This window comes from Sorghum bicolor, chromosome 1 (assembly GCF_000003195.3).
Source record: "Sorghum bicolor cultivar BTx623 chromosome 1, Sorghum_bicolor_NCBIv3, whole genome shotgun sequence".
NCBI lineage: Eukaryota > Viridiplantae > Streptophyta > Magnoliopsida > Poales > Poaceae > Sorghum > Sorghum bicolor.
Window position 1 is genome coordinate 29,009,848 of NC_012870.2, and position 72,089 is coordinate 29,081,936.

General features: G+C 43.7%; 1 long non-coding RNA gene and 1 pseudogene across 1 annotated transcript; one reads left to right on the forward strand and one right to left on the reverse strand.

Moving 5' to 3' along the window:
- LOC8067544 lies at positions 5,271-56,171 on the reverse strand (annotated as a pseudogene).
- On the forward strand, positions 41,949-44,454 carry LOC110433334. The gene is made up of 4 exons (XR_002450729.1): positions 41,949-42,214; positions 43,047-43,167; positions 43,851-44,017; positions 44,179-44,454. It is a non-coding gene; the product is annotated as an uncharacterized LOC110433334 (long non-coding RNA).

Sequence of the window (72,089 nt, forward strand, 5' to 3'; positions counted from 1 at the left end):
TTATGCTGGAGATTCTTAAGAAATCAGGCAATCCATGCCGCAAGCTTAATGGCCTCTCTATACATCTTATCTGCCCGGATGGCCTCTTTCTCCTCAATGGTCTCTCCGGCAGCTAGTTCTCCACAATCCATTCTCCAGTTCTTGGGGTACTAGAAATTGGATGATGATATCAACAAAGGGTCTATATACCCAATGCTTAGACTTGGCGCCTTCTTCACAATATGTGTTTGCATTCGACAAATCACGATGTGGTTATTGCAACATAATCCACATATTTCATTCATATCATATCGAGAGGCAAAGACTTACAGGAACCACACACGAACTAGACTCATTTCCATGATGCTTGCATGTTTGTTGATGGTAGATAACTCCTAATTTTAATCGTCAACTAAACATGAAAATGGATCTATATGCAAACAACTAGTAGATATAGGGCTATCACGAATAGAATTCCATAAGTTTTAGTGATTATCTATTTCTATAGGGTGTTAGCTAAAAACAACCAAAGGTGGTTCACATGTCAAATTTACATAGAGAGAATACCATAAACTACAACTCAGGAACAATCTAGAAGACTCGAGGAGGTGACCCTGCAAAGCTGTGCCCACCTAGCAGCTAGCCAGGGGCGCCCGCCCATAGGGTAGGGGCAGCCGCTCGTGGGTCTCCACGAATCAGGTGGAACCTCATGGATCCTGCCTCCACCGCCTTTGAGGAGTAATCTTGGCCATCCATTAAGGTTAATTTTATCCAAGGGTTGTGGTGCCTCCTAGGGGGCTATATAAGCAAACCCCCTGGCCCCTGGAACAGTGCCAATTCTGAAACCCTAATTCATATTTTCCAGAGAGAATTAGCCAGAGAGGGGTCCCTCGAATGGATTTGTCTCTTTAGGGTTTGAACAAAAAGAGAGATTGAGATAGTATAGGGTGCAGATAGAAGTGGAGGAAGCCTAGCCTATCGGTGTCTGAAAGCCCAGTTTAAATTTTCTACAAACTTTACTAAACAAGTGAGTTAGTAAAATAAGTGGTGAAGCTATTCTAGCACTAGCACAACTAAGCTATGCAAGCCACCTACACAAGTCTAGCAAGAAGGCTAAACACTAAACCACAACACTAGAGAAGGCTACACAACAACTCTACTCTAAACAAGGACTAAACTACACAAGCTAAACAACTAACAAGATCGGCAAATATGTAAAGAGAAGAGAGTGATTGTTATACCAACATTATAGAGATGAGATATATCCAATCAATCACATACACAATCACAAGAGAGACCTCGGCAAGAGATGACACAAGATTTTTTACCGAGGTTCACTTGCTTCCCGACAAGCTACTCCTCGTTGTGGCGATACACCCACTTGATGGATCACGAGCTAATTGGCAATCCAAAACCAAACCCTCAGCGGGTGCCACACATCCACTCCAAGATGAGGATCCTCCAAGCCACGAGCAATCTACTAGAGTAGCCAATTGCGATCTCCCGCGGAGAAGGCTCAAGAACCCCTCACAAATCATTTGGTGAGGCTCAAAATAATCTCCAATCACGAGCTCAACACCACCGCTGCTCCAAGCCATCTAGGGTGTCGGGAAATACCCAAGAGTAACAAGAAATCCGTAGCAAACTCAAGGATCAAGTGCCACTAGATGCAACTCTCAATGCAATGCACTTGAATCTCACTCAATCTCACTAAGATTAGCAATCAAGCAAGGAGATGAGTGGAGGGAGTGTTCTCTAGCTCAATCTATGCCTCAAGTAATCAAATGTGTAAGAGAGAACCTCCTAAAGTCGGCCTCCTTCTATTTATAAGCCCCTCAAAGAGATAGAGCTGTTGGCTCTGTCACTGGGCTAAAAATGGGGCACCAGACACTCAGCAGGGAGCCACCGGACGCTCGACCCCCTTGCGTTCGATGCTCTGGAGTTAGCCATGTGTCCACCTTTGAATCTTGCGTGTCAAACTCTAACGGTCACCTGCGGACCACCGGACGCGTCCGGTACTCACCGGTCACGTGCGCAGATAGTTGGATAAACTCACATCTCACCAGACTCGGCATGAAGAGCGTCTGGTGCTCTCAGCCAGAATCCCCCACTAAAGTCAGGCCACACCGGACGCACCAATAGGAAATACCCTACGTCCAGTGCAGTGCGTCTGGTGCTCAACCCTAACAGAGCCAAGCACTGACTGCCCACCGGACGCTAGGGACAGCATCCGGTGCCTCCACGCACTGCGTCCGGTGAGTCTCGTGACTTCCCAAATTTCCCACCGGCGTAATAGAAAATATACACTTAATTTTCTCAAAAGCGCTGAATCCCGCCGAGCTTGCTCGGCGGGAGGGAGAGAGGAACCCAAACCCCTCTCAACCCTAGGAACTCCACCTCCTTTGCAAATGTGCTAACACCACCAAGTGTCCACCGCCAATGTGCATGTGTGTTAGCATTTCACAAACATTTTCATCAAAGGAGTTAAGTTAGCACTTTACTAGATCCTAGTGCATATGCTCAAGATATGGACCTAGTAGCACTTGATTAGATAGATGACCGTGATTTCTCCTCTTGATAGTCGGCTATCTATCCTAAACCCGGTCAATCACTTCTCTACTCAACTTAGACCGGCAAAAGTAAAACCCTATGTTTATACCTTTGCCTTGATCACTTTACTCCTTGTTTATCATCATGATCTCCACTTCATGCTTCATCTATTTGTGATCATGTGGCCACCTTTCCATGCCACCTTGCACCTTCATAACATGTGTTGCTATGCCTAACTCAAATCACTTAAATACAAGGCATTAGCAACTTGGTGTCATTAATTATCAAAACCAAACTTAGGCTTTTAGTGTCTCCTTTCTAGTTGTATCTGCGGGATCAAATCTCCTAACCCGAGGCTTGGTTCTAGGATCATTCGGCAATTCGACTTCTAATACTAGTAAGTTTATTGTTCTTATTGTTATTTGATTTATAGGTTTGCTTTATTCGCTTGCTCTTAGGAATAGAGTAATTATTCATAGCATAAGCATGGTGCTTGGACTATGAATACTTGTAGATATTCCCTATCTAGCAAGATTTGTGGTAACATTGGGGGGAAGTGAGAGACCCTTTGGTGTCTCCGTAATCCACGTCCTGTCAGGAGGTAAGGTAGGAATTAATGTGCCAGGGTTAAGCATTCTCTGTGGTGTCTCTTTTCCTTAGGTGCCCTCTTAGAACAATAACCACACAGCATACCATAGGTTATAGGAAAACTGACGAAAGAATTATCTCTATATCGCTATATCTCACTATCTTGTCTGTAGCCCAGGGGTTAAGTATAGACTTGGGTTAGTCAGATACATGCTTTCTCCTAGCAGATAAATAAATAATCATACTCTGGATTATCTCCTGTGTGAAATGCTCAGTGATATACGTGCGCTTACAGATTATTTTGGTGTGTGCGTATCTAATATCAACATACATTTCTGACGCCGTTGCCGGGGAGAAAGACGGTCTACTGAGATAACTTTAAGTCATGCTTAACCTTGTATTATACTTTTATCTTTTTATTTTATCTCATCTTTTATTTTTCCTTTTCTTTTCTATCCTTATGGATAACCCAAATTTCACGCCTATTTATAATTTCTTGCACCCATCAACGTAAGGTTAGAGCCACTAGAGCCCATGATTTTCACATCTAGCAATGAGCTACACCCATGTTTCGTTGGAATAGGTCAAAACCCACCCTTTTCTACAGCTAGAATCCTATCTTCTAATTAAGAAGGTAATGTACCCAAGGTCCTATCTTCTAATCAAGTAGGTAATGAACTTTTGGCTACACTTAGGGAATCTTTTAATCTTCCTATAAATTTAGGTTTAGACCTAACCTTACAAGACCTTGTTCTTCTTCAACATCTTTATATGGGTCTTGATAATACTACCTTTGGAGGAGTTTTCCTTTCTTTATCCATTAGTGAGGTGAGGTTTGTCCTTATTATTAGTGGACACACTCCTTGCACTAGCCTTCATGATGAAGTCCTAGAGGTAGAGAAGAAATCATCCCCCAAACTAGAAGAGGAAGTTTTCATAGCCACTTTGCAAACATTCCAATTCTATGATTTGGTTATCCATCCCAAACTAGCAGTACTCCAAAATCCTCACAGGGAAGAAGTAATTCTACCTTTAGAAATCCTTTCCAATGATTTTGGGAAGAGTTTAAACTTCTCGCTTCATAAGAGATCTTTTAGATCTTCAAAAGAGATTTCTTAGGAAGCTTTTCAAATCCAATCCCTTTGAAGGACAATTAGAAAGACTCAAGGATGGCATGTCAAGTGATGCCATAGAAGAAGAGCAAAGCCATCTAGAAGCCACTCTTATCCTCTCCCCTTCTATGCACACAAGGAACGTGTTAATCCATGACGAAAAAAATCTGTCACGGATTACTAAAAAACCGTCACTATGCAGTATTTGTGACGGTTTTAGAGAACGTCATGGATTGAGCGTCATGGATTAACTCTCATGATGGTTTATCGAAATCCGTCACAGATTAACGCAATCAGTGACGATTTTAAACCGTCACAATATAGCCCGAGGCCTAGTTAGCTCAACCCAAGTCCATTTTTTGTGACGAAAAATAACCGTCACAGATTGATTGCCACATCATCATGGTTGCTTACATGGATGATGACGTGGACACTGATTCAGCCCATTTTTCAATAGGCCAAAATCAAAGATGGGCCACATTTTAGCCCAATTTAAGCATTTTCACAGGTCCTCTTCAGCCATTTTTGGCGGCCCTTTTTCAGCAACTTTATAGCCCATTTTTAGCAACTATGCAGCTCAAATTCGCCACCAATTTTTATTGCCCTTTTCAGCCCACTCTACATCACATTCAACCCATATACAAGGCCCAATTTCGTACATACAGTCCATATATACGGCCCATATAACTACTAATTTCAGCAGCACATCAAATAAAAATTTCATTTTTTCAATCTAATATCATATATATCACATGAATTTTCATCCATCATATTACATCAGTTAACATACAAAGTGCATACACCTTTGTAGTTTAAGATGGCACAAGTCAACAATAAGTAGAGATTCCAAGCAATGCATACAAGTCCAGCAGCTTAATGCATGCTGCAGCAGCAAAATACATACATATAGCAACAACAACAAAATGCAAGCAGCAGTAGAATGCAAGCATTTATAGCTTAACTTGGTCAAAATCGACTTGACACAAGTTAGCAGCAGTAAAATACATGTCGTAGCAAAAGATATGTAGCATCATGCATGAATTAACTTGGTCGAACATGATTGAGCAAAAGATTGAGTTTTGCTTCCATCTCAGATTGAGTCCTCTTCATCTCCTCTCGGTCCATAATTCTTGCTTGCTCAGATTCTTGCACTTGCTTTGACAAATCAGCTACCTATACACGCAATTCAGCATTTGCCCTTTTCTCTACTTCCAGTTCTATCTCAGTGTTTTGCTTACTAGATCTAGACAGGACATCTTGGAACCCCACATTCTGCAAAAACTGATTCTTCTTGGTGTTCTTAGCAAGCACATCACCAACAACCTGAGCTATAGATTTGAGTCTTTCACCTTCTGTTGTTGTAGACAGCTTGTTTTCCATTTGAGTTTAGCAAGCAATTAGTAAACAGGGTTGATGATGACAGAGTTAAAAATAAACATTTTAAAGAGCTAAGTCTGAAATTTATCTTACAATAGCCTCCTGTACAGCAGGGGTGTAACATTTTTTTCTGGCTATAGTGTAACTCCTTGAACAAATCAAATGCATTAGGCTCTTCATCATTGTATTTGTCTTCCTGGAAATGACATTTCTATGCATCAGTTCTAGCATAAATTAGTGTTACAGAAACCAGGATAGCTACTTGTTGGGTACCATAAAATAGGATACCCAAATTAAGAGGATAAAAAACTACAAAAAGGAAGAAGACAAACGCTCGACCTGCCTAGGGCTCAGGCGCGGTCTCCGTCTCGCCCGACCCCCTAGGCACAAGCGTGGTCTCCGTCTCGCCCGACCCCCTCGCCTCGGACGCAAGTTCCGTCTTGACCAACCCCCATGGGCTCGGTCGCAATCATCGCCTCGCCCGAGCCTCAGTCTCAGAGCCAGGCTTCCTACACATGGTGGTCGTACCTCGGATGTGACGCGCACCATGCCTCCCACGTCGCAGCAGGGCATGTCAGCTACTATTCCAACAACTGCAGTCACTGTGGTACCTTACCTCTTTCACTGTGGGACTTTACCTTACAGTAAAGGGAGGTATGGGAGGGTTAACCCCAGCTACTGTGACCATACATCTGGACTGTCACTACGTCACTATTGTAGCCTTGTAGGACACGCTGCAGTGCCCGGATCCAACCTCCATGACCCGAACAGAGCTCGGCAATGCTCTGTCAACCATGCCCCAAGGACGAGGTGGCCAATGTTGACGGTCCTTAATGCTCACATTTAACCGTCAACTAATCATGGAAAAGGATCCAAATGCAACCAACACCCAGACTTAGGGTTTTATCTGACAGAATTCCACGAGTTTTGGTGTTTGTCCGGTTTACATAGAGATATTAACGTGCTGCGCAATTTTCTATCATCTAGAAGACTCCAGAAGCCACGGGAACGAACGGGAAGCCGAGAGGGCTCAGGGACAGGGCGCCCGCCCTACTCCTTTGGGCGCCCACCCACCTTCAGTGTCCAATTCGGACCCGTTTCGCAGATCACGCTCCACCGACCTAAAGGATCAAGGAAAACCGTGTGATTAATGTCGGTTTGATCCGACGGCCCAGATTCACCTGAGGGGACTATATAAGCAGACCCCCACCAGCCCCTAGAGATCATACCTCTTCTACAGAATCAAAGCTAGGGTTTCAATTCTTCATCCAAGTAGAGAGGTGTTGACACCGTTTTTGGACACGTACCCAGGGACCAGAAAAGTATAGATCGGCAGGTGGAACAACGATAACTAGTCTGCAGAAGAGTTGCCGATGAGGATAGTTACCGATGAAGAGACGATTGAATGTGACTAAGTCCAAGGGTGGTGACGTGTTCTTACCAATGATCAATATCGGTGTTTGCCGATGGCCATAACAGGAAGACTGCCGATGACTCTGAAGGAAAGCGTGGAGGTTGCCGATTGATCTGTGGCGGCGTCCCGGTCGGTTACAAGAGGGTGGTTTTATGTTTTCCTTAGTTATTTAAATTCGTTTTGTATACAGATTCTGTTTGATTTGGAATTCGAGTCCTAGTCGTGTCTGATTGTAGCTCTTTGAGCAGGGTATAAATGTAGACCCTAGGGCCTTGTAATGAGATATCTATCAATCAATCAAACACAAGTTTTTACTCATATTCCAGTACCTACTTTTTCGACGACTTCGTCATACTTTTCCTTTTTATTACGAGTTCTTAGGAATTCATCGACTTAAGTTCGGCATATTCTCGAGTTCCGCGTGATCACCTCTTGGCTGTGACATTCGGGCGTATCGCTGTTGTCGGGACCAAAGTGTTCGAGTTATCACCTTTGCCGATAGTAAGGTCAAATCGGCTAGCACGCCTTAACGTTTGAATTGGGTATTAGCCCTTTGTGTTTGCAGATCTGCTTTTGCATCAACACATCTTTTGGCACGCCCAGTGGGACAGATTCAAGATCAAGATTGACTTGGCGACTTCTGAGTTCGACTTGGAGAACGTCATCCCCATGACAGAAGCCAATCTCAGAGATGAGCAGAAGCAAGCCATTGCAAAAGCCATGGATTATTTCAAGCAACAATGTTTGAAGTCCTTTAGCATCAACAGGAGTGGCGAAGTAATCCAGAAAGAAGCACTGCCGGCTCCTCGACAGGTTACTTTTGAAGCCAATCCTGGTAAACTTCAAGACCTTGTTGATAACGCTATTAACCGTGCCTTGATCAATCAAGCTGGTGTGCTGTCCAATACGGGTTTTAATGCCATGGCCAGAACTTTCAAAGAAGGACAATTGCCACTAAATTATGTGGATCCTGCTCATCATTGTTGATGGTCCTTAAGTACCAAATATAATTATCAAATAAACAAAGAAAAGGATCCAAATGAAATCAACATCTAGACTTAGGGTTTTATCTGACAGAATTCCATGAGTTTTGGCGTTTGTCTATTTCTGCAGGGGGTTATCAGGAAATAAGGAAGAAAGATCCACATGTCGGGATTACATAGAGATATCAACGCACCGCGCAATTTTCTACCATCTAGAAGACTCCAAAAGCCACGGGAAGAAAGCGGAGGCCGAAAGGGGCCAGGCCCAGGGCGCCCGCCCTCTGTTGGACCCCGTTCGGGACTCTCTTCGCACACGACGTTCCACCGACCTAATAGATCAAAGATAATGTAGTACCACCTCGCCTACCGACCCAAAAACGCATAGAGGAGGAGGACTATATAAGGAGACCCCCCTGGCCCCTGGAGGAGACAAGAAATTATCATAGAGATTGAGGGGTGCCCTCGAAGGAAAACCTCTTCTCTAAATAATATTTCTTTTTAGGCTTAGCAACCAATGTAAAGTAGAAATAGATCTTCTAGTTTCTACTAGATTGAGAGAGATAGAGTGGAGGTGTGGATCGGAGGAAGGCCGGCCTGTCGGTGTCTACTCCGAATTGTACCTACGGGATCAAGTCTTCTAACCCGAGGCTTGCTTCTAAGATTCTTCAGTAATTTGACTTCTAATTCTAGTAAGTTCTTGTTTTATTGTTCTTTGGTTTATGAGTTTACTTTAATCCTCTTCCGGTTGAGTATTAGAGTAATCACTTGCTAGCGTAAACGTGGTGTTTAGGCTAGGGTACTCATAGATATCCCCTAACTAGCTGGACCGTGGTAGTAGTGAGGAACGTGACATTTCAGAGTTACCTTTGTATCCCATATCTTGTTAGCAGGACGGGTAGGTTTATAGGTGCGGGTCGAACATCCTTTGTGTTGTCTAGATTCCGTGAGCCTCCCCAATAGAACAGTAGATCATCCTTACCAAGGTTAGAATGAGACTACGGTTGCAGTCTTCTCTATATATCACTCACATCGAGAAACATTCTTTGTAGCCTAAAGGGATAGTAGCAATAGATTTGGTTAGTCAGATGCACCCTTTCTCCCAGTGGTAAAAATATAAATACGATAACTCTGGATAACCTCCCGGGTGAAATGCTCACCGATATCCGTGCGCTTGCGGATCATTTCCTTATTGCGTTACCAAATATCAACAAGCATTTCTGGCGCCGTTGCGGGGGAGAAAGACGGTTTGCTGAGATAACTTTGAGTCTTGCTATTATCTTGTATTATACTTTTATACTTTTATTATTTTATTTTTTTATTTTTATCTTTATGGATAACCTAAATTCCATACCTATTATTGAATTCTTTGCACCTTCGGAGACCAGCCATAGACCATGGGAGTCAACACGTCCTGTCCCTAATTATGATCTATGTCCGGAGTTGATTGCAATAGGTCAAAACCAACCCTTTTCTATAGCCGAGGTCCTATCTTTTAATCAAGAAGATAATGCACTTTTAGCTACACCTAGGGAATCTTTTAATCTTTCTATAAATTCTGGTTTAGACCTAGCCCTACAAGACCATGTTTTTCCTGAATATTTTCACATTGGCCTTAATCATATAACCTTTGGTAGAGTCCTTCTTTCTTTATCTATTAGTAAAGGAAGGTATGTCTTCTTTCGTGGACATCCTTCTTGTACTAGTCTTCATAGAAAAATCTTAGAGATAGAGGAGGAATCATCTCCTAGACGAGGAAAGGAAGTTTTAATAGCCGATTTCAAAACATTTCAATCCCATAATTCGGCTATCCATCCCATCCTTGAGCTTAATAATTTCTACTATGCTATTTCTCTTGAACCTCCCGATAATCCTATGAATCTCTCTAGACATCCCATGCATAAGAAGGAGGATCGAGAAGAGCAACATCGATGGCTAGAGGGCATTAAAAATCCATGTGCTATCACCATTGAATGGATAAATAAAACAAACTTGAGAGACAATCCTAGAGGAATTTTAAGCATTCATGAAGAATCATCCTTGGAGTTTGAGAATGAGATTAACAACAGTGAGCATGGAAGTTATTTTATAAATACCTTACCAAGTCCTTGCTCATATAAAACATCTCCCCAATCAATTGGTGTCGACGAAAGCTAGTCGGCAGTCTACCTTGGGGTATACCCACGGTAGTAGTTTATCGGTAGACGGTGCGCAAACTACGAACTCGATGGTGACGCAAGACACGGACAAGCTTTTTATCCAGGTTCGGCCGCCGAGTTGGCGTAATACCTACGTCCTGCGTCTGGTTGTATTGATTTGTGTTGAGAGAATATGATGTCCTAGGGGGGTCCCTTGCCTCTCCTTATATAGTCTGAAGGGCAGGGTTACAGATCTGGAAACTAATCCTAGTCGGTTACAATTGTCATAGATAGTTCGATATCAATTCCTATTCTAACCGACTAGAATCCTGCTTGATCTCCACATCTTGCTTCCTTGCGCGAAACTCCAGGCTGTCGGATCAAGCCTTGAACTCGTCTCGTAATGGGCCAAGCCTCGTGGCCCAAGTCTAGCCGTAAGGGTATAGGGGTCTATCCCCCCACAGCTAGTCCCCGAGCACCATGTATTGTGATGTAACACGCCGTCTTGAGCTTCTTCGATCAGTGAGGCTTGACGTCTTCAATAAGCAGGAAAGTCGTCCAAACAGTTGCAACAGTATTTTGACCAACTCAAAAAATAGTTGATCAACATTGACATCGAAGAAGCAGGTTGTTTGAAGAATGCATGGTGCTCTAAATTAAAAAAAATTTCTTTCTTGGTGAAGTGTGCCCACTTTACTTTTCTGAAAAGTATAGTCTTTCAAAAAGCAAGCATATTCACCGCAAGGTGAAGTGTGCCCACTTAGTCCCCGAGCCTGGTAGTAGGTGACGTAGGCACGTGGTGCTAGGGTCAAAAGAAAAGCCCTTAAAGAAATTCTGAAACTGAGATGCATCGCCAGATGCATCGTACCGATGTAGTCCCCGAGCTTGCTGGAAGGCGAAGTATGAGCCTTGTAGCAAGGTCTAAAAAATTGAAAGTACCAGTCCGTCTGCAGTTGAATAGACTAATCAACCAGTCCCCGGGTGTACAAAAGTATGACAACCAGGCCCCAAGCACCAAGCGCACTCCTTAGAATTCTGAGTTGCTATATTGGGCGACCAGTCCCCGGGCATCGAGCGTTCAGTGGTCGCCGGAATTTTTGAAGTTCCGGGCTGATAGGCTGGGCGACAAGTCCCCGAGCATCAAGTGCTCGGTGGTCGGTGCAGTCCTTCACATCCGAGTTAATAGACTGGGCGACCAGTCCCCGAGCATCAAGTGCTCGGTGGTCGGTGCAGTCCCCGAATTCTCAAATTGGTGGGCTGGTCGACCAGTCCCCGAGCGTATAGTGCTCGGTGGTCGGTGCAGTCCCCAAGTTCTTAAATTGGTGAGCTGGTCGACCAGTCCCCGAGCGTATAGTGCTCGGTGGTCGGCACAGTCCCCGAGCACGGCGTAGGGACCGGTGGACAAGTCCCCGAGCGTGGTTGGGAACGTAAACGTGCTCGGTGGTCGGCACAGTCTTCGAGCATAGCATAGAGAGTAGTCGACAAGTCCCCGAGCGTGGTTGGGAACGTAAACATGCTCGGTGGTCGGAGCAGTCCCCGGGCACAGCGTAGGGAATAGTCGACGAGTCCCCGAGCGTAGCTTGTCGACTGGGCCAAACCCCTGAAAAATAAATATAAAGAATAGGTAGTACATGATGTATAAATAAACTTTAGATAAAAATCAGTACTGAGATAAGTTTTAGATTTTTTGTTATAAAATTAGCACAAGTAGTTAATTCATCCTAGAGCTTGTACCAGCTCTGGTCTAGCCAACAATCAGCATGAGGTGCGGAACCTAGACACGCGTGGGATTGTCAGCCTCGCCAGAGAGCTACTGCCGACCACCCGGAACGCAGAGGGCGGATCTCGTGCACGTGTAGGGAGGAGTCGGAGACAGTACCGGCTCTGGAAAGCTCGTGTAGGAGAAAAAACTAGTGTGGCTAAATAAAAAGTTTTTTTTGAATGATAATAAAAAATATTATGCCAAAAATAAATAAGATATTAGAAGTGTACTTATCTTTGGATGAAAGTCTAGTCGGTGACGACAAAATTGTCCGGCCCTCGAGCTTTTCGACTTGTCATGACGGTGGTCGCTGTTGTCGTAGCGTCGTTCTTCGCGGCGATTATTATTGCGACTGGTGGTCAGAGCAAGTAGGCTAAACAATTTGGTCGATGGCCCGAGCAGGTCGGTGTTGTCGATCTGCCTCTCTTTGTAGCAGGGAAGCGGGTGACGCGTTGTCGGCGTGGTCGGAGACGTTGCTGGAGTAGTCGGAGTCGTAGCCAGCGTGGTTGAAGCCGCCGCCGACGTCGATGAAGAAGTGGTTGGCGCAGATCGGATCTACACCTCCTCCGTGGTCATGGCGGTGAAGTTGTTGAAGCTGACGGTGAACGTGAAGTCGCCCGCCATAGCCGCGAAGTCGGGGATGATGGCCATCTTGTTCGTCGGGAGAGCTGTACGCACACCCCCTACCTGGCGCGCCACTGTCGACGAAAGCTAGTCGGCAGTCTACCTTGGGGTATACCCACAGTAGTAGTTTATCGGTAGACGGTGCGCAAACTACGAACTCGATGGTGACGCAAGACACGGACAAGCTTTTTATCCAGGTTCGGCCGCCGAGTTGGCGTAATACCTACGTCCTGCGTCTGGTTGTATTGATTTGTGTTGAGAGAATACGATGTTTTAGGGGGGTCCCTTGCCTCTCCTTATATAGTCTGGAGGGCAGGGTTACAGATCTGGAAACTAATCCTAGTCGGTTACAATTGTCATAGATAGTTCGATATCAATTCCTATTCTAACCGACTAGAATTCTGCTTGATCTCCACATCTTGCTTCCTTGCGCGAAACTCCAGGCTGTCGGATCAAGCCTTGAACTCGTCTCGTAATGGGCCAAGCCTCCTGGCCCAAGTCTAGCCGTAAGGGTATAGGGGTCTATCCCCCCACAATTGGTCTCTCCATCCTTACCACATTTGAGATCTCCAACCCCCTCTTCCTTTCTATTTATAAAAACTTTAAAAGGGCGGTTGTCGATGCATATGTCTATAATAAATATTGCAGATCTCGTTGAGTTGATCTTGATATAGGTAGGTGTTGGAGGGGAAACCACTTCACCAACATAACTTGATGGTTTCCCAAGGATAAGCTTAGCGTCCTTAAACAAGCACTTATCAGATCGTAACATGAACTTCTAATTATTTGCAACATTGCCTTGTGTATTGAGCATATGAGATAATTGTAGAAATATTCCTTCGGGTATTCTTGCCACTAACCTTTCCAGGATTAGAGCAAGAAGATCAGATGAATGACAAACGCAAGGTATGCCCAACCAATCAACATGCAACATTGAATTAAATTCATCTAATCTTGAATTTTGCAAAAATTCAAGCTTGGGGGAGTACTTCACATAAAAACATCCTTTGCCATGTTCCTATGTTGGTTGTCCTTACCTTTGAGACATGCTCAATTTGTTAAATACTAATCACACTACTTCATCTCCACTTAAGTAGATCTTTATAAGCCATCATGCTACCTTTGTTTATCCTAGTAAGTGTTAGTTTGGAAGTACTGTACATACTTCTATTGGCTTTTAAATTAAGCGTGGTGCTTAGGTTAAATAGCCTCCCTTAATCTGATTAGACATGGAGTCTAGTTTGGTTACTGAACTAAAAGCTGCTTGAGTAGGCATTGGTATATTTTGTCGGACTAACCCCTGCAGGAAAACTTTCAATATCAACCTGGGAAGTCCTGAGATCCAAACTCATTGGAGATAAAGGAGATACATGAAGTTTAACAATTTGCACAAGAAAAACGTAGCTCATAAGAGATGATCCATGGAGGGTGCCACAAACACGATGCACAATCGCTAAGAAATGAAAGCTTCCACAAGGTGGTACTGTACCGTCACTCTTCAATAACATTTTAAAGTACTTGACTATCACTTTTATAAGCTTCTCCTTCGTTCTAGCATTCACATAAATAAAGAGACAAACACAAATTAACTAACCCAATTAATTCAACATGTTTAGTCCTTTAATCTTTGTTCTTAGTACTACCTTCGTGATCCCACACTCCTAATCATATAAGCTAAGATGTTGCACATTCAATCTTTGGAAGATATAAACAAAATATATATATAGATAGATTATCTTTCCATTAGGACAAGAAATCTGATCTGGGAAATGTTTTAAATGCTACACTCATGATCCATCAACTTTGTCTTGCTCACTATGCTTAAGGATTAGAGAAGAACAAATACACTTTTGGTTCTGTTGGTGTTTTCCACCAACAGGGCCCATGCACTTGATCTCTGCCTTGTCTCTATGAATAGGTACACTTCAAACAAAACATGGAGGAGTTTTACAACTCCCAGATTCCACCAAGTGAAGAACCGGGATCTACGAGCACAAACACAATGGAGATCAGACACTTAGTTTCCCAAAGGAAATATTGAAGAACCTCTGTGTCTGAGTTGGTACCTTATACGCTCCAGCAAACTTCATGGTGATAGAGGCTGGTACTGAGGAGAGGGCACCCATCATCTTAGGGAGACCATTCCTAAACACCAGAGCTGTCATCTACGCTAATGCTGCCAAGATCAGTCTCTACATCAAGGGGAAGAAGGAGACTTTCCTTCAAGAACAAGACTACACAAACTTCAGAGCAATCCCAACATGAACCAAGGAAGAGGACCAACAGGAGGAACAAGAACAAGCAAATGTGGACCGAGTCAGCTAAGATGTTCACTGCAGCTCAAGGAGGTCAAGATCGTCGACTCAAGTCACCTTTCTTGATCAAGAAGGACGACCCTGGTGTTCCAAGCATTGAGTGCACAATCAATGGATACTCTTTTTAGAAGACACTCTACGACACCGGATCTGACGACAACATAATGGCCGCAGTCACTTATCAGCTCCTGCATGGAACCATGCTCCTACAACCAACATACATTCGGCTCCAGGTAATTTTCAGGTCATTAACATGGGAGAAGACGAGTATGATGCACCCACCATCCTTGGAAGACCGTTCATCAACACTATCAAAGCAATCATCTACATTGGAACCGGAGATGTCCACATGCACTTCCCCTCTGAGAAGGTACGCCACTACTTTAATGATTCTAACTATATAGTTGAAGATTTTAAGCAGGTCAGGACAAGAAGAAGACAACACAACCGCAACCAGGGGAGGCAAATCATCAAGGACGGATGGGTAGACTACGAAGGAGAAGTGATAAGGTCTGAAGACATATAGCTTGAACAGAACTGTCCTGAGGAGACCGTTAGCGCCGAGTCAGGTGTGGAGAGAGAAGATAGTTATACACGAAGAGGAGGCGCCGCCGGAATCACTGACTACGCCACCTAGCAAATCCCAGGACGACTGAGAAAACAGAGAGTCCCGTTCGGAGGACTTAAAAATACCGAACGCCTTGCCAAGAGATAAACTTGGTAGTTATCCTTTTCCATTCAATAGTTTGCTTAGTTAATCAGGTTCATGCTATCTTGAAAAGAAAATAAAAATGTTAAAAAAAATAAAATAATAATAATAATAAGCCCCATGTGAGTATGCTCATGGCATAAAACCCATAAGTACATTCACGTGGTGGCATAAAAATAAAATAAATAAGTTTTCATCTTACAATAAAAATATAAAAATAATAAGTGCATGATCCTGCTAAATAAGTAATATTTATTGAGGAGGCTCAACATGATAAAGGCTAGATATTTATGCTAACACTTAACCAGTTCCACAAAGCTTTATTGTCTATTTGAGCTCTACAGAATTTAAGAATCAAGAAGACTAGCAGACAGAGGACATTCTAACCGCTGTCAGAATGCTGCTGACATTCAAATACACCTCCGTCACCTGCTAGCACATCAGAAGAAATTACGTCAAAATCCAGCTTGGGGGAGAGCACCCCCATTTATCTAGCTAAGTGTTTCTACTCGCGTTTATACTTTACTCAAATGATAAAAGATGCATAATCATGAAAACCCAAATAAAAATTTTGTGCTTTTATATATATATCTTTGCTTAGTTTGCTAAATATATAAATAAATAAAGTTTGCTATGAACCCTCATGATAATCTCTCACATGGAAATGATGAATAGTTGCTCTGCCATGACTAGTTCTCAAAATTGAAATCTCTCTCAAGTTTAGGCATGACTGTTATGAATTAAGATTTGCTCTAAACCTGAACTTGTGGAAAGAGTACTTGATCTAAAGTCTAAGTCGTTAACGGATATGATATGGAAAGGTTGAGCTGCTGTTTATCTGTTCCCAGAGATGCTAGAATTCTGGAGAATTTTATCTTTGAAAAATCTTTAAAATATCACATGATGAGTTCCTGTATGATGAGAGTTTAAATTCCTACCACAGCCATATATACATGCTTGTTAGACTTTGGGCCACACATTTACTTTTTACAGCTTATGAGCATTGAGTGTGGTCAAGTGTGTAGACCCTTAGGAGCTTGTCATGCGGTTAAAATCAAGATTCACTTGCACATTCACTCATACATGCTACTTCTACTCCGGAAGTACCATCCACATATATCCACTCATTTCCATCTCCACATTCACCCGAAATTATTCTACTCCTAATCCGGGAGAGAATAGCCAAAAATATTTTCCTATCCCTGTTATTCTCTGTGAAATAAATGCTCGAGTTATCTTGGTTACTACCACTTGCTATATTATTTAAGGAGATGAGTGCTCTAAAAAAATATATAAAAAAATAATATTAATAAAATATACGAGGAAATAAAAAGGGGCAAGTGCCCGGAACCTCGAAGAAAATAAAAAGTGAGACGAGAGGTAAAAATGGACAAGTGTCCGACAGTAGAATTAGGGGTACAAGATACCCGCCTGAGAGAAAAAGAAAAAAAAAGAAAATATAGAGCATCTCATTCTCCTCAAAAAGTTTCAAAGTGCAAGAAAGGTATGTATCCCCTAAAAAGGGCAAAAGTAGAATTAGACTTTCACCATTGTTATCACCATCATCACCATACACCATTCACTCGCCACACATGCACATCTTGATTTGACTTATTGACTTGTTTCTCTAGATCCATGGTTTGACTATGCAATAAATGTCTTGTAAGTATGTATTAGCTGTTTCACACCTATGAGCTCCAGATATCAAAACCTTATTAGAGTAGGGTGAGAGAGAATGTAATATCACTATGCATTATACCAAAAATACCACATACTTTGAGAGAAGGCATATACCATTACTGCCTTGGTAAGGAACCGGAAATACCACAAAAGAGAGATCTGAGAGAGTCATACAAGGAATCTTTGAGTTTTATTTGAAAATCTGCAAAAACTCTAGAGCTATAGCTGATCAAGAATAAGAGACATGGCGCTTGACTTGACCGTTCTATCTTTTAACTGCTCAAGACACAAGTAACGGTTACAAGCCCCGTGGTGAAAGGTAAAATGAGTAAGTTTTAAGTCTTAACAGTTTATTCTAACTCACAGATAAGATCTTGCTTGAATGCGTGTGTACTTTTAAGGCATAAAACCACTGCAGAAACTCTTGAGTTCATCCTTGCTCAGGGACGAGCAAGAGGTAAGCTTGGGAGAGTTTGTTGATGGTCCTTAAGTACCAAATATAATTATCAAATAAACAAAGAAAAGGATCCAAATGAAATCAACATCTAGACTTAGGGTTTTATCTGACAGAATTCCACGAGTTTTGGTGTTTGTCTATTTCTGCAGGGGGTTATCAGGAAATAAGGAAGAAAGGCCCACATGTCGGGATTACATAGAGATATCAACGCACCGCGCAATTTTCTACCATCTAGAAGACTCTAGAAGCCATGGGAAGAAAGCAGAGGCCAAAAGGGGCCAGGCCCAGGGCGCCTGCCCTGAGGACCTGGGCGCCCGCCCTCTGTTGGACCCCGTTCGGGACTCTCTTCGCACACGACGTTCCACCGACCTAATAGATCAAAGATAATGTAGTACCACCTCGCCTACCGACCCAAAAACGCATAGAGGAGGAGGACTATATAAGGAGACCCCCCTGGCCCCTGGAGGAGACAAGAAATTATCATAGAGATTGAGGGGTGCCCTCGAAGGAAAACGTCTTCTCTAAATAATATTTCTTTTTAGGCTTAGCAACCAATGTAAAGTAGAAATAGATCTTCTAGTTTCTACTAGATTGAGAGAGATAGAGTGGAGGTGTGGATCGGAGGAAGGCCGGCCTGTCGGTGTCTACTCCGAGTTGTACCTACGGGATCAAGTCTTCTAACCCGAGGCTTGATTCTAAGATTCTTTGTAGCCTAAAGGGATAGTAGCAATAGATTTGGTTAGTCAGATCCACCCTTTTTCCCAGTGGTAAAAATATAAATACGATAACTCTAGATAACCTCCCGGGTGAAATGCTCACCGATATCCGTGCGCTTGCGGATCATTTCCTTATTGCGTTACCAAATATCAACAATCATCAGCCAGGGTCACCAGTCGTTACAGCTCCATCGGCTGCTACGGCCGCTGCGGGCACAGAAACTATCGTTACTCCAAGCATGTTAGGAGTCACTAATGCACAATCTAGACCAATGCCGACCAACCCATCAACATTAGATGAGTCAATCAAGCTTGCCACAGATCTATTGGCGTCGGCAATGTCAGGATCTGTTCCTCCTAACTGGTGGGGTTATGGTATGCCCCTAGAGATGATGTTGAAGACTCCTGGAACATCTCAGATGGCTGATACGAGAGGCAAGGCTCCTATGGCATCGTCACCCCCAAATTTGCCGATGAATCAGAGTCCCCAGTATACTACCACTACTACTGCAAGACCTTACACTGGGAATTCTCAAGCTCCAACGTTCCAGATGCCTAACGCATCGGCAGATTCAATGCCGACGCAACAACAGTTTATGACCCAGCCAGGGTATGTCAACTCAATGATGATGCCCAATTTCCAGTCATCGGCAGGGTTTATGCCGATGAATGCCAACAATGGATGGACAGGGCAGCCAGTCTTTCCACAGATGCTTCAACAGAATCATCAGGCTACAGGGTTTCAACAAGGCCAGATCCAATCTGCGTTCCACAATCAAGGGTTGGCCAACCAGCCGATGAATCTTGGTCAACAGTTTGGTGGTCAGACTATCAACCCCATGTTCCATGCAGATCGTGCGCCTCAGCGACACGTGGAGGTTTAGCAGCATGCGCCAGATCCACAACCACCCCATCGGCAAGATGCTGATGCTTATTGGGCCGATAAGATTGCTGAAGTAATGAGGGACCAATTTGGGATAAAACCCAAAGTCAACACTTACTCTTATCGGACACCGTATCCTCATGCATATGATTTAATCCCGCTTCCAAATCGGTACAAGGTACCGGATTTCACTAAGTTTTTTGGACAGGACGATACATGAACTATGGAGCATGTCAACAGGTTCATCATCCAATGTGGCGAGGCTGCTAACAGAGACGAATTGAGGGTTCGCTTATTCTCGTCATCTTTGCCTAGATCGGCTTTTACCTAGTTTATTTCGTTACCTCCCAACTCAGTAATCACTTGGGCCGATCTAGAAAAGCAGTTCCACAAATATTTCTTTTTTGGAGTCCATGAGAAGAAGATCACCGATTTGGTCAAGTTGAAGCAACACAATGATGAATCAGTTGAAAGTTTTGTGTAGAGATTGCGGGTGGTCAAGAACAAATGCTATAGTCTGGTTTTGGACGATCGACAGCTAGCCGATTTGGCTTTCCAAGGTTTGTTGCCACACGTCAGGGACAAGTATGCCTCTCAAGAGTTCGAAAGCTTAAGTCACTTGGTGCAGAGAATTTCTGATCAGGATATCAGACCTTTTGAACCCAAGAGAGCATGGAACAAAAAGGTGTCCTTTGTCGATGAAGCAGCGAGCTCGAATTCTGATGAGGAGCCAGTCATCGGCTTAGCAGAGTGGGTAAAAAACAAGAAGCCGATGTCTTGCCCTTTCGAGCATAAAGAGCCAGAGAAGTTCGCATTTGATATCACTAAAGCCGATAGAATATTTGACTTTCTACTTCAGGAAGGCCAGATCATTTATCACCCAATCATGTGATTCCATCGATCGAAGAGTTGAAGAAGATAAAATATTACAAGTGGCACAATGCAACTTCTCACAGCACCAATGAGTGCAAAGTTTTCAGGCAACAGTTGCAATCGGCTATAGAATCTGGGACGATCAAGTTTGACAATTCCAAAACTCAGAAGCCGATGAAGATTGATCAACATCCTTTCCCAACAAATATGCTAGATGCTAAGAAAAAAGCCAAGGTCTTGACTTGAGAAACAGCTGAGAGAAGTGTATCGGTGGATCCTCAGCATCAGATCACTACTGCCGATGCGAAAGGAAAAGGCTTGATCCAAGAAGGAAATAGCTCAGGAAGGCCTCCCCGATCCGGTATTGTGATAACTCATAGAAGGCCTCGGGAAACTTGACAGCAACGTGAAGATTGGTATCAGCGCCAGCAAGAAGACTATCATCAGGAAGAAGAAAGACGCTGACAGGAGTGGAATCGGCACAGGGATCACTGGAACTACACGTTCTTTATCCATTGCTGGGAGCAGAACATTAAATTGCCCACTGTTAGAGATTGCCCAGAATGCAATGGTTATGATCGGTATGACAGATCCGATCGGCGCTATCACGATGATGATCGGCGATTTAATGGGCCTATTAGGGGGAGAGCGTCCGTTCATGATCGGCTGGGGGGCAGACTCAGTGTACACGATAGGCTTGGTGATCGTGTTGAATATTTTCCCAGGAACCAGGAAGAGCTTGAAGAGATGGCTAATGCACGAGTTCCCGATGAGTTCATATTTTGCAGGGACGCTAATACTCATCGGATGGAATCAAGGGAACATCGTCGTCCATCGATAAGGCAGTCACCACTTCTCCCATGGTGTCCAGAGGGGTTAACTAAGACACAGAAATGGAGACTGCAGCGCGAAATACGTGAAGAGCTAAGCAAGGGCGAGAACTCTGGCCAGTTTGGGGATCAGCAACAAGCGGATCCTAAGGGGAAAGGGCCATCGGTAGATGTTAACATGGTATTTATGTTACCGATGGAGTTCCTTGCGCCATCCAGTGATGATGAGGAGTTGGAGTTTTCCGACCAGATAGCTCAGTTGGCCTTAGATCCGATGACATCTATCTTTGAAAAGCCTGCCGACAATGAAAGGCAGCATCTTAAAGCTCTTTTTGTCAAAGGAAGAGTTGATGGTCAGCCGATGACCAAGATATTAATTGATGGTGGAGCTGCTATCAACATCATGCCATATGCAGTCTATCGGAAGCTTGGAAAAGGAGATCAAGATCAGACCAAGACCGATATGATGCTAAAAGACTTTGAAGGAAATGTGTCTCTGGTTAAGGGGGCGATCTGTGTCGAGTTGACCATCGGCAGCAAAACCTTGCCAACAACTTTCTTCATGATCAGTGGAAAAGGTGCCTATAATCTGCTGCTAGGGAGAGATTGGATTCATGCCAATTGTTGCATCCCGTCTACAATGCACCAATGCTTGGTTCAGTGGGTAGGTTACAAGATTGAGATTGTCCCGGGAGATTCTTCTTATGTCATCGCATTGGTAGAGGCAGATACCTATGAGAGGACTAGGTGTATCTCAGGAGAAATTTGTGAGAAGGATTTCCTCAAAGTTGCCGATTATGAAATTCCACCGATCCAAGCAGTCGGTTCTGATGAGGAGTTTTAATGGATAGGTTCGCCAATGATGGAAAGCTAGGCCAGGGATTCACATTGGCCGATGATTTAAAAGAGCTAGATATAGGTAGTGGTGATAAGCCTAGACCTACTTTTATTAGCGCTAAGTTAAATTCTAAGTGTAAGAAGCAGTTAACCGATTTGTTAAAGGAATATAAAGATTGCTTTGCTTGGGATTATACTGAGATGCCTGGTTTAGACCGATCGATTGTTGAACATCGGTTACCCATCGAGTCTGGATTTCGGCCACATCAGCAGCCAGCTCGCCGATGTAATCCTAATATCCTTCCCGATATTAAGGCCGAAATAACCAAACTTATCGAAGCTAAATTTATTCGGTAGTGTCGGTATGCCGAGTGGATTTCCAATGTTGTTCCAGTTTACAAGAAAAATGGGAAGCTTCGGGTTTGCATTGATTTCAGGAATCTTAATAAACCTACACTGATGGATGGTTACCCAATGCCAGTTACCGATCTACTAGTTGACGCTGCAGCTTTATGGATGGTAATGTAGGATACAATCAAATATTCATGGCTGAAGAAGATATTCCAAAGACTACATTTAGATGTCCTGGTCATGTTGGGTTGTTTGAATGGATAGTCATGACCTTTGGCTTGAAAAATGCTGGTGCTACTTATCAGAGGGCCTTGAATTTTATCTTTCATGAGTTCATCGGCAAGCTGGTGGAGATTTATATTGATGATGTAGTGGTTAAGTCTGGGGATTTCACAAAACATCTTGCCGATTTGCGGAAATTGTTGGAATGCACAAGGAAGCATGGTTTAAAGATGAATCCTAATAAGTGTGCATTTGGCGTATCGGTAGGACAATTCTTTGGTTTCATGGTGCATCAAAGGGGAATTGAAATTAGTAAAAGATCCATTGATGCTATCAACAAAATAGTTGCTCCTACCAACAAAACTAAGCTTCAGTCCTTGATCGGCAAGGTAAATTTTATGAGAAGGTTCATATCTAATTTGTCTGGTAAAATTCATGATTTCAGTCTTTTGCTCAAATTGAAAGCCGAGCAAGAGTTCATATGGGGGAAAGAGCAACAGTTGGATTTAGATGAAATCAAGAATTATTTGATAAATCCTCCAGTGCTGATTCCACCTCAGCAGGGAAAGCCCTTCAGATTATATTTGTCTACCGATGGGATGGTCATCGGTTCAGCTTTGATTCAAGAATTTGAAGGGAAGGAGCGTGTAATTTACTATTTAAGCAGAAGATTGGTTGATGCTGAGACTAGGTATTCGGCCATCAAAAAGTTGTGTTTATGCCTATATTTCTCATTATTAAGTTGAGGCACTATTTGTTATCGGCTGAATGCACTGTCATATGCAAAGATGACGTGGTCCGATATATGCTGTCTATGCCGATTATGAGTGGTCGGATCGGTAAATGGATCTTGGCACTGTCGAAATTTGATCTACGGTACGAATCGGCTAAGGCGGTTAAGGGGCAGGTTATGGCCGATTTTGTGACTCAACATCGCGGTGCAGTGGAAACTTTGGAAATTGTACCTTGGACGCTCTTCTTTGATGGATCCACGTGTGACCGGGGGGCAGGAATCGGCATAGTGTTAATTTCCCCTCGGGGTAGGAAGTATGAGTTCTCCTTGCCGATTGTTGCCACGTCAACGAATAATCAAGCCGAGTATCAAGCTTTGATAAAGGGGTTGGAATTGTTAAGAGAAGTCCATGCTGATGCTGTTGAAGTTTTCGGGGACTCTATGTTGGTTATAAATCAATGGGCTAGAAGCTATGAATGCCGAAGCGAGGTTCTGATAGCTTATTATGAAAAAAGTATGCGACTATTAAAGGAATTCAAATATTTCTCATTAGAGCATGTTTCTCGATTACATAATGAGGAGGCTAATCGGTTGGCTCAGCATGCTTCAGGGTATCAACCTATGGTTATCATGTTATCGGCAATCGGTGCCGATGATTGGAGGAAAGAAATCGTTGATTATTTAAAGGATCCATCCAAGAGAGTTGAGAGACGTGTTCGATTTCAGGCTACTAAGTATGTGCTCCTCGAGGATGAACTATATTATCGGACACTCAATGGGGTTCTTCTCAAATGCTTAGGTGATGATGAGGCTAAGAGTTTAATGGGAGAGATTCATGAAGGAGTGTGTGGAGCACATCAGTCGGCATTTAAGATGAAGTGGATGATCAGGAGAAATGGGTATTATTGGCCGACTATACTTGAGGATTGTTTTAAGTATTTCAAAGGGTGTCAAGGATGTTAGAAATTTGGCAATGTTCAAAGAGCACCCGCATCGGCCATGAATCCTATTATCAAACCCTGGCCATTCCGGGTATGGGCTATTGACTTAATCGGCCAGATTTACCCACCATCAAGTAAAGGGCATAAATTCATCTTGGTTGCCACTGATTATTTCACCAAATGGGTTGAGGCTTTTCCTTTGAAGAAAGTTACATTGGCCAATATGATTGATTTTGTGAAAGAGCATATTATTTACCGATTTGGTATTCCTCAGACAATTACTACCGATCAGGGTACTATGTTTACATCAGGGGAGTTTGATGAGTTCGCAATCGGTATGGGGATTAAAGTGTTAAATTCCTCCCCTTATTATGCTCAAGCTAATGGACAGGCCGAGGCATCTAACAAAGGAATTATCAAACTTATTAAGTGGAAGATTGAAGAAAATCCTAAGAGGTGGCATACATTGTCAAATGAAGCTTTATGGTCATATCGGATGGCTTGTCATGGGTCGACCAAAGTTTCGCCTTATCAGTTGGTGTATGGACATGATGCAGTGCTACCTTGGGAAATTAAGACTGGATCTAGGCGACTATCTTTTCAGGACCAATTGACTGCCGATGACTATGCTACCTTGATAAAAGACGAGTTGGATGATTTAGCAGGGCATCGGTTAAGGGCTTTGATAAGCATAGAATAAAATAAGATAAGAGTTGCCAGTTGGTGTGGGGGGATAGACCCCTATACCCTTACGGCTAGACTTGGGCCAGGAGGCTTGGCCCATTACGAGACGAGTTCAAGGCTTGGTCCGACAGCCTGGAGTTTCGCGCAAGGAAGCAAGATGTGGAGATCAAGCAGGATTCTAGTCGGTTAGAATAGGAATTGATATCGAATTATCCATGGCAATTGTAACCGGCTAGGATTAGTTTCTAGATCTGTAACCCTGCCCTCCAGACTATATAAGGAGGGGCAAGGGACCCCCCTAGGACATCATATTCTCTCAGCACAAATCAATACAACCAGACGCAGGACGTAGGTATTACGCCAACTCGGCGGCCGAACCTGGATAAAAAGTTTGTCCGCGTCTTGCGTCACCATCGAGTTCGTAGTTTGCGCACCGTCTACCGATAAACTACTACCGTGGGTATACCCCAAGGTAGACTGCCGACTAGCTTTCGTCGACAGTGGCGCGCCAGGTAGGGGGTGTGCGTGCAACTTTTCCGGCGAACAAGATGGTCACGATCCCAGCTTCCGCGACCGTGCCCGAAGGCCTCACGTTCACCGTCGGCCAGATCACGTGGACGACGTGCAGCGGCGGCTTCGCGACCACGGTTCCGAAAGAGATCCAGATCCAATCTGAGATCACGCCGTCTCCGACCACACGCATGACGGCACCAAGCTCCCGACCACCGTTCCCGCTCTACAAGGGAAAGGAGATCGACTGCTCGGACCTCCTCCAAGCGCTCGATCGCGCTGACTCCAAGCTACTCGAAGTCTCCCAACTAATAGATGGAGTTCTGCGCCGGCCCGACCAAGCTGCTCGAGCGGATTTTTCGAAATTCCGCCGGCCAACTCGTGTCGCCACACACGAACGGCTGGGAACGTCCCTGACGATAACCTCAACCCCCTCAGGACGATCCGTCGAGCTCAAAAAGGAAGACTATCCTTGCGGCCTGAACAACTCGGCCTCTGTTTACTCACAGCATGTCCAATCCGTTTTTAGCAAAGCGGGCTGGTCGCCGACAAGGAACAATCGTCACCATGTCAACATGGTGACCATCCGAGAGCTACGGGACGGCCAGGTTTCCAGCACCAACTCAAGCACCGGCTCCGTCCCCACCGAGGTTATAAACACCGAAGACGAGGGCTACGACCTGGATTTTCCTTCACACCCTCCGGGTTTCGACCGATTCCCGATATTCCCCCCCCGGCGAGGGGATATTGTGTTCAATGTCAGCGCCGACGAACCGGGTGTTGACGGAGAAACAGATGACCAGAGGCAACTCCGCGAACAGCGTAACGCCGATCGCGCCCGACGGCGTGCGGACGAGCAACAACAGATGCCACCAAGTAACCTCAACGATGCCTTTGACATGGTCGGGGACCAGCCGGTCTACAAAACGCCAAGCGCCAACGTGGCTGTCGCCATGGCCAACCTGGATCGGCTTCCTGACACCCCCGAATGCCAGGGAGTCCGGACCAGCATCCGAGCACACCTGATCGCCGCGATGGGACAGACAGCCACTCTGCTCAAGAGAGTCCAGGACGTTTCTTATACGGAAGCCGCCTCCGACCAGACTAATCGTAGCCGGGCCTCACCCAGCAGGCGTCACCGCAGCCGCTCCCCCGACAACCATCGAGGGGACTCACGGCGCGACGATGGTGGTCGGGACGCCGATGGCCGCCGCCAGCAGAACCGCGCACGCGGCCAAGAAGAAAATCAACACAGGGATCTCCGCCACAACATCCCTCCCAAAGATGCCCGGGACCGCATCAACAGGCGCGCCGCAGAGAGGGCAGTCCACGAAAACCTGCGCCGCATCGAGTACGATGCAACTCACGGTCCTCCGGGCCTAAGGCAGTTCTCCTCACACCTCCGCCAGGTCGTGTGGCCCCGCAATTTCAAACTCGAAAAACTTAAAAAATACGACGGCAAGGAAAATCCAGAGAACTGGATCACTCTCTATGAAATCGCCGTCCGATCAGCGGCAGGAGATGAGCACGTCATGGCTAACTACTTCCCCGTAGTCCTCGACCAGGCTGGTCATCAGTGGCTTCTCGGCTTGCCCGAGGACTCCTTCGACTCTTGGGAAGAGCTACGACAGGCTTTCATCGACAACTTCATCGCCACATGCGAGCAGCCCGGAAACAAGTATGACCTTGAAAGGATAAGAGACAGGAAGAATGAACCTCTGCGCGATTACATCCGACGATTCTCGGATATGCGCCTCAAAATCCCGAAGATTTCTCATGACGAGGCCATATCAGCCTTTATCAAGGGCTTGCGTTTCCATGAAGCGCTGAGGAACAAGCTGTTGCGTAAGCGCCCATCAACGGTAGCAGAGCTCCTCGCCACGGCTAAAAATTACGCCGATGCTGATGACGCAGAAAAACTAATCCGAGACGATGCGAGAGGCCCCGACCAGCCCTCCCGACGAGATGACGGTCGTGGTCGCTACGACAACAGAAATCACCGCCGCTCCGACAACCGCGATCACCGAGAGGTTTGGGATCGGCGGCGCGACAGCCGCGACGACTTCAGAGGAAAGCGCCCTCGCGAATACGACCACGAAGTAAATACGGTCAAACGTCCCAATGGACGACGGGACTACCAAGATGACTACAACAAAACGTTGAAGGGACCGTGCCAGCTACACCCAAAATCTAGCCATACCATGGAAGAGTGCCGCGTCCTCAAAAGTATCTATACACGGCGGGCCGCCCAAGAGGACTCCGCCAAGAAAAATAACAAGCGCGACGGGCACGACCATGAAGATGAGGATGAGGACCAAGACAGGGACCCCCGACACCAATACGTCAGCCCCACCGACGTGGTCCACTCCATTTTCGGGGGCAAGGTCTCCACTGAGTCCAAGCGAGAAAGAAAGCTGTTAAAGAGAGCCTGCCTCAACATAGACAGCACGGACGGGCTGATCGCAGATCCGAAATTTCCCGCGTGGTGCCACAGGGAGATCTCGTTCAGCAGGAAGGACCAGTGGGCCGCTATCCCAGAGCCGGGTCGTTTCCCACTGATTCTTGATCCCTGCATCAATAGCATCAGATTCGAGCGCGTGCTCGTGGACGGGGCAAGCTCCATCGACATCCTCTTCCGCAACAGCCTGCCCGCCCTCAAGATATCACCGGCGCAACTAAAACCTTACGATGCCCAATTCTGGGGGGGTTTTGCCAGGTCAAAGTTCGGTGCCCCTCGGACAGATAACATTGCCTGTCCAATTCGGCACACCCGATCACTTCCGGACGGAGTTCATCAACTTCGTAGTCGCGGACTTCGACGGGACCTACCACGCCATACTGGGCCGCCCATCGCTGACAAAGTTCATGGCAGTCCCGCACTACTCATACCTAGTCCTTAAGATGCCCACGGAGAAGGGTGTCCTAACCGTCAGAGGCAACGTCTACACTGCGTACACCTGCGAAGAAGAAAGCTTCAAGATCACCGAGGCAATTGACCTCTCAATCCGCATGGCGGAAACAGCAAACCAAGCCGCACAGCTGCCCCCCGACCAGCTCCGATTACCTGAGCAGGAGACAGCCAGAAAGAATTCGAAATCCAAGGAGTACAAAGAAGTGCAGCTGGTCGAAGGCAACCCCGAGAAGACAGCCCTCATCGGGGCTAACCTGGATCCAAAATAGGAAGACGCGCTCGTCAGGTTTCTAAGGGACAACGTGAGCGTTTTCGCATGGAAACCCGCAGACATGCCCGGTGTCCCACGAAACCTGATCGAGCACTCCTTAAACGTCTCGAAGACCGCAAGACCAATCAAGCAAAAACTGCGACGGTTCGCTCGTGACAAAAAGGAGGCTATTAGGACAGAAATAACACGGCTTCTAGCAGCCGGATTCATAAAAGAAGTGTATCATCCCGATTGGCTCGCCAATCCGGTTCTTGTACGCAAAAAGAATAATGAATGGAGAATGTGCGTTGATTACACCGATCTCAACAAACACTGTCCTAAAGATCCTTTTGGTCTTCCTCGCATCGACGAGGTGGTCGACTCAACGGCCGGATGCGAACTCCTCTCCTTTCTAGATTGCTACTCTGGTTATCACCAGATCTCGTTAAAGGAAGAAGATCAGATCAAAACATCCTTCATCACACCCTTCGGCGCATACTGTTACACTACCATGTCTTTCGGACTTAAAAACGCCGGGGCCACTTATCAAAGGGCCATCCAGCAATGCCTCCACGACGAGATTCGCGATGACCTCGTCGAGGCCTATGTGGACGACGTGGTCGTAAAAACAAGGGACGCGAGCACCCTAATCGACAACTTAGACCGAACCTTCAAGGCACTCAATAGGTACAAGTGGAAGCTCAACCCCAAGAAATGCATTTTCGGCGTTCCTTCCGGTCTACTGCTCCGCAACGTCGTCAGTTGCGACGGCATACGACCAAACCCTTCAAAAGTCAAAGCCGTACTCGACATGCGACCACCGAAGAACGTCAAGGATATTCAGAAGCTAACCGGATGCATGGCCGCCCTCAGTCGTTTCATCTCAAGGCTGGGAGAAAAAGGCCTCCCTTTCTTCAAACTACTGAAAGCGTCAGAAAAATTCTCTTGGACAGAAGAAGCCGACGCTGCGTTCACTCAGCTTAAGACCTTCCTCACTTCACCGCCTGTCCTCACAGCGCCTCAGCCCAATGAAGACCTACTCCTTTACATTGCTGCAACCGACAGGGTTGTTTCCACGGCAGTAGTGGTCGAGCGAGATGAACCAGGTCACGTTTTCAAGGTCCAGAGACCCGTTTACTTCATAAGTGAAGTTTTAAACGAATCCAAGGCCAGGTACCCACAAATACAGAAGCTTATATACGCCATCCTGATAACGTCAAGAAAGCTGAAGCACTACTTCGACGGCCATCGAGTCCTGGTGACAACCAGCTTTCCTCTCGGGGACATCCTGCGCAATAAAGACGCCAATGGCAGAATCGTGAAATGGGCAATGGAATTATGTCCATTTTCCCTAGAGTTCCAGAGTCGCACCACTGTCAAGTCTCAAGCCCTGGTCGATTTCATTGCCGAATGGACGGATCTCAACGAGCCTTCCGTTCCAGATGTCTCAGACCACTGGTCAATGTTCTTTGATGGGTCCTTGAACATCAACGGTGCAGGCGCTGGGATATTGTTCGTATCACCAAACAAGGACAAACTCCGCTACGTCCTTCGGATCCTTTTTCCGGCGTCAAACAATGTCGCCGAATACGAAGCATGCTTACATGGCGTACGACTAGCCGCTGAACTGGGGTCAAGCGCCTCTATGTCTACGGCGACTCCGCTTTGGTCATCAACCAGCTCAACAAGGAGTGGGACGCAACCCACGAGAAGATGGATCTCTACTGCAAAGAAATTCGCAAATGGGAAACTAACTTCTACGGCATAGAGTACATCCACGTGGTCTGGGATAAGAACCAAGCAGCAGATGCGTTGTCAAAGTTAGGCTCATCTCGGGCCCAAATCCCGCGGGGTATTTTCGTCCAGGACATCCATGAGCTGAGCGTAGGCTCCCCCCTGGTCGACAAACAACCCACCGAGGCAATGCTCATAGATGACGCTACTCCGACAACCGGTGGGCGTGACTGGCGTACCCCGTTCATCAAATACATATCAGACGGGACAGGCTTTCAGGACAAAACAGAGAACCAGCGTCTCATCCGACGATCAAAGAACTACATCCTGGTCGACGGAAAACTCATGCGGAAAAACGCAAGCTCCGAAGTACTGCTCAAGTGCATACCCCAAGATGATGGTATCAAGCTCTTGGAAGACATACACGCCGGATCCTGCGGCAACCACGCCGCATCTAGAACGCTGGTCGGAAAGGCTTTCCGAGCAGGTTTTTATTGGCCAACCGCGGTCAGCGACGCAGAAAAGCTGGTTCGGCATTGCGAAGGATGTCAGTTTTTCGCTAAGAGGACCCACGTACCCGCCCATGAAATTCAAACCATCCCGTCGTCTTGGCCCTTTGCTTGCTGGGGGCTTGACATGATCGGACCATTTAAACCAGCCCCGGGCAATTTCAAGTTTGTCTTCGTGTTAATCGACAAGTTCTCCAAGTGGATTGAATACATGCCCCTGGTCAAGGCAACCTCCGAGAAGGCTGTGGAGTTCCTCAATCAAATCATACACAGATTCGGCATTCCGAACAGCATAATCACCGACCTGGGCACTCAGTTTACTGGCACCACTTTTTGGGATTTCTGCGATGACAGAGGCATAGTCATAAAATATGTGTCAGTGGCACATCCACGTGCCAACGGTCAAGTTGAACGTGCTAACGGAATGATCGTTGACGCCCTAAAGAAAAGGCTGTACACCGAAAACGACAGAGCACCCGGTCGATGGATGAAAGAATTGCCGGCTGTGGTCTGGGGCCTCCGAACTCAGACCAGTCGAAACACAGGGGTGTCTCCCTACTTCATGGTGTACAGTGCAGAGGCGGTCTTGCCGTCCGACATACAGTTCGGATCTCCTAGAATCGAGTACTTCGACCAGGCGACCGCCGACAACGCCAGAGGACTCGAAATCAATTGCATGGAGGAAAAGCGTTTAGTGTCGTGTCTCCGAACAGCAAAATATCTCGCAGCAGTCAGGCGATACTACAACAGGAATGTCAAGGACCGTTCTTTCGTGGTCGGCGATCTGGTGCTTCGATGGAAAACAAGCCAGGAGGGAATGCACAAGCTATCCACTCCCTGGGAAGGACCCTTCGTGGTGACCGAGGTCACACGACCTACGTCCTACAGATTGGCATACCCAGACGGAACACGAGTGCCTAACTCTTGGCACATCGACAAACTGCGATGTTTCTATCCATAAAGTTTTAATGACTTTCTTTTGTAAGTATCTTATAATTTTTGATAATGAAATTCTCTATTTTTGGCCCATACCTTGTCACACACAGCACTCGGCAAAATTCCTGCAACGGATGCTCTTAGCGACAACCAAGACAAATACGGTGACACGTCACTCAGATATTCTTACAGCGCTCAAAACAACAGTCATGACAAAAAGCAAACTTTATTACAAACTTTACATACAAAGTTTACAATAAATACCCTGACGGGCAAACACTAGTCTATTCCTACGACTACTTTATTGGCCTGGCTGCTCGGGCTGATCACCCGCCTGGCCCTGCTGCCCGGACGAAGGGGTCGGGGCCACCGGCGCCTGGCTGGTCGAGACCGCAGGCGTCGACCGCCCATCTCCCGCAACGGACGCGCCCGACAACTCCCTGGCCGACCTATCTGAGCTCGGCTGGTCTGGAGGAGTGGCCGTTCCGCACATATTGATGTCGCCGATCACTGTCGACGACAAGTCCAGCAGATTACCCCAAAGTTCGTCCGCTTCCTGTGGGCCGACTTCCTTCGGGTACCCCTTCTCCAGCCTGCTCAAGTCGACCAGGGGGTAGTGGGCGCGCACCATGCTGAGGACGTGCGCGCCGGCAAACTCCCCGGCGTCCTTCACAAACTGCTGGAGCCAGTCCCACGCCCGTTGCGCCTTCTCGACCGGGGTCAACTGCGGCACGCGGGGCTGGCTCTCCGGGAGCTCGGGACTGATCAGGTCTAGGACCGGGGACACTCCCTTCCAGATCCTGCAACAGTTGACCTTCCAGGAGTCCCGGTCCTTGATCAGGTCATCCAGGTGCTTTTTGGTGTTCACCTTGAGCACTGCAAACGAAACGAAACGTTACTTTCGGCATACCAGACAAATAAAGGGGCAGGCAGCAACCAACAAGGCGGCACCCATTACCAGATAGCTCCCGGTCTTTTCGACCCAATTCCTATTCTGCTCGCCGCCCGGACTCCAGCGCACCGGCGAGCTGTTGGCTGAGCTGCTCCTTCTCTTGTTGGAGGCTCACCACCTCCTCCTCCAAGTCTGCGTGAATCCTAAACTGGTCAGCAAAGCAAACTATACAAGTACGCGAAGCTGCTCGGAGCGTGTGACTAACCTTCCTGCAGCCGGTACTGGTCGGCCAGACGACGAGCGAGGTCGAGACGACGCTCCTTTTCGGCACTCATCTCGACCACCTTCTCCCCGACCTCCGCGCGCAACCGGTCTACCTCCACGGCAAGGGCCTTGTTCTCGGCCATGACGCCTTCTATCTGGTCAAAGCACCGTTTCCGGTACTTCGCCGTTTTCATTACGTCCTACAAAGCAAGCATATAACGACCATGCAAGACAAGGCAAAAGAATGCGCAGCAGTACAAAGAGCCGCTTACCTTGACTTCGTCGACAAGGCGTTTGGCCGCGCGCTCCACCCTGGCGGCCTCTTCGGTCTCGGCGAGCTCCTCATGACCGATAAAGTGATCCCCGCGTTGGCGCCACACATACACGTGTTGGCGGCCATCACGGGGACGACCCTCGATCTCTTCCACCTCGTCATCGGAGGCCGCCCGGGTTTCCTCCTCCTGTGCTGCGTTACCCCCGGTGGTGGTCCCAGGCATTACTGGCCCTTGGACCAGACCTGGGGAGCCCGCAGCCGAAGAGGCTCCTGCTCGGGGCGGCGGGGGGACTTCACTCCCCCCGGCAGGAGGAGCGGTCGGAGATCTTCCCTTCTCTGAGGAGTCAGTTGGGGGAGCCTCTCCAGCCCTGGTCGGGCTGCTTGTTGTAGTCGGCGCCGCGCTTGGGAGCCCCTCGGTGCTCCCAGGCGCGACTGCAGCTGTTGGCTGCTCTGTGGTCTGGGGGGCCGCATCCCCAGAACAGCGGGCAGGCTCGCCCGTTCCCTGGCTGGCAGTTTGGCCAGGGTCGACATCCGATGCCGCACTACAGGAACAAAAGTTAAAAAAAAAAAGAGAGGAGTCCAAAATACGTAAGTCGAACACTTACAGGTCTGACCGACGGTGGGTCGCGGTGAACCTCCTCCTTGCCCGGCTGGTCGGCACCTGTGCCCCCGTCTCGGCAGCTTGCGGGGCAGCGGCGCCGCTGGCCACTCGATCAGTGGCGACCGGCGCGGTGTCTGGGCGGCTCCGAGGCCGGCGGACCAACGACGGCGCAGCCTCCTCCTCGTCGTCGTCGTCGACGATCCGCACGAGCCGACGACGCTTCGGTGCTTGGCTGCTCTCCGCCGGTAGATCTGCCGGCAGCTCCGGTGTCGGCAAGGGATCTGCCGGCAATGGCCTTTTTCCCGCTACCCTCTCCTCGGAGGTCGGGACGGGGCGGGCTCGGTCTTCCTCACTGCTGGTGTAATGAGTACACCGAGCAGCGTCCTCCTCTGGCGGGACCTCTCCCACCGGATTTTCCATCCCCGGTGCCAGTGATACATACACTGCGCACCGGTCGACATCACCGACCTGCAAAAGCAACAGAGATGAGTCAACTGCAGACGATATACGAATGATCAAACAGAATCTGCTACATACCTTTGGTGCTGGTCGTCCTAACTTGAAGGCTTGCACCCGATCACTGCCACGGATGAAGCCCCCATCCGCGAAGTTAAACAGCTCGTTCAACAGCTGTTGTACCTCCGCTTTCTCCAAGATCTCCGACCGCATCCTGGTCGGGTCTGCGCTTCCGGCATACTCGTACGCCGAGTGCACCCTCTTCTGGCAGGGCATCACCCGGTGGCAAATGAAGTTGCCGACCACGCCAAGCCCGTCTAGGCGCGACCAGTCGATCAGCTTCATGAGATCCGCCACTGGACCGTCGAACTCCGGGCGGTCGGTCCAGCTCGCCCTCTTCTCGGGAATGTATCCCACGTCGCAGAACGTGGAGCTGCCCGGTTCCTCCCTGATGTAGAACCACTTCCTGTACCATTCGGTCAAGGAAGTGTTCCATGGGTAGTGCAGGTAGCGATTCTTCATCCCATCACGAAGGTTGAGGTATACTCCACCTGCAACCTTGGAGCCTCCAACTGCTCCCTTCTTCCTCAAGCAGAAAAGATACCGGAAAAGATCGAAGTGCGGCTCTATGCCAACATAGGCCTCGCACAGGTGGATGAAGGTGGAAATAAGGAGAATTGAGTTCGGGTGCAGATTGCAAATCCCGATCTCATAGTACAAAAGAAGACCTTGAAGAAAAGGATGAACAGGAACACCAAAGCCTCTCTTAACGAAATCTTCAAAAACGACGATCTCACCGGCGCGAGGGTCGGGGTAGCTCTCCCCCTCCGGTGCCCTCCAGCCGCCGAGCTCTGCGCCGTGCAGAAGCCCCATATCGACGAGGTCACCAAGAGATTTTGTGGTGCTGCGAGACTTCTTCCACTCCTTGGCCATCAGTTCGGCCCTTTTCCTGGAGTCGCTCTTCGCCATTAGAGGCGCGATTGTGGGTTGGAGTTAGGAAGATGCAGGAGATTGGAGAAGATGAGAGCGTAAGGTTTGAAGGCAATGGCAGGCGAAGCGGTACAGGCGGACCTATTAGGCCCTTATAAACCCGCGACTCCACCTCTCCCACTTCCTGTATTCTCGGGAAGTGGGCAGGCCATGCGGCGGACGCGGCGTTTCGGTTTACAATGATTATAGACAATTAATACGGCGGAGTTTTCGTACCAATTGATGGTTTCCTTTTCTCAAACCATGCAAAGAGCGGTTGTACAGTTGCCAGGCGCAACTTTTCATGCATCCGTCTGACATATCGTCAGGAGACCTTGTCACGACAACTTTAATTGGAAAGATCTTTTCAAAAGTAAGAAGACACATACGCCAGTGAGTCAACAATCCGGGGACTGCACCGACCACCGAGCAATCGACGCTCGGGGACTGGTCGCCCAGTCTATCAGCTCGGAACTTGAAGGACTGCACCGACCACCGAGCACTCGACGCTCGGGGACTGGTCGCCCAGTCTATCAGCTCGGAACTTGAAGGACTGCACCGACCACCGAGCACTCGACGCTCGGGGACTGGTCGCTCAGTCTATCAGCTCAAAGCTTTAAAGCATGCACCGACCACTGAGCACTCGACGCTTGGGGACTGGTCGTACAGTATAGCAACATATAAATCCAAGAAGCACACTAAGTGCTTGGGGACTGGTCGATTGGTTTTTTCAATTGCAGGCGAGCATGACATGCTCGGGGACTGGTAAATTCAATTTTTTAGACCTTGCTACAAGGCTCATACTTCGCCTTCCAGCAAGCTCGGGGACTACATCGGTACGATGCATCTAGCGATCATCTCAGTCTCAAAACTACTTTGGGGAATTTTCTTTTGACCCTGGCACCACGTGCCTACGTCACCTACTACCAGGCTCGGGGACTAAGTGGGCACACTTCACCTTGCGGTGAATATGCTTGCTATTTTGAGGTCTATACTTTTCAGAAAAGTAAAGTGGGCACACTTCACTAGGAAAGAAATCTTTTTTAATTAAGAGCACCATGCATTCTTCGAACAACCTGCTTCTTCGAGGTCAATGTTGATCAACTGTCTTTTGAGTTGGTCAAAATACCGTTGCAACTGTTTGGGCGACTTTCCTGCTTATTGAAGACGTCAAGCCTCACTGATCGAAGAAGCTCAAGACGGCGTGTTACATCACAATACATGGTGCTCGGGGACTAGCTGTGGGGGGATAGACCCCTATACCCTTACGGCTAGACTTGGGCCAGGAGGCTTGGCCCATTACGAGACGAGTTCAAGGCTTGGTCCGACAGCCTGGAGTTTCGCGCAAGGAAGCAAGATGTGGAGATCAAGCAGGATTCTAGTCGGTTAGAATAGGAATTGATATCGAATTATCCATGGCAATTGTAACCGGCTAGGATTAGTTTCTAGATCTGTAACCCTGCCCTCCAGACTATATAAGGAGGGGCAAGGGACCCCCGTAGGACATCATATTCTCTCAGCACAAATCAATACAACCAGACACAGGACGTAGGTATTACGCCAACTCGGCGGCCGAACCTGGATAAAAAGTTTGTCCGCGTCTTGCGTCACCATCGAGTTCGTAGTTTGCGCACCGTCTACCGATAAACTACTACCGTGGGTATACCCCAAGGTAGACTGCCGACTAGCTTTCGTCGACAGTTGGTATGATAAGAAAGTAAAGGCTAAGGAGTTTGCCGATGGAGACTTAGTATGGAAACTAATCTTACCGATCGGGACTAAATGTTCAAAATTTGGAAAGTGGTCTCCCAATTGGGAAGGTCCTTATCGGATAAATCGATCTGCTCCTAGCAATGCTTATATTTTAGAAACTCTCGAAGGAGTTGAATTTCCCAGGGCATTGGATGGCAAATATCTAAAGAAATGTTATTCTAGCATATGGGTTGATGCATAAAAGTTTGGAGTGCCGATAACATTCCTATCAGCTGGATCAAAGTGTATCTGGGGCTGAACTCTATGTTTTAAAAGGTGCCGATAACAGTCCTATCGGCTAGACCAAAATATCAGGAGTATTTAAAAGAAAAAGAGCAGAGTATGCTGCCGATGAAGAGTTCACATGTTCAACAAAGCCTGGATCGTCGATATGGCGCGCAGACGGATCTGATTGGCATCTTCTATCTCCTTCATATCATCATCGGCAGAGCACTCCACTGGCTTCAGTTTCTTCTTCATCTGCAGTGCTTTGCAGGCTTGGATGTTTCGCTCTTGTTCAAGAATCTTGATCGCCTCAGGCAGCTAGCTTTCTTCCTGTTGAGCTTAGGACAAAGCTTCTTCCACTTGTTTGAGTTCTGCCAACAGGGCTTCTCTTCTCGCCGATAGATTAGAAATCTTTTGCTTTAGTACATCTCCTGAGGATTTCAGAATGTCGATGCTCTTATGCTTCTCATCGGCAAGGAGCTTCACTTTCATCATTTCCTCTAAGAGCTGAGCGTAAGCAGCTCTATCGGCAAGACGCTGAGCAGCCTTTTGATACTGCAGCTGACGACTCTCTAACTGTACAGCCTGAAAAAGAACCTCCTTGGCATCGGCAGGGATTTGACCTCTGTGGGGCTTGAATAGAACTTTGGCTGGATCAGAGTCATCGAACAATTGCGATGTCTCTTGATGAAGAAGGGCTGACAGGTCCGACAACTTTGCTCTAATCTCTGCCGATGAGATTCCAACTGCTCGAGAAGAACTTGCCTCCTCGCCTTCATCCTCGGAGATCTCGATGGTGAAGGAGAACAGGCTGTCGGGAGAATCCTGTTCCTAAAAAAGAGGACAGGATAAGTTATTTTGTGATCAAGTACTCATAACAATAAAAATAAAGATCGGGTAACTTACTTGCTTCAGAGCTATCTCTCGCCTCTGACTAGTTGAAGCCGATGGAACCACAGGCTGATCGGCTGGGATTACCGATGAGGCTATGTCAGCTGAAATATTAACAAAGGTACTTAAAAATTGGAAAAAGTGGGTTCATCGGCAATAAATAGAAAATATGTTACCTTGAGGAGGTGCAGTACTAGTCTGAATCGAGGAAACTACCGATGCTATGATTAAGCTTGCTGGATCGGCAGTATGCTCGTGTACATCAGCCGATGTTTCTTCTGGCTGAGGTTCTTCTGGCTGGAGTTCTTCTGTTTGGGTTTCTTCTTGTGGTTGAAGAGGAGACGGTGCTAGTTGTATCTGGGCTTCTGGAGGAGAAGGGGATGATTCTACTGGGATCGGAGATAGTGGGGGAGGAGAAGGCGTTGCTGTTCTCTGGCGCTTTGCTTGTAATCTGGTACTCTTGGAACCTTTTCTCTTCGGTTGACTGGACTGGGGGGCATCGGCAGTCGTACTTCTGGTCTTTGCCGATGTACCGGTGTGCTGATACAACAGTAAAAAGTTTATAAGTACAAGTGTGATAAGTATAAGGATGGAATCGGTATAAGTTGAAGAACTCGAGAATTTACCTTGAAGGCCTGTGCCAGGGCAGTGGCAGCTACCGATGGGGATTTTCTTGTTCGTTTGGTAGTAACTTTCTTGAGGCGTACACCCCGATGCATTGTAGCAGCTAGGGTTAGAGCGTTGTTGCCGATCAAAGAAATTGGGCCCGATGGAAGGAGTTCAATCGGCCTGCCATAGTGGTGGCGTATCATCAACGTGTAATATAACACGGAAAGTGAGTTACCGATGGAAGTAAGGGTGAAAGGATTGAAGCATCGGTTTAAAAGTACTTACATTATTATCAGGGACTTTGTATTGGGGTCGATCATGCCACGGTATGTGAGAGCCGATCTGCAGAACAGGTGCTCTTTCCATTCTTCCCACCACTATTTGTATGACTGAGTAATGAAGAGGGCTGGAGTCCAAGCCGATAGATCGACGTCTGTGTTGGCGTTTGGTGGAAGTTGAGCTATCCTGATCCATTCCAGATGGCTAGTGATGGTCTCCCTCGGTTTTATCACATCGGCGTAGCAAAGTGCAATCGGCAGTTGGCCGAAAGCCAGTTGACGAGCTAGTGCCGATGGATTGTAGAACTCATAAGTCATATTAGAAGCTTTCCCACTGCCAAAGAAGTTCACCGGTATAGCTCTTGGAGTGATAATTGCCATCATCACCTCATGATCCTTGTTGAGAGCATCGTTGAAGGGGTGGAAAGTCAGGGGGAATCTGGTGTCTGGACCTTCATAAGGCATCCATGCTCGCTGTTCTCTAGTCAGGCCCTCGTACAGAGTCTGAAAGAATCGGCTAACCTGGTCTGCGTTACCACCTATGCCAGGCAAAACTATGGCAGCCTCGCCAAAGTTCAGAGGGGAACGAGTTGCCGATTCTTCTTCATCCAGTTCATAATCCTCGGCTATATCCCTAGGGAAGCGCTGTGCGAAGAGGTCGAACTCAAGGCGCTTGTGCATGTGGAGACTGAGCCACATATTGATGAACCACCAGGGACCCCCTAAGTTGCCGATGGGTTGGCCGAGTAGAAGTTTCCTGGCTACTTGGTGGAGGAGGTGATAAGCCGAGCCGAGCAAGTATCGGCCAAGAGGAAATCGGCCGCCGTTGGCTAGTCTTTGTGCTGCCGATAAGTAAACAGAAGTTGGTCCTGCCGATCGGCCACAGAATATGAATTTATCCAGCCACATGTTCAGAAAAGTGGTCTGTTCCTTTGCATTGACAGGGCCTGTTCTTCGGTACTTCTGGATGTACCCTGACCAACCTCCGATAGCACGAGTTTCCACCTTAGCACTGGGTTTGGTATCAAACAGGTGGGTGGTATCGGCAGTGGATATATCTAAACCGGTGAGCATAAGCACATCGGCAAGTGTAGGAGAAGCAGGGCCGTGGCCAAACACAAAAGCATTGAGTGTGTCTGACCAAAAGTATGAGGCAGCTATCAGTAGTGACTCATTTCTCTCCATATCGGCAAGAGACAATCTAATGCACTGATCTAGTTTCCGTTCACCCCATTGGACCTCATTTGAGTTACTGACTCTCAGGAACCAATCCTTCCATCCCTTGGTAGGACTAGGCCAGGAGCGGAAAGCATCTTTCCATAGATCTAGAGAAAAATTCTCGGCTCTAAAGGGGATTCTGTTTGTCTCTGCGTTTATAAGATCGGTGGGGTCTAAGTTTCCTAGTGGACCAAGGCATTGGAGATGGGGTTGATCGGTAGGGATCACGATCTTGTCGGCCAAATCCTAAAGATTTTAAATGAAAAGAAGAACAAAAAGAAGAAGGATTCGGTAAGACAGATTGCGGATGAATAAAAGTACAGCAAGAATACAAAAAAGAAGGAGGGTAAGCTAACCTCAGGGACGACAAAGTTGATGGCCATTGCCCCGTGGGGAAGAAGATCGAAGACTTGGGGGTTGTTGGAGGAAGTTCTTGCTGGAGTTCTTGGAACTCTCGAATAGTTGCCGTGGCCAGGAAAGCAGAGTTGGGGCTGTAGAATGATGCGATGGAGAAGGAGTACCCAAGAAGGAAGTATTTATAGGACAAAACGGGCAAGGGCAAATTTGACTTATTTCTTCGCCGCATCAGTGAAATCCGAGGGTGCTCATGTGGATATGGTAACTGTTCGCACGGTAATCAAGGGATTGCGCAAGTGATTTGACAAGAAGCGGTCATGATTTTGGAGATATTTCACTGTGCGGGATTTCTTGGTCGGTCCATCGGCAGTTCCCTCTAACAGTAATATTACCGATGGGCGCATAAAGTGGAGAGATCCGGTTCGGAAGGTTGAGGAATTCGAGGAATCAGCAGGAGAATCGGACCAAGGTTGTTCAGATTTAAACGGTCGGTTACCAAATTGGGAGAATTAATTGCGGAAACACTACAGGAGGTGGGTGGCTTTTTGACGTATTTAGCATGACAAAGTCCATAATGTCATTATATTATCTGTTTTATGATATTATATTTTAGACACCTTGACTTAATGACAAAAGAAAATTGTATGTCACAACAAATGTCATATAACTAATCCAATTTCATCTAGTGACGATATTTGATATGTCATAAGGTCTATTTATATGTCACAATATCTAGTGACGATATTTGATATGTCATAAGGTATATTTATATGTCACAAAATATTTATTGAATTATTTTTAGATAATTTGCAAAGAACATTGCCACGTCAGTAATGCGAATTCTGTGACTACAAAAGAGTTTTGAACCTGGGATGTCAAAACTGCCACACCAAGGTATACAAGAAACTTTCCACTGGCGCAGAGGAAACTTTCCACTGGTAAACAAGAAATTTTTCACCGGTATACAAGAAACTTTCTATTAGCGCACAAGAGGTTTTCCACCGGTCTACAGAAAACTTTCTACTAGCGCACAGGAAACTTATTTGATTTACGTGTAGTTCAAATTTAAAGCTTACTTATTTTTAAAATGTAGACAAAACAATTGACTACATATTATAATTTATAATCTCGAAATATTCAGTCTAAAAATATGAAGCCCATAACCTGGATACAGCCCATAATGAAGTATGCTTTTCTTTCCGCCGTTGGATCAACCTTGCACGGCTCAGATATGCGAATAGCAGAATAAAATTGACTACTCCCCCGCAAGCTGCAGCCCGTCGAAACCCTAACCCCAGCGCCCATCCACCGCCGCCGCAGCGCCCGCCCCTGCCCGCGCCCGCCGCTGCAGCGCCCGCGTCCGGCCTCAGCCTCGCCGCCGCAGCGCCCGCCCGCGGCCCCCGCGCCCAGCGTCCGCGCGCCCGACCTCGCCCCGGCCGTCGCTGCGCCCGCCCTCGACCCCCGCGCCGGCAGCGCCCGCCCCCAACTCGCCGTGGCCCCCACGGTTCGCTGCGGCCGTCCGCGCTCGGCGTCCGCGCGCCTGAGCTCGCCCCGGCCGCCGCAGCGCCCGCGCGCGGCCCCACGCCGGCAGCGCCCGCCCTCGGCTCGCTGCGGCCCCCGCACACCAACACGGCCGACCTTGTCTCCTGGTCGGCCACGGGCCGTGGCGCATCTGCCTCGCCGGTTTGTTGTGAATTGATTGTTCTTCTGTTTCCGTGCTATGCGGCTGACTTGGGGGTGATGATGTGTGAGCAGCCGGCCGCGGGGATTATGCCGGCGGCGCGCCGGTCACGGAGCAGGAGGCCATGGATTCTGAGCAAGAGGTGAGTTCTGGGGCATCCCCTTCTGCATTCCGTGTTGATCCGCTCGATCTGTGTCATTTACTGCATTCTACTTATTAATCCGGTTCCGATCTGATCTAGCGATGGGCATCTATGTGTGTGTGCGTGCGTGCTCTGTTCGGATGTGTGCTTAGACCGATCCAGTCGATGTCTCATTTCAAACATAGCAAGCCATTCTATAATGGATGGGGTTTAGCGAATAGTGGCAGCTGCACGTTTCAATGCTTGGGACACCTTCCCATGGTGGTTGCTGGGGAGCAGTTGCTTGCTAGCGGTTGGTTCATGCTCTAGCCAAAAAATAATTAACTGACACAAATTGCCTAGACATGGAAAACATGCAGCAATATATTGATTCATCAGGGACAGCGATAAAAATGGTTTGGTAAATATATGGTTTCTATTGGGATTTTGTGTAGTCGTATTGCAACATTTCTGTCTGCATATTTAGTTCTGCATTAGTAAAGTCTAGTGTCAGTATGACAGTATCAAATTCATATGCTGTTTAATGCTGGTGACAGACATGCCACCATTTGAGCTCTTGTTTCCATTGTGACATCATGAGGGCTTTTGAGCCAAAAATGTGTATACCTGTATATTAAATTTGATTTGGATTTCTCTACAGACTACATGTGTTTCCATGTTATAATAATTTGCCTGTCTGCATAGTTAGCACTTTGCATAATTTGCAGTTGGTTGTTCCAGGAATCTTTTTCTAATATTACTGTCTTGTAGGAGAGACTGATCATTAGAGAATCATCATTGTGCCATTTTCCGAATGCCTGGTATATTTGATAACTGAATGGCTCTCTTGCAGATGGCGCTTTCTTGCAACCCTGCTCCACCTGGGATTATGGTAGCTTCTGTTGCTACCAAACTGACATGCTAAAGAATGACAATGAGAATGACAAGAGAGGGGCGTCGCTATATGGAATGTTGTATGCACACTGTTCGCTATCATTCTTATTCTATTTTTTTTCACTGAATTTGTGAATATGTTGATTGTTATTCAGTAGTGTGAATCTGTTCCTAGTGTGCATATATGTCTCATCATTTATGTTTCTGCACTAGCAACATAATGGTATATACAGAAATGGTATTCATAGTTGATCATAGATTATATATGAGCATTAAATAAATTATAAACAACCAAATAGACAGCCTCTGTCTATGGGTTGTATGAGTTGTCTATTTAACTGTCTCTATTGTAAATTCCAAGAATATATAGGCAGCAGCTGTCTATGGGTTGTACATACCCTTACAATAGCCTTTGTGTATTATGATATTCAAATACTTTGCACATTAAGTGAGCAAGTGTGTTACCTGACTCTGCATTGCTTTGATCCTGTTTAGAGAATTTTGCTTAGTAAAGAATTAAGACCTTTTCTTAAGCTATAGCTGAATATTCCTTGCTGCTGGCTTTTTGCTTGCTTCTGGAACAGTAGGGAGAAATTATTAATGTATTGCCTGGCATATTGTTCAGCTAGACAGCCAACTGTAGAAGAATGAAGTTAGATCAACATAGTTACAATTTAGTTACAATTTTTGAATTGAATAAGGCACCTGATGAGGGTACAAGTTGTCAATGTTTTGATCAGCTATCCTTGTGCCATGGTTGCAGGTTTATGTTAAGAGCATGTTTTTTACTCACTCCATCTGCAAGCCTCAAGTAACCCTTCATTGACCAACTATTTCTACTGTTTATTGGTTTATGTTAAGAGGACGTTTTTTACGCACTCCATCTGCAAGCCTCAAGTAACCCTTCATAATTAGGGAGCTTGTTTCAGGGTACATCCTAGTAGCAGTATTATTTTTGTGGATAGATTTGTTTCATTAATTGTTATATGTTGACCAGAGAGCTTAGTTCTGTCCAATAGATATGTATGAACCTAGAGCTAACTCTAATCTTTATATTTTTGACTAATTTGCCTACCATTTGCTTCTTTCAGATTGGTTAATAGTGTGGTATGGAGGATGTCTCTGTAAAGTGAAAAGCCTCAGTAATGTTTAGGGGTAGCTACAGCTCTTTTTGTTAGCTTGATATGAATATTCAAGATGTTGAAATGGCTATGTTCTTTGTCATTTGGACATGTGACTTAGATGTAGCGTGATGTATATGGCTACCTGGATGTATGAGTTTGACAATATAATTTTTTGCAACCTGGGATTTTGTCAAGATTGTGTAATTGTTGAGTGAGTGGGCTTAAAAACAATTGCGGGCTCTAGCAAGACAAATTTAATTTGTGACGTTTTTCTCCATCCTGCCATGTCAGCAATTCATCCTACGTGGCATTGCCTACATGGCAAGGCTAGAATTTAATGACAGTAAACTAGTGTCATAAGATTATATGACACTGAAATCACACGTCATAAACTTATGACATTTAGCAAAACAGATGTCATAAAATCATTTTGTGACAGTGGCTTTTTGACATTACATTTTATGTCACCTTGATGTCATAAAACTCAATTTGTGACATAAATTGCATATATTATGACATAATGGAATGTCAAAAAGCCACACACTTGTTGTAGTGAAAGGCATCATTACTGCAGAGAATTTCGGAGCATTAATGATTTTATACTCCGAAATTTGGGGGCATGTGTTGACACCGTTTTTGGACACGTACCCGGGGACCAGAAAAGTATAGATCGGCAGGTGGAACAATGGTAACTAGTCTGCAGAAGAGTTGCCGATGAGGATAGTTGCCGATGAAGAGACGATTGAATATGACTAAGTCCAGGGGTGGTGACGTGTTCTTACCGATGATCAATATCGGTGTTTGCCGATGGCCATAACAGGAAGACTATCAATGACTCTTAAGGAAAGCGTGGAGGTTGCCGATTGATCTGTGGCGGCGTCCCGGTCGGTTACAAGAGGGTGGTTTTATGTTTTCCTTAGTTATTTAAATTCGTTTTGTATACAGATTCTGTTTGATTTGGAATTCGAGTCCTAGTCGTGTCTGATTGTAGCTCTTTGAGCAGGGTATAAATGTAGACCCTAGGGCCTTGTAATTGGATATCTATCAATCAATCAAACACAAGTTTTTACTCATATTCCAGTACCTACTTTTTCGACGACTTCGTCATACTTTTCCTTTTTATTACGAGTTCTTAGGAATTCGTCGACTTAAGTTCGGCGTATTCTCGAGTTCCGTGTGATCACCTTTTGGCCGTGACATCCGGGCGTATCGCTGTTGTCGGGACCAAAGTGTTCGAGTTATCACCTTTGCCGATAGTAAGGTCAAATCAGCTGGCACGCCTTAACGTTTGAATTGGGTATTAGCCCTTTGTGTTTGTAGATCCGCTTTTGCATCAACAAGAGGATCCCTCTAGTTCATCTAGTTCTAGTTCTAGTTCCTCTAGTTCTAGTTCTAGTTAGTTCTAGTTGTAATCTAGAAAATAGGGAGAGAGAAGAGGAGAGCGGAGGAGGAGCCGGGTTTGTCGGATCTTCCTCAACATTGTACTTTTGCAGCAACTGGTTCGTTCTTCATCGTTCTCTAGGTTCTTCAATTCATAATTCCTGAGTTCTTTAATTACTTTTATTTACATTCAAGTTATTTATTGGATTCCCGCTTGCATCAAATGTTCTAGTCTTTATAACGCTAGAGTAGTAATTAATAGATTAGACATGGTGTTTAGTCTTGCAATTACCTAGAATTGCACCCAATCTTGCGGATTGTTGTGGTAGCCCTAGGGTAGTGACAGCCCTAACGGTCGACGTATTCCACCTCGTTTGGATCGGTGTTTGTAGGACCGCAGTCAGAGCTTCCTAGCCCCCTTCTCATCTCTTTCTATGGTAAGTGTTCTGATGTCCCGATATAAATAATCTTTGAAGTAATTCTTGATTCTTAGATCAACTAGAGAACTCTCAGGAAACTTCCTCTCTTCCCACCAAAAATAATTATATAGTTATCCTTGGGCGATGTTGAATGTTAATTAGTACACTCACGTTCCCTGTGGAAAATCGATACTCTGGAATACTCCTGGGTGAAAGCTACATCGGTATCCGTGCGCTTGCGGATTTTTCCGTTTGCGTTTAAAATACCCAACAAGCTTTCTGGCGCCGTTGCCGGGGAACGGTAGCTGTGCTAGTTTCGAACCAAGTCGTCCGTGTATTCTTTTTCTTTTCCTTTTTTACCACATTCACCTTAACATTTTCACCACACCACATGGATTTTACTCCAAGCATTAATGAGCATGGAATTTATTTCATAGCCACTTCATTTACTCCATGCTCATATGCAACATCTTCCCAATCTTTTGATCTCTCCAACATCACCACATTCAAGATCTCCAACCCCCTCTTCCTTTCTATTTATAAAAACTTTAAAAGGGCGGTTGTTGATGCATATGTCTATAACAAATATTGCAGATCTCGTTGAGTTGATCTTGATATAGGTCAGCGTTAGAGGGGAAACCACTTCGCCGACAGAAATTGATGGTTTCCCAAGGACAAGCTTAGTGTCCTAAAATAAGAACTGATCAGAACATAACATGAGCTTTTAATTATTTGCAACATTACCTTGTGTATTGAGCATATAAGGATAATTGTAAAAAATTCCTTCGGGTATTCTTGTCACTAACATTTCCAGGATTGGAGCAAGAAGATCGGATGAATGACAAGCACAAGGTATGTCCAACCAATCATCATACACCATTGAATTAAATTCATCCAAACTTGAATTTTGCAAAATTCAAGCTTGGGGGAGTACTTTACATAAAAACATCCTTTACCATGTTGCTATGTTGGTTGTCCCTACCTTTGAGACATGCTCAATTTGTTAAATACTAATCACACTACTTCATCTCCACTTGAGTAGATCTCTATAAATGCTCTCATGCTACCTTTATTTGCTTTAGTATATGTCTAGGTTTAGAGTAGTTTCATTTATCTCTTAATTAAGCATGGTGCTTAGTTAGGAATGTTGATCTTACTTCCAAGGGATTTTAAATTAAGCATGGTGCTTTGGTTAAAATGCCCTCCTAAATCAAATTAGACATAGTGTCTAGGTTGATTTTTGAGCCGATAGTATGCTATAGTAGATATGGGATATTTTGTTGGACTAACCCCTATAGAAAAACTTTCAATATCGACCTAGGAAGTCCTGAGATAAACTCACATTGGAGACAAAGAGAGAGACACATGAAGTTTAACAATTTACACAAGGAAGACATAGTTCACAAGAGATGATCCATGGAGGGTGCCACAAACACGATGCACAACCGCTAAAAAAAGGAAAGCTTCCACAAGGTGATACTGTACCATCACTCTTCAAGTAAGGTAACATCTTAAGGTACTTGACTATCACTTTTTATAAGCTTCTCCTTGGTTCTGGCGTTCACATGAATAAAAGAGACAAACATGTATGATTTGTAACTCCCAATTAACCAACCCAATTAATTCAACATGTTTAGTCCTTTAATCTTTGTTCTTAGTACTACCTTCGTGATCCCACACTCCTAATCATATAAGCTAAAATGTGCACATTCAATCTTTGGAAGATATAAAAAACAAAACATAAGTATAGATAGATTATCTTTCCATTAGGTTGAGCGATCTGATCTGACAAATTTTTAAATGCTACACTCATGATCTAATTATTCATCAACTTTGTCTTGCTCACTATGCTTAAGGTTAGAGAAGAACAAATACACTTTTGGTTCTGTTGGTGTTTTCCACCAACAGGGCCCATGCACTTGATCTCTGCCTTGTCTCTATGAGTAGGTACACTTTGAGCAAAATATGAAGGACTTTTACAACTTCTAGACTCCACCAAGTGAAGAACCTAGATCTACGAGCACAAACACACTAGAGATACTGGACACTCAGGCAATCAGTGCCCTGAGATGCTTGAGGACGTAAACTACACCAACAACAACAACATCAACTACTACAACCGTCCTCAACAAAATCAAGAGAGGCGATCCAGGATGTCATCCCGATCTCCATCGGCATGGTGGACTTCCCAGAAGCACTCTGCGACTTTGGCTCCAGCGTCAACATTATGCCCAGGGTACTCTATAAAAAATTCTTTACACATTCTTTACAAGAAACAACCATGTATTTGCAGCTTGAAGATCGGACACTAAGTTTCCCAAAGGGAATATTGAAGAACCTCTACATCCGAGTTGGTACCTTATACGCTCCAGCAGACTTCGTGGTTATAGAGACTGATACTGATGAGAGCGCACCCATCATCCTAGGGAGGCCATTCCTGAACACCTCGGGAGCTGTCATCTACGCTAGTGCTGCCAAGATCAGTTTCTACATCAAGGGGAAGAAGGAGACGTTTTCCTTCGAGAACAAGATTACACAAATCTCAGAGCAATCCCGACATGAACCAAGGAAGAGGACCAATAGGAGGAACAGGAACAAGCAAATGTGGACCGAGTCAGCTAAGATGGTCACTGTAGTTCAAGGAGGTCAAGATCGTCGACTTAAATCACCGTTCCTGACCAAAAAGGTCGACTCAGGTATCCCAAGCATCTAGTGCTCCATTAATGGATACAACTTCCAGAAGACGCTTTGCGACACCGGGTCAAGCGTCAACATAATGGCCGCAGTCACCTATCAGCTCCTGTTTGGAACCATGCCCCTAAAATCGACATACATTCAGCTCCAGATGGCAGATCAAACATTCTAAAAGGTTGAAGGTATAGTAACTGATGTCCCTGTCAAAATAGACGATCATTTTGTCTATACAGATTTTCAGGTTATTGACATGGGAGAAGACGAGTACGATCCACCCATCATCCATAGGAGACCGTTCCTCAGCACCGTTAAAGCAATCATCTACATTGGAACCAGAGAAGTCCACATGCACTTCCCCTCTGAGAAGGTACACCGCTATTTTACTGACCCTAACTATATAGTTGAAGACTCTAAGCAGGTCAGGACAAGAAGAAGACGACGCAACCGCAACCAGAGGAGGCAAATCATCAAGGACGGATGGGCAGACTACGAAGGAGAAGTGGTAAGGTCTGATGACATATAACTCGAACAGAACTATCCTGAGGAGACCGTAGCACCGAATCAGGTGTGTAGAGAGAAGATAGTTATACATGAAGAGCAGGCGCCACCGGAACCACCGACTACGCCATCCAGCGAATCCCAGGACGATTGAGAAAATAGAGAGTCCCATTCGGAGGACTTAAAAACATCGAACGCCTTGCCAAAAGATAAACTTGGTAGTTATCCTTTTCCTTTCAATTATTTAAAATAGTTTGCTTAGTTAATCATGTTCATATCATCTTGAAAAGAAAATAAAAATGTTAAAAATAGTAAGCCCCATGTGAGTATGCTCATGGCATAAAATCCATAAGTACATTCACTGTGGTGGCATAAAATAAAATAAATATATTTATGTCCTATAAAAATGAAAATATAAAAATAAATTTATGATCCTACCAAAGAGAGTAACATTTATTGAGGAGGCTCAACATGATAAAGGCTAGATATTTATGATAACACTTAACCAGTTCACAAAGCTTTGTTGTCTATTTGAGCTCCACAGAATTCAAGGATCAAAGAAGACTAGCAGATGGAGGACATCCTAATCGCTGTCAGGGTGCTGCCGACATTCAAATACACCTCCGCCACCTGCTAGCTACATCAGAAGAAATTATGTCAAGATTCAGCTTCGGGGAGAGCACCCCCATTTATCCAGCTAAGTGTTCTACTCATGTTTATACTTTACTCAAATAATAAAAAGATGCATAATCATAAAAACCCAAATAAAGATTTTGTGCTTATATATATATAGATCTTTGCTTAGTTTGCTAAATAAATAAATAAATAAAGTTTGCTATGAACCCTCATGATAACCTCTCATATAGAAATGATGAATAGTTGCTCTACCATGACTAGTTCTCAAAATTGAAATCTCTCTCAAGTTTAGGCATGACTGTTATTAATTAAGATTTACTCTAAACCTGAACTTGTGGGAAGAGTACTTGATCTAAAGTCTAAGTCGTTAATAGATATGATATGAGTAGGTTGAGCTACTGTTTATCTGTTCCTAGAGTTGCTAGAATTCTGGAGAATTTTACCTTTGAAAATCTTTAAAATGTTGCATGATGAGTTCCTGTATGATGAGAGTTTAAAGTCCTACCATAGCCATATATACATGCTTATTAGACTATGAACCATACATTTACTTTACTGCTTATGAGCATTGAGTGTGGTCAAGATGTGTAGACCCTTAGGAGCTTGTCATGTGGTTAAAATCAAGATTCACTTGCACGTTCACTCCTACATGCTGCTTTTACTCTGGAAGTACGCATCCACATATATCCACTCATTTCCATCTCTAGAATCACCTAAAAATATTCTACTCCTAATCCGGGAGAGAATAGCCAAAAACATTTCTATTTTTCCCCTGTGAAATAAAAGCTAAAGTTATTTTGGTTTCTATCACTTGCTATATTTTTTCAAGAGATGAGTGCTCTAAAAAAAAGAAGATATGTGGAAATAAAAAGGGGCAAGAGCCCGGAACCTCGACAGAAAAGAAAAAGTGAGACGAGAGGTAAAAATGGACAAGTGTCCGATAGTAGAATTAGAGGTACAAGATACCCACCTGAGAGAAAAGAAAAAGAAAATATAGAGCATCTCATTCTCCTCAAAAACTTTCAAAAGAGCAAGAAAGGTATGTATCCCTCAAAAGAGCACAAGTAGAATTAGACTTTCACCATTGTTATCACCATCATCACCATACACCATTCATTCGCCACACATGCACATCTTGATTTGACTCATTGACTTGTTCTTCTGGATCCATGGTTTGACTATGCAATAAATGTCTTGTAAGTATGTATGAGCTGTCTCCCACCTATGAGCTCCAGATATCAAAACCTTATTAGAGTAGGGTGAGAGGGAAGGCAATGCCATTATGCCTCATACCAAACATACCACATACTTTGAGAGAAGGCATACACCATTACTGCCTTGTTAAGGATCCAAAAATACCACATAAGAGAGACTAGAGAGTGTCATACAAGGAATCTTTGAGTTTTATTTGAAAATCTGCAAAAACTCCAGAGCTATAGTTAATCAAAGAACAAGAGACATGGCGCTTGACTAGACCGTTCTATCTTTTAACTACTCAAGACACAAGTGACGGTTGCAAGCCCCATGGTGGAAGGTAAAATGAGTAAGTTTAAATCTTAACAGTTTACCCTAACCTAGAGATAAGATCTTGTTTGAACGCATGTGTACCTTTAAGGCATAAAACCATTGCAGAAACTCTTGAGTTCATCTTTGCTCAAGGACGAGCAAAGGTTAAGCTTGGGGGAGCTTGTTGATAGTCCTTAATGCTCACATTTAACCGTCAACTAATCATGGAAAAGGATCCAAATGCAACCAACACCCAGACTTAGGGTTTTATCTGACAGAATTCCACGAGTTTTGGTGCTTGTCTATTTCTGCAGGGGGTTATCAGGAAATACGGAGGAAAGGCCCACATGTCGGGTTTACATAGAGATATTAACGTGCCGCGCAATTTTCTATCATCTAGAAGACTCCAGAAGCCACGGGAACGAACGGGAAGCCGAGAGGGCTCAGGGACAGGGCGCCCGCTATACTCCTTTAGGCGCCTGCCCACCTTCAGTGTCCAATTCAAACCCGTTTCGCGGATCATGCTCCACCGACCTAAAGGATCAAGGAAAACCGTGTGATTAATGTCGGATTGATCCGATGGCCCAGATTCACCTGAGGGGACTATATAAGCAGACCCCCACCAGCCCCTGGTGATCATACCTCTTCTACATAATCAAAGCTAGGGTTTCAATTCTTCATCGAAGTAGAGAGGATCCCTCTAGTTCAGCTAGTTCTAGTTCTAGTTCCTCTAGTTCTAGTTCTAGTTACTTCTAGTTGTAATCTCGAAAATAGGGAGAGAGAAGAGGAGAGCGGAGGAGGAGCCGGGTCTGTCGGATCTTTCTCAACATTGTACTTTTGCAGTAACTGGTTCATTCTTCATCGTTCTCCAGGTTCTTCAATTCATAATTCCTGAGTTCTTTAATTACTTTTATTTACATTCAAGTTATTTATTGGATTCCCGCTTGCATCAAGTGCTCTAGTCTTTATAATGCTAGAGTAGTAATTAATAGATTAGACGTGGTTTTTAGTCTTGCAATTACCTGGAATTGCACCCAATCCTGCGGATTGTTGTGGTAGCCCTAGGGTAGTGATAGCCCTAACGGTCGACGTATTCCACCTCATTCAGATTGGTGTTTGTAGGACCGTAGTCAGAGCTTCCTAGCCCCCTTCTCATCTCTTTCTGTGGTTAGTGTTCTGATATCCCGATATAAATAATCTTTGAAGTAATTCTTGATTCTTAGATCAACTAGAGAACTCTCAGGAAACTTCCTCTCTTCCCACCAAAAATAATTATATAGTTATCCTTGGGCGATGTTGAATGTTAATTAGTACACTCACGTTCCCTGTGGAAAATCGATACTCTGGAATACTCCCGGGTGAAAGCTACATCGGTATCCGTGCGCTTGCAGATTTTTCTGTTTGCGTTTAAAATACCCAACAACCAATCTCCACAGGAACGGCACTACTACTCCGCCTTCTACCAGAGATAATTTACAGACTAACACATGTAAAAACCCTGCCACCCCTTGCGGCCATAAAAGGGGAGGCAGGGTACCCCTTAGAGATGATCTAACACGAGACAAGAGAGTAGTTCACGGCAACACATGAAGCCACAGATAGCACTCCTCACCTGAGTAGTGAGCATCACTCTGTCTACTTCTCAAAAGCCAGGACCTGGGACTTAGCCCTCTCTCGCAATGAGCTTGTACGCCCCTACTACAAGCACTCTCGGGTGCAAGGTAATATAGACTCCGATCTCCACACTGGACGTAGGGCATTCACAGCCTAAACCAGTATAAACCTCCTGTGTTCCCTTGCATCACCATTCGGGTTTAGGAAGACACGCAGACTTATTACTTGTTAGTGTCTAGACCTCGAGTCTAGACGCCGACACTACTAATCAACTTAAAAATGATGAATCCTCCTTTTCTATTGCCTATCCTACTAAGCCGTAACAATGCAACCTACATTTCTACCTCATAAATGAAATTTCTTACTGACTGTTGTTGATATTTGGTAACACCATCAGGAAATGATCCGCAAACGCACGGATATCGGTGAGCACTTCACCCGGGAGGTTATCCAGAGTATCGTATTTATATTTTTACCACTGGGAGAAAGCGTGCATCTGACTAACCAAATCTATTGCTACTACCCTTTAGGCTACATAGAATGTTTCTCGATGTGAGCGATGTATAGAGAAGACTGCAACCGTAGTCTCATTCTAACATTGGTAAGGATGATCTACTGTTCTATTGGGGAAGCTTACGGAATCTAGACACCACAAAGGATATTCGACCCGCACCTATAAACCCTATCCTTCCTACTAACGAGATATGGGCTTCAAAGGTAACTCGGAAATGTCACGTTCCTCGCTACTACCACGGTCCAGCTGGTCTGGGGATATCTATGAGTACCCTAGCCCAAACACCACGTTTACGCTAGCAATGATTACTCTAAACTCAACCGAAAGAGATTAAAGTAAACTCATAAACCAAAGAACAATAAGAACAAGAACTTACTAGAATTTAGAAGTCGAATTACTGAAGAATCCTAGGAGCAAGCCTCGGGTTAGGAGACTTGATCCCGCAGGTACAACCTCGGAGTAGACACCGACAGGCCGGGCTTCCTCCGATCTACACCTCCACTCTATCTCTCTCAATCTAGTAGAAACTAGAAGATCTAATTCTACTCACATTGGATGCTAAGCCCTAAAAATATTTATTTAGAGGAGAGGTTATCCTTCGAGGGCACCTCTCAACTCTATGATGAACTTGTCTCCTCCAGGGGCCAAGGGGTCTGGTTTTATAGTCCTATCAGGTGAACGTGGGCCGTCAGATCAAACCGACATTGATTGAACGGTTATCTTTGATCCTTTAGGTCGGTGGAGCGTAATCCCCGAAGAGAGTCCTGATTGGACTCTGGGACAGGGCAGGCGCCCAAGGGGGGAGGGCGGGCGCTCTGCCCCCGAGCCCGATCACCTTCCCATTTGTTCTCGTGGTTTCTGGAGTCTTCTAGATGATAAAAAATTGCGCGGCACATTAATATCTCTATGTAAACCCGACATGTGGGCCATTCCTCCATATTTCCTGATAACCCCCTGCAGAAATAGACAAACACCAAAACTCGTGGAATTCTGTCAGATAAAACCCTAAGTCTGGGTGTTGGTTGTATTTGGATCCTTTTATTTATTTATTTATTTGATGATTATATTTGGTACTTAAGGACCGTCAACAACTGTTTGAGTGATTCTAGTTAATAGTAACTAACAAAGTAGCAAGTTGAAGCAAAAAGAAGAAAGATCAAAAGCACTAGTTGCAACTAGCAACCAGAATGCATAGGTGTATAAGACCATGCTGCAAGTAAGATAAACAATAAGTAAAATTATCATCTATACATGCCAAATCCAAAAAGTTGTACTAAATTTACAAACACATTTTCTATAAAATAGCAGCAGTAGCATGTTACAAACAGCTTAATATGGTACAGTAGCAGCAGTAGCTTAACGTGGTCATCATAACAGTAGCATGTTAAGAACATAATATTCTTTAAAATTTCCCTTGCATCAAAGTAGTAGCATGACAAGTAGTTGTGTTGCCACATAAATCAATACATCTCAAATTCCAAAGATTATGTAAAGTGAGAAACATTTCAACAGTTTCAAAATTATTGATGAGCTTCATATAGAGAGCCTTATTTTTCCCCTTAAGTAGCAGTTGCATACAATTATTTATATGGTGTTTAACATAGCCCACTTACCAAATATTCAACATGAACCATGTAGGCACGAGATCCGGTTGTATGATGGTACTTAACATTCCTCGGTTGTCTTTGTTCTTTTGACACATCTCCTACATCCAAGACAAAAATACCTGTAAGGTTGGTTGTAGATTAGCATGTACAAGGCATCAATCTGGTTTTTCAGAGAAAATATACCATCTTTTGGGGGCTTCTCCATGATTCTAAAAGTTGAATCCACTGTTCATTAGTCATGCATTTGAGAGGAGAAGTTTTTGTAACCAAATGTAGTGGATAAGGATCAAAATATTCTCGTTTCAGCCTATATCTTTGTTGGTGAACTGCAGACTTCATCATCTCAATACAAGCCTTTTTAACTATCTTATCATTTGTATTTATGTCAAACCTGGCCTAATTGAATGGAAGAACATATATAAAAAATAATATCAACTCAGTAATCTATGGTATAAAACAATTTACAAACAATGGTTCTTATATTGAGACTAAATGTGGAAAGGACCGGAGAATGTATGTACCTTAAGTTTTCCTATGAATAGATCAACGAACGCAGATGCAGGTTTTTCCTTGTATAGCTTCCAGTGCGTGAGTATAGGCACATGGTTCCTAACTATGATGTTGCATTCAGATGCAAACTTTGCAGCAACAAGAGGAACCACTGGCCTAATATTCCCTTCAGTTATGACAACTTGCAGTTGGCCACGACGTGCTCGGTTTAACCTTTGGAGACCACGTCCCATATTATGTCCCCGGTCCCTTCTCTCTCCCCCTAGTTGGAAATGTACATTGAAATTAAAATTTGTGGGTGAAACAAAGACTAATCTAAGCTGATCATGAATTTAAAGCTTTGCATATAAACATTAATCCATTAAGACAATATGGAATATGGAAAACAGATGAACAAACTATCACCTTCATTGGTAATCCGGGTGTGGTCACCATGCTGGGTAATGCCATCAGCTACGTTAGCCACAAGGGTGTTGTCATCATGCTGGGCGAAGCCCTCTAAAAAGGGCAGCAAGTAAGAAAACATTCATTATAAAAAAAGTTATAGAACAACAATGAAAATCTGTCACCTCCATTCTCCATATGGCTGTGCTGATTAGGCTGGTCAATTACATCAGCCCAAGAGGTCTCGTGAGTGTTGTCAAGTAGAGCAGAGATATCACCTAAAATTAATGATAGTAGGGTAAGTTCATCATGTTACCATGTAGGTGCATATCTCTTCTCTGACAGAGAAGGCAGATTTTAATTCACCTAAAGCATACTAGTTTCTGGTATGTTCAGTATATCATCAAGGTTTCATAAGACAGCACAACATGATCAATCAACCATTTACAGGAAAGGTTAAAAGCTCAGAAAGCAAACAAGTAGGAAGCATGGAAAATAACTGTATGAAAATAGAATTTTTGATACATGTTGAGCCCACTTTTTAGTGTCAAACAACAGATTTCAAAATTTTGCTGCATAGGGCATGTTACTAGAAAACTGTGATAATTGGATTAATAAATTTTTTATACCACATATAGTTAAACTTGAAACAGCAGGTTAAACATTTTTTATAGCTGACTCAGTAATGGAATGAAACTAAGTAATGTGGTAGTAGAACTGGCCTTCAGCAGCTGCCTGTGTGCCCTCATCTAAGTTGCCAACAAGTTCTCTAGTGTGGCTCTCATTAGCTCGAGATGGAGGTGGCACACAAATGTCACTTGGTGTCAGGCTTGCATCTTGCTGGGCAGTGTTTTTCTTTGACCTTGTAATAACTCAGGAGATGTTTGGTCTGCAAAAACTCTCTTGCGAGACTGAAACTTGACTCCACCAGGGCGCATGCTTGTAGTTTGGTTGTTAGTTTTCTTGCAAGTCTTCTCCTTAGAGCACTGCTAGAAATTAAAGCATGGATTAGTCAACATAGTATTAGAGAGTTATATTGAATTAGGAAGAAAAACAACAAGACTTGACAAGATGGAGGAATTTGCACCTTAGCATTGTCATCATCAATCAAACCTCCTTCACCATTATCATCCTATAAAGGATCATACTCAGACTCGGAGTCTCCATGATCATACTTGTCAGAATGAATGTCTTCACTTCGATTTTTGTCAGAATGACCAGCAACATCTTCTGCCAAAACTCAGCTGTAGTAATGATCAGGAAGTCCAAGTTCCTTCAACCTTGCATGGTTCTTCATGCATTCTCTCAAGCGCACCAATTGATATGGATGCAGGGCCAGTTCTAAGATAACAAAAAACAAGACCAGCATATTAATAATATTATATAGGTCATGACCAAAATAGCACTCCTAAAAATAGCTCACTACAATCAGCTAAATCATTAGTGTGAATACTAATTAGTACTTAATTGAAGGTTAGTGTAATCGCACTAAGTTGGTGGCTAGGTAAAATCATATAATCCAAAATAGCTCTCGTAAAATACCTCACTGCAATCATTAAATAATTAGTTTGAATACTTAGTTTTTCAGTGAAGGTTCATGTAGCAGTAGTAAGTTGTGGAACAACAAAATCACAGAACCCAAAATAGCACTCCCAAAACTACATCACTACAATCATAAATAATTAGTGTAAATACTAATTAGTACTTCAGTGAAGGCTTGGTCTCCTCGGTTGGTCAAATCAGCCACTAAACACAACAACAATTAACAACCCAATTAAAAGCAATCTCAGAATGTATTTTTTATCATGACCATCTGCACAGTCTGGATGCTATTTGTATAGAGTTAGATTACTTAGGCCAGTCTGACAAAACACCTTGTATATTGGATCCCCACACCAATCAACGACAAACATGAACACAGACAGAGACAGTAAATATTCACTAATGAGATGATGTAAGCAACACTATACCTGGTATCCGACGACGTCCTTGTGCTTTCTTTGAACCACACTTCATCTAGTTCTTGGAGGCAGCGATGATGGTGGTGCCGTTCTTGGAGGCAGCGAAGGTGGTGGCAAATAGCATCCAGTTCTTACAAGTGAAGATCCTAGACCTATGAATATGTACACTAAGCGAAGATACTGCCAGCTCCCACAACTATTACTTCACACTTCAAACTGCTGGAAGAGCAATGAACATGGGTGATGCCATCTCAAGAAGTGCAACTGTCATGGTCTCCATCTTTGGGACCAGATAAAGCACCTAAGAAGTTAACATGGTAAGAGGTCCTGTTCGGAGGACCTAAAACACCGAACACCATGCCAAGAGGAAACTTGGTAGTTATCAACATTTCCCTTTTTAGAAATGCATATTTTCCTTCAACATATTTACTTTCCCTTAAATGCATAATTAGTTGCACATCCACTTTACCATTTCTGCATTAGAAAAAGAAAATAAAAATAGGTCATGCATTGCATCTAGAAAATGCTGAGCCCCATATGAATAATTTTATGGTGCGACAGCCCACAAAGATCCACAGTAGTGGCATAAAAATAAGTTTTCATCTTAGTGCATTTTCTGCGTACCATAAAATATAAAAAGTATAAAAATATATCTTATGATCCTGCTAAAAGATAAATATACTAAGAATATTTTAGACAACCAAGGTGTAGAGGTTTTACCACTAACACTTAATTAGTTCCACAAGCTTTGTTGTCTATTTGAGCTTCATAGAATTTGAAGGATCAAGAAGAGCTAACAGGCAGAAGGACGTTCTATCTCGTGTCGGAGTGCTGTCTCAACAGCCATCATCCCTAACACTCCAGGAGGACCGGTACACATTCACTGCCAGTCAGCAATGCCAACAGCCTACGTCAACATCCAACATGGGGGAGAGCACCCCCGTTATCCAGCTAAATATCACTAGCTTATTTATTTATTTATTAAGTGTGCTATGTTAATATGAAATAAATAAAAAAGATGCATAACCATAAAAAACTCAAATAAAGATTTTCCTATTTATTTATATCTATATTTACCTTTTTGTTTGATATTAAATTTGCTAAATAAAGGTTAGGAGAGTATTTGAAGAGTTTGCTTGGTAAAATAAATCCCACAGAATAAACTTTTATATGGAAATGATGAATAGTTGCTCTGCTGTAATTCCTTTCAAGTACCTTATTTTCAACCTCGAACTCTCTCGAGTTTTGAACACAACTGTTTTGATTTGAGGTCTACTTTGAACCTAAAACTTATGGGTAGCAAATGCTTGATCTAAGTATAGGTAGTTAACGGATATGATATGGAAATGTTTTGAGCTGTTGGCCATCTTATTCCTAGAGATACTAGAGTTCTAGAGAATTTATCATTGAAAATATTAAATTGTTACATGATGAGTTTCTATATGACGAGAGTTTAAAATACCTAGCATAGCCAAATATACATGCTTACTAAATTAGGAAAGCCATTCATTTCCATATACTGCTTGTAGGCATTGCGGCGGGTAGTATAGCTGTTGACCCTTAGGAATAAGTCATATAGTTAAAGTTAATATTGTGTGCTCTTCATCCATTGATCTATGCTGCTTCTGTCCTCAGAGGTATGCCCCCATTCATAAGTCACTACACTACATTTACGCTGTGCTACTTTTGTTCCTAGAAGTACCACCCACATATATACAAACTCCATGCATCTTGTGATGTTTCTACCCTAGAAACACACACCTATGCTGCTCCCACCTTGGGAGTACACATTCCTCTATTCACATAAATACACAAAGAAAATATTTTGCTCCTACACTCAGAGTGAACATCAAAAATATATGTCACCATCCTATCTTTTTTCTGTCATCTAATAAAGCTCCAGTTACTTCAGTTAATACTCCCTACTGATATAGTTCCATCAAGGGGCTTGGCTGTTTTTTTAAAAAAGAGAGGACAAATGTTCCAAGAAAGAAAAAATAAATGAGAAGCCCAAATGCTCCCCAAGTTTCTAGAGTTCTAGATAAGGGAGGTAAATATCCCCAAGGAGCAAATATAGAATTAGACCTCCCCTATCATTATTATTGCCCCTCATAATCATTTCCTTATTATTATCACCATTCATATCACTCATATTCATTCTCCTCATCCACATGCACATAGGATTTGATTGTATGACTAGTTTCTCTGGATCTACGGTTTAACTATACAACATAAGTCTGCAAGTATGTTTGAACTGTCTCCCTACCTATGAGCTCCACATAAGCCTATTAGATGTAGGGTGAAAGAGAGAGGGCATAATGCCACTATGCCTTAATTCAACAAATACCACATATTCTGAGAGTTGAGAGAAGGCATACATCATTCATGCCTTGGTAAGGATCTAGAAATACCACAAATAAGAGACTTAAAAAGGTCATACAAGGAAACTCTGAGTTTTATTTGAAAATCTTGCAAAAACTCTAGAATAATAGTTGATAAAAGAGCGAGAAATATAGCGCTTGACTTGACCGTTCTGTCTTTCAACTGCTCAATACCCAAGTCACGGTTACAAGCCCCATGGTAGAAGGTAATATGAGTGAGTTTTGAGTCAGAATAGTTTACTCTAATCCGGAGGAAAGTTCTTGTTTGAACGCATGTGTACTTTTCAGGTGTGAAAGCATTGTAGCAACCCCTGATCCATTACTGAGTTTGTCTTTGCTTAGAGATGAGCAAAGGGTAAGCTTGGGGGAGTTTGTTGACAGTAGATAACTCCTAATTTTAACCGTCAACTAAATTTGAAAATGGATCTATATGTAAACACCTAGTAGATACAGGGTTATCACTAACAGAATACCATGAGTTTTGGTGAATGTCTATTTCTGCAGGGTGTCAGCTGAAAACAACCAAAGATGGTCCACATATTGAATTTACATAGAGAGAATACCACGAACTCCAACTCAGAAACAATCTAGAAGACTTGAGGAGGCTCTAGACCAAACGGGAGCCCAAACCAGCTCGGGATCCGAGCGGGTGCCTAAGGGGTAGGGGCAGGCGCCCAAGCAGCTCAACCAATGAGAATCAACCTCATGGATCATGTCTCCACCGTCTTTGAGAAGTAATCTTGGCCGTCTATCAAGGTCGGTTTGATCCGAGGGCTATGGTGCCTCCTAAGGGGCTATATAAGCAAACCCCCTGGCCCCTAGATTAGTGCCAATTAAGAAACCCTAATTTATATTTTCCAGATAGAATTAGTCAGAGAGGGGTCCCTCGAATGGATCTGTCTCTTTAGGGTTATAGCAACAAGAGAGATTGAGAGAACATAGGGTGTCTCCTCTCCAGTTGTATATGTGGATCAAAGTCTCCTAACCCGAGGCTTGATTCTAGGATCATTCGGCAATTCGACTTCGAATACTAGTAAGTTTATTGTTCTTATTGTTCTTTGGTTTATGAGTTTACTTTATTCGCTAGCTCTAGGGAATAGAGTAATTGTTCGTAGTGTAAGCGTTGTGCTTGGGCTAGGAATATTCGTACATACTCTCTACTTGGCCAGATTTGCGGTAACAATGGGGGTAAGTGACAGTCTCCTTGGTGTCTCTGTAATCCACATCCCGTTAGGAGGTAAAGTGGGAATTAGTGTGGCAGGGTTAAGCATCCTCTGAGGTGTCTCTTTTCTCTAGGTACCCTCTTAGAACAACAACTACACAGCTTACCACATGTTAGAGAAAAACTGAGAAAGGAATCCTCTCCATATCGCTTAATTCTTGCTATCTTGTCTTGCAGCCCTGGGGTAGTAGTTAAGACCAGGTTAGTCTTTTGCACGTTTTCTCCTTGCGGATAGATAAATATGATACTTCGGAATTATCTTCCGGGTGAAGTGGTTATCGATATCCATGCGCTTACAGATTATTTTTTAGATTTTTTTTCATATGCGTAATTAATATCAACAGTCGTGGATCACATTGACAATTACTTATCATAAATCAAACTACAGAAACATATATTAACCTGTGTTTGCAGTATTCTTACCAGTGCCCTACAAATAAATTGCCTATCAAGCTCTCGATTCTAAGCAGAATTTCTTTAGCTTAGCGCTAGCTCCTAGCTTCTTGCAGGCTTGCAGCAATGCCTACAAGTCGATTGTAATGATTCTCCTTGTTCAATGGAGCAAAGTTATTAAAAAAATGCATTCGTACACAGTTGAGCACCGGCTGATGCACGGTTTTGCAGTTTTGCTGCCACTATAATCAACATGCAGGTCTACACCTTTCATTTCAAATAAATATACTGTATGTACACGAGTACACATGCGTACGTGCACGCTGACGCAGTGATGGAAACCATGGATACGGTGAACAGGAGATGAATGCACGTACGTACCATGCACACCTTCCACACGTTTATTTTCTTCTATTACCCGGACAGACACGTACGTACGTATTTTGTGGTGCTATCATGCATGCATTGGCATTGGCATTGGCATGGCACAGGCATATGTACCATGAAGCTTATAAAATGTATTTTTTTTCTGCCAAGCCATGTTTCGTTTTTTTTGAATGGTGCGCGAGCCTTGAAAAGGCCAAAAAGGGCCCGAGTACTCCCAGGCGAGTACTCCTGGTCCTAGCGCGTTCTTCGTAACAAAGGCCTTGCTTAGGTCTTGTTTAGTTTAAAAAAAATTATAAAATTTTTCAGATTTTCTATAATATTGAATCTGGCGGCATATATATAGATTTTTGAATATAGATAAAAAAATAATTAATTACATAATTTGCGAGACCTTTTGAGTCTAATTAATATATAATTAGACAATATTTATCTAATATAAACGAAAGTGCTACGGTGTCTATTTTGCCAAAAATTTTGGAACTAAACAAGGCCTTAGTACTAAAAGTTTTCAAGATTTCTTGTGATGTCAAATCTTTAGACACATGCATGAAGCACTAAATATAGATTAAAAATAACTAATGGTATATTTTGTTTATAATTTGTGAGATGAATCTTTTGAGCCTAATCAGTCCATGGTAAGATAACAATTATCAAATATAAACGAAAGTACTATATTAATCAAACCCATAAATTTTTAGAAACTAAACAAGGCCAAACACTACCAGAGAAAAACGCTCTTTGCTGAGTGTCACATGTTTTACTTAGTATTTTATATCGGACACTCGGTAAAGGAGTGATTTGCCGAGTATCACCCTCGCCAAATGTAACACCCTAAATTTTGCTTCTTTGAAAATAAAGCTAAAATAATTTATTTTGTATTTCTGTGCTTATAAAAATATAGTAAAATGAAAATTTTCCTTAAATTCATCATAGGGTTTAGCAACGTTGTTGTGCATACATGCTGGTACATATGTTTTATGTGATGTTTGTTTGTTGCTCCTTTGGGTGTTGAGACTAAGCAAAGTTTTTAAAATTTCGTTTAGTAGAACGATCTTCGTACATCTTTATCTTTATCTACAACCAAATTCCTTGTTTCGAAGCTCAAGTTTTTATTAGAAGCTTTCTAAAATCTTTTCTTTGTCACTCAAAGCACTTCTTTTAGTTCCTCGTCCATCAAGCAGTCTATACAAACTTTGTAGGAATTTTTCAGCTTCCGTTCTCACTTTTCTGTAAGCATAATCTAATTTTTAGATGCTCCAAATTATCTTATCATGAGATCCAAATACTTTAATTGGTTTTCTCATGTTCCATAATGTCTCCGAGATTTTTCCTTGAATTTCTAGAGTATTTGGAGTATTTTTCATGGCTTAAATCATAATTCTAGACTTTTCTAGGATTATTTTATTCGCCAAATTAATTAATTTCGAAAATAATAAAATCTTTCATTTTATCCCACGCTGAAGTCCATGATCTCAATGGTCAATGTCTTTATTTACTAATGGGCTTTAATAATTAATTAGGCCTATTAGTAAAGATGAAGGTTGCAAATCAATTAGTACCATATCGCTAGTTGACGTGGAGGTGGGGAGTTTTTCTCCATATATATATATATATATATACCAACTCCTTAGGTAAAGCACATCAAAGACTATCATATGAGAAGCCTCTAATTTGAGAATTTCTAAGGTAGTAAAATAAAATTTATATTTTCTTCTTTACAACGTGATCGCCATCGTCTCGCCTATACACGACATCTACGAACGGTCGGCTGCTCCGGCGTTGCTATAGCTCCAAGAAAGCGTCACTGCCGGTGAACCTACTCCCTGTCCACCACCGTAAGCCCCAATCACTTTGTCTTTCAGTTTGGAAAATACAAACACCTCGGTTTTAGATTAAAAATACCTTTTCGAATTGCCACTGACTTTCTTTTGGCCATAAAATATTCATCTTAACTCCGTTTGGACCCATTCAAATTGCGTTGGATTCGTATTAATGAGCTCTACATGTTAGTAACATTTTTCTCAGTTTGAAACTTTTTATTTTTCGTGACCCTAATTAATTAATTACTTTTCTATATAAAATCTTAGAAAATTCATAACTTCTCCGTTTTAGCTCCGATTTTCGTGATCTTTACGTCTATGATATCGTAGCGATGCGTAGAATCATTTCACAAACTTTTCATACTGTTTTTATATGATTGCTGTACTGTTCTAATTGTAGCCTTGTTTGCTTCGTGTATGTTTGTTTCCGTTTGTTTGTGTGATCGATGATCGAGTTTAGACGGAAAGCAGTTTTTGGTGATCAAGATCAGAGCTTTGGCATCAAGTAAGACCAGCAGGACTAAAATGATCAACAAGAGCATTTGGATTAAGGCAAGTATAGCAATTTGGGTTTTCAATTCTATGACCATGATCCTGTGACTAGATTAATGTTAAGTAATAAATGATAAAAATGACTTTTTAGCCACTTGATGATTTATCTGTAAGTGATAACCGGGACAACAGTGCAACCATGAGGGCTATAATGGCTCTAGCTTTAGCTCAGTATGAGGATCTTTTTCTAGCTTGTTAGCGGTTACCTTAAATGGTGTAAGAATGGCTAGACACGTTGGGTATAGTGTGGCCTCTGTCCGTGTGTATAGGCTGCGGGTTATGTGCCATGGAAGGGGGGCTCTATATCTGCCTGCCGAGTGAATCTAATGGCCCTAACTTGTTAGACGAAACCTTTGAAAGGCTTCATAGTGATCCCTGCCGACCTTCCTTGGAAGTGGGTTAAGAGGCTGATCACCTCGGGCGAAAGGGTAAATCATGACTCATGGGTAAAGATGTACAACCTCTGCAGAGTGTAAAACTGGTATACTAGCCGTGCTCACAGTCATGAGCGGCCTTGGGGATTCTTGCATTAAGGGTGATGAATCTTGTTGTGTTAAATATGCTCATTATTTATTATTTAATGCTCTACATTATTTATGTCACATTGATCATGAGATTGTGGGAGCTATACAATCTAGTTGTTATACTTGTGGAGTTCGACATGGACTTACTCTTGTTATTTCCCCCAAACCTCAGGAGAAGTTTAGGCTTGTGATCAACCAGTCAGTTGGATCCTATAGAGAGAAGTTAATACCCGAAGTTTGGAGTTGTCTATCCGCTGTTTGCTATCAAAGGTTATCTCTTTTATACTAAGTACGTTATATATTTATGCATTGTCTTTTGATATTACCCCTCATTTCTAGCTATATGTGAGATTTGGCTTCTAAAGCTCATATATGGTGCATATCTGGTTTTGTCTTTAAAATCAGGTATTACACCAAAGGGAAGCACACGACAATTTGATGGTTTGTCTAGTGCTAAACACTAGGCAACCCCAAACACTCGGCAAATTAGTTGTTTGCCTAGTGTGTAGCATTAGGCAAAATAAGACACTCGGCAAAGCTTCCTTGACGGCCGATGCTGCCCAACCCACCGTTTGACTTTGCCAAGTGTCTTGTTAAACACTTAGCAAAATTATATTTTGCCTAGTGTTTGATGCTGACACTAGGCAAAGTTAATAGTTTGCCTAGTGTTTTATGCTGGCACTAAGCAAAGTGTAACAGTTTGCCTCCAAACTTTTTCTTGTGAACTTGGATTACTTGTGAACTTATTGTGATATACTATGACACATATAACGATTGTGATGTGTATATGATGTCTGTGATATATATGTGTTGTTGATGATATATATGTCATGTCTGTGATGTCTGTCATGCAAATTTTTTGTTTGTTTGTTTGGATGGAATAAAAAAGTGAATAAAAATAATATTTTTGGTCACTTTACCGAGTGTTGCACTCGGCACAGACACTCTTTGCCAAGTGTCCAGGGCACAACACTCGGCAAAAGGCTGCGCTGGGAACCTGGAAAAAAAGGTTTGCCGAGTCTCAAGCTAGGACACTAGGCAAACCTGATGGCTTTGCCAAATGTCCAGGACACTAGGCAAACTTAGTACTTTGCCTAATGTCCTAGAAAGGACATTGCCGAGGAAGCGCACATAGATGGGCTTGGTGGGCCTGTGGTTGGGCTTGCCGAGCTTATCCATATTGTTTTCTTTTTTTTTGTTTTTTCTATTTGATTTATTGAGGTGGGCAACAAACTGTCACAGTAAAAGTCACATTTACCGTGACCTTTGTTTCGAGGCGGTTCGAAAAACCGTCGCTGCAGTTAACTTTTTCTATAGGAGTGTTTTTTACCGTCTTGACTTTGTCAATTGTAGCACCGCTCACACTAGGCAAAGCGTGGGATTCCAATGATGAAAGCACAAATCGGCGACAAGAAATGGATCAGTCGTCAGTCGATCACACACGGGTGGTCGGACTAGACGTCCATGTATGGCGGCATGCATGCACAGTCGGTCATGGTTAGCTTTCCTATGAAAACTTTTCTAACACTTCTAAGGGTCTGTTTAGATTGGAGATAAAAATTTTTTAGTGTCACATCGGATATGTCGGAAGGATGTCGGAAGGGATTTTTAGAAACTAATAAAAAAACAAATTACATAGCTCGTCAGGAAACTGCAAGACAAATCTATTAAGCATAATTAATCTGTCATTACCATATGTGGGTTGCTGTAGCACTTAAGGCTAATCATAGAGTAACTAGGCTTAAAAGATTCGTCTCGTGATTTTCAACCAAACTGTGTAATTAGTTTATTTTTTTATCTACATTTAATGTTCCATGCATGTGCCGAAAGATTCGTTGGGATACATGAAAAATTTTAGGTGGGGAACTAAACAGAGCAACCACAATGTATATGGACCAAGTAGTCCATATATATGGGACCCACATAACTAGTCCATAGCTATTGTTTTTTTCTGACAATGTATATGGACTAAGTAGTCTATAAGATGGGATCCAAAGAGGATAAAGAATTATTTATCTTCATTCCACCAGCCACTACAAGGAGAGAGAGATGGAAAGAAGTAAGAAAATAAATTTTTTTATTCTCTATGGGTAGTCCATAAGCTTATGGATATATTTTACTATAGACTAGTCTATGGACTGGTCTCACAATGTTTCAGCTAGCTGATACATATTATTATAATGCCTATGGACTACTTTTGAGCAACATTGTGGTTGCTCTAACACTTGGCATCAAATATTTAGATGTATATATAGAACATTACATACAGATAAAAAAACTAATTATATAATTTGTATGAAAATTTTGAAACAAATTTTTTAAAACTGAATTAGTTTATGATTAGCCATGTTAGTGTCGGGTACCATAAACCAGGGCATCCTAGATCAAAAGAATAAAAAAGACAAAGCCCAAAGATCCTCATAAGACATCATCAGGTTGAACCGAAACAATTCCTCCTCGACCCAACAAACAAGCCCAGCAGGGAAAAGCAAAATCTACACCCCACCCGAGCCCCAGCCTTGAGCGAGATCTACGCCTCGCCCGAACCTTAACCTCAGTTTGAGCCATCTATTCCTAGGCTTCCCCCGACAACCATAGCATGGATGGGACATGAGCCACGCCTTCACCCATGCTATGGCACGAGATGGCGCTTACTGTGTTACCTACTCTCACCCCTGTTACGCCTTATTGTTACTGTGCGTATGGTCGGACAAGAGGGAAGATGGGAGACGTCGAATCACAGCACCGACGCCATAATAAAGCACTGTCGTCTCACGACGCAGGTCGAGGCAGGAGGCCTCGGAAGGGATGGTCATACCCTCAAATAGGGACCGGCAAGGGAAACACAGGGTCGAGCGTCAGATCCACAACATCGGGGATGGCTCCACATGATTAGCAGGAGCGTCCACATCGTGACCACCACTCCGAGGATGAAATGCCCTGCTGCTACAGTCATCGCATGCCCGCTGTGTGGAGCCATCCCCGATGCACGACATCGTTTAGCAACACGTCCAACTCAACACACAACACAACAGCCAACACTCAAACACAACTCATCTGAGCTCTCACACTAGCACTCATCCACCAACAAGGCTCGGACTTCTTCCCTCTCTTGCAGTCTGCTTGTAACCCTTACTACAAGCACTTTGGATGCAAGATAATACAAGATCCGTACCTCACACTGGACGTAGGGTAGCGTTGACTCGAACCAGTATAAACCTCTCTTATGCCATTCTTGCATCATTATCTGAATCCAAGAGCACGCAGACTCATACACTCGCAACTGGATCACGGGTCCAAACTCCGACAAATAGCTATAGTAATATACATACGGTAAAGATGGATTAATTAAGCTTAATAAATTTATTTTATAATTTTTAAGCTAGTTATGTAATTATATTTTTATCCTAGCCTTTTTATATCTCATAAAATATTTAATGTGACATTAAAAAAACCTTTTTACCAAAAAAACACCCGTCGCCGACCGGTCACGTCGATGCCGGTATCATCAGGTTGCTGTCTCGGTCTCGTCATTAGTATTCCCTCACGTCCCAAAGGAAAAAAAAATGCTAGGTAGCCCCACTGTGGCCACTATCCCAGCAGATCCTGGTGGTGCTCGTGGAGTCGTGGGTACAGGTTGGCGCGCGATGATGAATGCCCTTTTGCTCGCCAAACTAAACCACACAAGCAGGAGATCCTAGGCCTTGTTTAGTCGCAAAAAATTTTACAAAATTTTTCAGAATTCTCGTCACATCAAATCTTTAGATGTATACATAAAGTATTAAATATAGATAAAAATAAAAACTAATTGTACAGTTTGGTCGGAATTGACGAGACGAATCTTTTGAGTCTGGTTAGTCTATAATTAGATAATATTTGTTAAATACAAACGAAAGTGGTATTATTCTTATTTTGCAAATTTTTTTAAACTAAACAAGGCCAGTGTTGATATATTAATGCTGATGCTACTATGAGAGAAAAACATTATTTGTTTATTAAAAAATAATAGTGCAGAACAGAACGAGCTGTTCGCAGTGTTTTTCTCTCACAACAAATTAGCCACCAGTAGTTTCTGCCATAACTTATCAGCCAAATGACATATTTTTAGTGATATAGGCCTAACCATATGCTTCTCGATATTGGTTTGCTGTGAGAATGAGGCTGAGGTTGCCTCTTATTACACATAGATCGACCTAACTCTAGCTCCATCACTAATAGAAGGGCACAATATCATAGATCAGGTTCAACATACGAAACCACTATCCATAATTACATTGTAGATGGGTATTAGACCGTGTTTAGTTGGTGAAGGAAAAAATTTTACGACATTGTAGCATTTTCGTTTGTTTGTGGTAGGTCTATTATTACTTACATCATATTAAATTAGAGACGACCGCATCAGAGACGGGTGGAGTCTATGCTCATCTATGGTAGTTCGGAACACATAAGGGCATTATAGACCCAATGAAGTAGCCTTAGGGCATCAAAGTTCTTTTTCAACTCGGTCATGTATTAGCGCACGCACACACACATACTCTCCCTGTCTAAAAAAGTGACGTTTTTTACTTTTGAACATCACGTTTGACCATTCATTTTATTCAATTTTTCTGTAAATTATAAAATAAATAATTCATTAGTAAAATATCTCAAATGATAAAAAAGTCTTAACAAAATATATAATATTTATGTAAAAAATTGAATAAAATAAATGCTCAAACAAGATGTCTGAAATTCTAAAACGACACTCTTTTTGAGACGGAAGGAGTATATGCTAAGGAGGAGATATAGCTTGTGCATGTGATGGGAGCGAGTTCTCAACTAGTGAAGATGGAAGAGCTATTATTGAATATGAGATATGACAATCACATATGGCTCGGTTATGGAGGAGAGTCGGTTCACTTGAGCATATCTGCCGAATCTACCAACCATTCAATAATATTTTTCTCTCACAATAAATCAGCGAACAATACTTTCAGCCATGACTTTTTAACGAGCAGACAAGCTCTTGGAAGGGCAAGCTAGAGCCTTTGCACACGATAGACCGTCCAAGCGATGGAAGTTCAAGTAGAGGGCTTAGCACCGATGGACCATGAAGTGAATCATACCAAACAAAGATGATTAAATCCAAACATTGATTTGGCTTTATGGAGGAACTTCATGAGATATGGGCTATGGTCATTATAGCATGGTTGGCTACATATATGGATGGCCATTGTTCATTATTTGATGAAGATGGTGGCTGAATGCCTGAGTAGCATCAACCATATGGAGATGCAATGGAATGCGCAAGGTAAAGTACGTTTATATAGCATTTTGCTTCAGCAGTCTAAGGTTGAGTATAGAGAAGTTTGACTAGGTTTAGGATTGATAGTCATACTATCAAGAGGGGCTTTCTTGATTGCTAATTGGTTATCTAGTGTCATTAGATGAGATCTCACTCATGATGCATTTAGATTGAGGGGTGTGAAAAGCGGCAAGGGGAAACCTTTACAAAAATGACTTTGAAAATGTTAAAAGTGTCGTTGTCACGTTGGATAAGATTTGGGGAGTTAGTAATTTCAAATAGGTTTTTAAACAGAGCTAACTGGAGTGTTTGTGCTTCCATCTGAATAGTATGGTCCATGGGTGGATGCATATAGTCATTAGTGGGTGCAGCTGCACCCACGTAAAAATAGAAAAACATATGGCAAATGCACCCCTCTAGAATTTTCTCGAGCTCCGCCACTGATGCAAGACCTCCGAAGATTGCAGTCTCTACCTATGTTGGTGCTGTTTAAGGCTCTGTTTAGTTCCCAACCAAAAAGTTTTCATCCATCATATCCAATGTTTAGACGTATGCATAAAGTATTAAATATAGATAAAATAATAAACTAATTACATAGTTTAGTTGAAAATCACGAGATGAATCTTCTAAGCCTAATTAGTCCATAATTAGCCTTAAATGCTAGTAACCCATATGTGCTAATGACAGATTAATTAGGCCTAATAAATTCGTCTCGCAGTTTACAGACGAGTTATGTAATTAGTTTTTTATTAGTATCCAAATACTCTTTTCGACATCCTATAAAAAGTTTTTATTTCCCAACTAAACAAGGCCTAAAGCTTATGATGCACTACAACTTGTTATAGGATATCTTTTCATCTTATCAAAATATTGAATCTGAAACTCTAAACTGTTGATGAGCACCAGCTGCTGCACGGTTTTGCAGTTTCGCTGCACCATTACACCTTTCATTTCCAGTTTTTTTTTTAAAAAAAAGAATAGGAGCGCACATGCGTACGTACACGCTGACGCAGTGATGGAAACAATGGATACACGGTGAACAGGAGATGATGGCTATTCTGCTAAAGCCAGGTAGTTGTAAATTTTTTTATGATTTTCAGTTATACCAAATCTTTGAACGTATGCATATCTCTACAACTAAAAATTATAAACCCATCTATCATACTCATGGTGAAGCCACAACTCTCATCCCTTTTAGCCATGATAGGCTATCCCATCAACTTAGGCCCCACACACTCATGCATGCAAAATTGTTTTAGTGAATTTAAAAAAGTCATAACTTTTAAACCAAAGATATAAATTAAATTTCGATTGCACCATTAAATTTCTTATAACAAATTCTTCAAAACAAGATCACACATGGATATATTTAGATAAAATTTTATTAATTAATATTTATCTCTACAACTAAAAATTATGAAGAGGACACATCGACAATTTTCATCCCTTTGGTTGTCTTTTTTACTGCGCGATGACACGCTATCCCATCAATCTAGGCCCACTCACTTATGCATGCAAAATTGTTTTAGCGAATCTCTACAACTAAGAATTATGAAAAGGACCCATCTACCACACTCATGGTGAAGCCACAA